General features: G+C 47.9%; 1 long non-coding RNA gene across 1 annotated transcript; it reads right to left on the reverse strand.

The window, feature by feature from the left end:
* Positions 1-6421: 6421 nt before the first annotated feature.
* LOC142890671 (uncharacterized) lies at positions 6422-54469 on the reverse strand. The gene is made up of 3 exons (XR_012927106.1): positions 54195-54469; positions 19858-19913; positions 6422-6499 (listed from the first exon to the last, which is right to left on the reverse strand). It is a non-coding gene; the product is annotated as an uncharacterized LOC142890671 (long non-coding RNA).
* Positions 54470-54724: the final 255 nt, after the last annotated feature.

Here is a 54724-nt window from a genome sequence, read left to right on the forward strand (position 1 = left end):
TCTATTAGTGACTAATTGCAAAAAAAGAGAGGGAACTGATTGGGCTCAGCAGTCAGGTTTAATAAATTTTCTGATCACTTCTTCAGCAATCAACCTCCTTCAAGAATGAACCCTCTGCCATGGAACAAAAAACAGGGGGAGCCAAAAGTAAAATGGATGTTGGAGAAGAGAGAATTTCTTTCAAGCCGAGACCTTGTCAGTGGCCGACATGGCAGGAACAAGAGAGAGTAAAAGTGGGGAGACGGATCAATGGGGCGAAAGTTGAATAAAACGGAAGGAGTGACATTTAAAAGGAAAAAGGGCCGGTGAAAAAAAATAAAACACAGCGATGGGGGAACAAAGAGAACAATTTCCTCAAATGTCAGAAGCGTTTGAATGGTCACTGAAATCACAGGGCTTCCTCTTCCAGCAGCAGCAGCAGCAGCAGCAGCGGGAGCAGAGTGGACCAGAACCAACCGTTCCAGCCCGGGTCACACCTCAACTCCCACATTTCTGCTTCTGCCCGCATCAAACCAGTGTCTGCTGCACTCGGCTTTAACGTTTCACTCACCGCACGACTGATCCGCTGCCATCGTCCACTGCTGTCAGGTGACCACTGACACAGCAGGTAAGACTGGGAGCCGCTGTTTCTGGGCAAACTAGTAGAATGGAAGCCCAGTTCAATGACTCATCTAATGGCAGGCAGGTTCAATGACATGCCGGTCCAATAACAAGCTCATCCAATGACGGGCTCGTCCAATGACAGGCTTGTCCAATGACAAGCTCATCTAATGACGGGCTCATCCAATCACAAGCTAGTCCAATGACAAGCTCACCCGATCACAAGTTAGTCCAAAGACAAGCTCATCCAATGACAAGCTAGTCCAATGACAAGGCCGTCCAATGGCAAGCTCAAACAATGGCAGGCTAGTCCAAAGACAAGGTAGTCCAATGACAAGCTCAACCAATGGCAGGCAGGTCCAAAGACAAGTTCAGCCAATGGCAGGCAAGACAGACGCAGGTGGGAATACCTTGCATGTCTTGGTGGTTCTGGGGCAAAGCTACTGTAAAAGAAAGCAAAAGCTTTTTAACAGCCTCTACTGATACTAAGTGCAAAACAGTGCTGAACAGTTGGGAACACGGTCAATTCTCAATGTGCCGTTTTTTTATATTTAACTTTTGTGGTTTGGCAGAGACTCCTGACTCTCTCTCTCAGGGGAAATGGGCCACGCCCACTGAATCCTGAGAGAAAGCGGCGCTAATTACGGTACTTACTTTGCCGGTTGCCCTTGTCCACCCCTACCCCCTCCGTCTCTGCCACTTGCAGGAAGTTTCCGTCAGCGGCTAAGTGGCGGTTGAGACGACGGAGCTATTCAGAGAGACTCTCTGTTGAAGACGGGCAGATGCTCCTTTCACCTCCGACCGCTCGGGCGCACACGTGCGAGCATTTGCAGACTCTGCTGCGATGGCGTGTAACCCCCCTCCGCCCACCTGCAGAGGTCGGCGGCCCCGTTCAATGCCGGTGATGTCACGCTGATGTCTGGCCGACACCCGAGGTCGCCGGGGAGGTCGGGGGGGAGGGAGAGGGGAAGCGGAGGAGGGAGACAAGCAGGGAGCCGCTCGGCTTCTACAAAATGCACCGTTTCTCAAAATCAGGTTGGTGATCAGACGAGAGGCCTCTATCCCGACTCCGCCCCCCACCCGTTGGCTCCGCCCCCCCCATCCGAGATGCCCTTTGCATATCCAGCAGGTGCAGCAGCCCTGAAACACCTCCACACGCAGCTCCGTCAGATGGCCCAGTGTCTCCCTGCTGCTGCCACCGATTTCAGAGGACACAACTTCTTCCAGCCGCCGGTGATAATTACGACATTCTCACGGAGGGATAAGAGGCTGACCTCTGACCTCAGAGTCCACTCAACAATCACACATACACTCACAAAAAAAAAAAACACACAATAGAGCAGCAACGTGAGAGGAATTGCGAGCGCCGCCCAATGAGCCACTAATGACATGCGGGGTGAACAGGCAGTAGACGACCGAGGCAGCGGGCAGAGTGGGCGTGGCCTGTCTAGGACCGTTGGAGCGCACCGGACCAAGTGTGTGTGTGTGTGTGTGTGTGTGTGTGTGTGTGTGTGTGTGTGTGTGTGTCTGTGTGTGTGTGTGACTCGGAGGGCGGATTAGCAAGGATTTGGAAAGCGGTAATTACCCCTAGCCCGTGAAGGGGGCCCGGTAATTAAATTACCTTAGCAACGCTGTCAGTGGCCAAGCACACACAGCGCCCCCCGAGGTCAGGTGGCAGGAACTCCAGGGATGAGTCTGACTATCGGGTTCAGAATGACGCCGCATCATTTGACCGCCGTTCGGATCGCGGCGTTGAGGAAGTTCGAAGACAAAGACGACGTCTGTTTACCAGTAGGGTGAGATTTCATTTTGCTGCCCCGTGTGAGGCGATATTCTGTCGCTGGACGGGTGCTCGGTGGCGGAGTAGATTAACGGCTGAGCAGAGGAAGGAGTCGAGGTTAAAGACCGGCGGACAGAGAGGGAGATAAAAAGGCAGAGATGGTGGAGATGCAGCAGAGTCACGAAACACAGCCCGACAACTCCACTCAAACTCACACACACACACACACACACACACACACACACACACACACACACACACACACACACACAGCCACGCCAGCGACGGAAACATGTAACCTGACGGTGAGTAAACATGTTCTGCTCTCAAAACCAAACTAAAGAGGCGAGGAGGGAAAGCGGTGCCAAGCACGGAAGTTAAACACCATTTATCCCCCCAAAGCTCCTTGATGCCGCTAAAGCTTCGGGATTTGTCGGCAACTGTTACCTTAAATTCAGACGTTAGGCTCCAAAACTTTAAACTGCTGATTGTTGCAGCGTTTCAACAACGAGTTCTGCAGCCATTAGACAAATAACCATGGCCACCGAGGCGTTTAGATGTAGAAGATGAAATGGATTTAGCAATTGCAAATAACAGTAATCTGTTGCAGGGCCGGGCGGAAATTACCTCCTGGTAATAAGTTTGAGTGCTGCATGGACTTCAATTATCTGTCGTAATAATTACAGGTGCACAGAGTTGGACAAGCAAAAGATACAAAATAAAGAGTCAGAGGGGGCAGTAGAGAGCAGAACTCACAGCACTATGCACAGCACTATGTTTGCACCTTGAAAAGCTAGCAATCGCTAACGTTAGCTTGCACACTAAGACAGTAATCTGTCGTCACTACATTTCACGTGCACTTGGCACAACAGCGCCCTCTAGGTGAACTGCAGCCAGCACAGAAATCCAGCTACTTTTCCAAGAATAATTTTCTTTTCGTCCCACTTTCACAAATGCCCCCCGGTGTTTGTCGCTGGCGCGGCAGCCATAAGGGGGTCGAGAGACAAGATAAACAATTCAACCGCTTTTTCAAAAGTTCTGAACAATGGGAACCACAGGGGGGCACTGAGCACGACGGCATCAACATGCATGAAAGACACCGAGCTGTGGACACACACACACACACACAGAACACGCGGCTCCCTCCAGGCCTGCGCTCCACCACGATAATAATTTCATATATTCAAGCTCATTATATTCATATTTGTGGAAGGTCAACACGAGAGGGGGGGGCAGACAGCTGCAGTAGCGGGGGTCACCGCCATGAAGCCGTGAGACTGCAGATTTTCAATATCATCTGCCTCCGTCTCTGCATTCCAGACGGGTGTTTAGTCTCACGGCGACTCTGCTCAACAAGTCATTTGGCTGCCTCGTGTGTGTGTGTGTGTGTGTGTGTGTGTGTGTGTGTCCGATGTGGGCCTGCTGATGGAGCCCGTCTGCTGGGACGCACGCCTGCAGACACAACTGCTCATTAAGTGGACGTGAAACACGTGTTTCAGGACGTGTGTCTCAGGTGCTGGCAGAACCAATGGCCGACTTTTCTCCCGTTTTTCCTCTCTAGTGTCACGTCTCGCAGGAATAAACTAGGTGGGCACTGGATCAGCATCAACAACAACAACAACAACAACAACAACAACAACAACAACAGCAACCTTTTGCATCGGCGGAACATCTGGCGGCCGAGATGATATCAGCCTGGCAGAACTGGGACGCTGCACGCAGCAGTAATTACATGAGAGATGTGAATGATGACCCGGAGTGAAAGATGAAGGAAGGAGGTGGTGGGAGGGAGAGGGGGTGGGGGGAGGGGGCGTCTCTCTCAGGAAATCCCGCCCACCAATCCCGACCTGCTGAAGGATCCAAAGATCCACCCAATATCCTAGAAGTCACCTTGCCAGTGTTCTTCATAAAACTCTGCACGCACGCACGCACGCACACACCAACACACACACACACACACCCTTTCTGTCTACATTAAACCTGAGGGGGCATAAATAGATAGATAGATAGATAGATAGATAGATAGAACAAGCTGAACAAGCTCCTTTGCCCTACCTCGCCGCCCTTGTGGCCGCCAGTGAATTGCATTGTTTTAGAACAGAAAATGGGAGATGGGGGGCTGGAGGGTGCGACCCGCTTAAAGCAGGAAGTGGCGGCCCACCGTCCCCATCTCACTACTCCGTCGGAGCCGCACACCTCTCACTCTCGCTCTCGCTCTCACTCCGCCACTTTGGATGTGTCGCTGCCAATAAGGATGAAAAATTGGACTGTTAGCCGGGTTCCCGGTCGGCGCTGCGGCGGTGGTGGCGGCTCCGTCCTCCACCCCGACGAGCCCGGAGTAGGACGGGAGAGAAAATAGGATCTAACAAGGCTGGAATCAGTCCCACTCCTCGATAAACAGCCGCCGCGCCGCCACCACCAGGGGGCCGAACACTGAGGGTTTGTGTACTGACGCTATTAAAGTTAGAAAAATAGCGGGAGCTCGAAGAAGTACTTTATACAGGCTAGCGTTTTAACGAGAGTTGTTTGTCAGACTCACAATCAGAAGGTAGAGCTAAAGGTTATTTATTCAGTGGGTGTGGGATTTAAAAGAGCAACTTTCAACTGGGGCACTTTGGTCAAATCTGGCAGCTGTTGCAGCTGATTTCTTCCAGCACCGCTTGATTTTCCTCATTTTCCCCTTGACATCTGGTTTGGTGTGAATCAAGGAGACGCAAAACAGTTTTCTTTCAATGTGGCGTCGTTTCAAGCTGAGTGTGTGGCGTTGGGTTGATAAGAAGAAAAAAAAAACCCAGAAAAACAGTGCATTGCTCGCCATCGAAATCTGCTTTTTCCATCACGTGCCGTCTTTGTTCTTTTATCCGCCGTTTTTTTTTTTCGTTTTCAGAGTGTTTTTAATGTGCAGCCTCTGGGAACTTTGAAGCACTTTGTGAAATAAATTAATTATTATTAATAGGGATGCTCCAGTAACACTTTTTTACAGAACCAGTAGAGTACGAGTGCACAAATTTAACTAAATTGTCATATACATACAGTACATGTACAACTGGTATCTGGCATGTATTTCGCGAGTATGAGTAAAGTACTCCACCTTGGTATCGGTACTGATACTTACTGGCATTAGTATCAGTGCATCCCTAATGACGACGACGAAGACGACGACGACAACAATTATTATTATTATTATTATTATTATTATTATTATTATTATTATTAACAATAATAATAATACAATTATTAATATTACTCTTCTCTCACAGCTGTGTAGAGAGGCGCTACAGTCCATAAGCAGGAGCCCTGATCCCCTTCCACAGCACCAAGGCCACACTTTCTGGGGAACCATTTGCATCCCGGCAAACGACTCGCGCAATCCTTCATCCTCCAAACGGCAGCAGTCGTCCTCAAGGGGTCACAGCCCGCACGGCTGATTCCACATTCATATATTCACGGCCCCGCGTGTGACCTTACATTTCTCCACGAGCGGAGAAAACGAACGCCGTGGCCAGAGACGCTCCAATCACAGGATAGAAAAAACACATTCGGCACACGGCCGCACGGAGACGAGACACGTTTGTACATGACTCCGAAGGGAGGAGCTGCAAGTTTTTGTTGCGTTGGCACATCAGAGAAGAAGGATGACGAGCAGGGAGGGAGATTTTATGGCCTGCTCAACATCGAAAGGCAATAACGCGAGAGAGAGCGAACGGATCTGAAATGATCTCTGGCGGGTTGCATGAGGGCCATAGTGCAGTGCGGGGAACACAACACACAATGGCAGGAGTGAGTCAATGCAAACACAACATAATAGGAGCGGACGGCTGTAACATTAAGGTGAGGATGTATGGCTGGATGGGAGGAGGCAGGAGGGGAGGTGTGTGTGTGTGTAGGTGTATGTGTGTGCACAGATGGAATTGAGCGAGCACATGTAATTTGACAAAAATGTGGGAGTGTGATTGTGTTGAGATTGGTTGGGGGGGAAAAAACAAAAAAATAGAAAAAGCAAACAGCAAAAAGGCAGCCAGAACTCACCTGTTAGTCAGCGCTGCTGCTGCTGCGGCTGCTGCTGCTGCTGCGTCTCCTCGCGGAGCGACGTCCTCTCTGGGCGGCTCTCACTTGCACCTGCAGAGGATCAGAAACGAAAACAGAGAGCGTGTTTGAACAAACGAAGAAGGAGAAGAAAAAGAAACGACTTCAACAGGGGATTTTTTTCTCTAACAGGAAAAAGGGAGACTTATTGCGGTTCAGAGCCTCAAACAGAGCTCGCTGCTGGGTGATGTGTGCAGTGAGAAGCGTTTTGGCCTCATTGGTCCGGAGCTCCGAGACCTCGTGGTCCACTAGGAGGCTGATGGGGAAAATAGTTTTTGGGGCAGATTGGGTTTTGCCTGCAGTACCTCGAGTGGCCACTGGAAAATAGTGGACCTGATGCAGCGGCCGACTGCACGTCGTCCACGACGTGCACGCTCACATGAACACACAGCCTTTTTCCTTTGTGCCGTTGAGCGGCCGGCCATCTGCACCGGGCCGCTCTCAGCTCGGGCTTCACACAACTCGGCTCCCGACTTCCTGCTGCGTTTTCACATTCTCCCTCCCGCTCCTTCTGCTCATCACTTCTTCTTTTTTTAAAACCACTTTTGTGCCACAAAATATCTGGACGCCTAACGACGGCCGTCGCTCGCGTTGGCGCAAACAAATACAAAAGTTTCCTCGGAAATATTCAAGGAACTCTAATGATGCGAGCTGCGGTTTTCCCCTCCCCCGCCCCTCCTTCTCACCTTCCCCCGCCCCTCCCCTCTCTTCCCCTCGCCGCTGCTATCACCTGCAGAAATTACATCCTCCTCCCTCGCTCGCCGCCCAGATACGAACCCTACACGCTCAACAAGCTGCTTAACGCAACGGCGAGCGAGCGGGCGGGCGAGGGCGCTATCTGCAGACTGGAGGGGCCGAACCCCCCGGACCTCGACAGGAGAGATATCGCGGCCGCGATCTGCAGCAGGAGAGAGATGGAGCCAGAGAACCAGAGAGCCGGAGAGCCCGGCTGACCTTGAAGAGTTTGAGCCGTCAGTCACTCGGCTGTTTTCTCCCGGCTGACGGGCGGCCAGGCGGGAAGCGGCAGCCCCAGATATGTCAGCTGGGCCCAGATGTTTAAATGACGGACGGGGAGACACATGAATTAAGGGCTGCACGCAGGCAAACACACACGTATGTGTGGAGGTTTCCAGCAGCAGCAGGCAGACAGTGAGTCTCTTCTCTTCTCATCAACACCAACGCCAGAGTGCGTTGGAGCTTTTCTAGACCATAGAAGCAAACTTCAGAGGCTCAGGATATAAAAGTCCCTTTTTGTTTTCCCCCCCTCCAAGCGAGGCTGAGCCGCTGATGAATGACGAGCTTCTTACGTCGGCGTGGAAGCCCCGCCACTGTTTTCCCAGCATGCCTTGCGACGGCAGGGGGCTTCGAGGGGCTCGCCATCTGCTCGGAGGACGGCGTCCAATGGTGACTCAGTCGTTCCCGGGTTTGTTTTCCATCAACACTATTTCTTCCTGTGTCATATTGTTCTGCTCCAAAGGGAAGTGACTGGATTCAGCAGGTACGTCACCTGACCTGGTTTTGTTTGTTGTTTTGCAGTTCTTTATGCTGTCAATCACAAAAAAGTACCAAACACTATTTTTATTCTGTGCAGCACTTTAGTAGAGTTTAACTGACAACACTGAGTGACAGCAATTTGTAGGTCAAGTGTGTAATATTTTAAGATTTTAATGAGGAAACAGCGACATCAAGTGGTTACATTTTAAATTGCGGCTTTCTTTCACTCACCCTTCCCTCCCCGGAGCTTGCCAGTGAACTACGGTGGCCTGCAAGAACAAATCTAAATACCTAGTGCACCTTCTTCATCAGTGGTGTATTTGAGGACGTAGGCATTCACCCTCAATACAAAATGAGCTGTCAGGCAGCTGAATTGTCCACACCAGGCTTCCTTAGAAATATGGCAGTGCAAGATGGCAGTTAACTGGGAGCAAGACCCTTATTGCTCTATGTATACTCTTTCATATATGTATATATGTAACTGTTCTAAGGGCAGGGAAACCACATTAATGTTCAGCTTTTACCAATATAAAAGTCATGCATTTCGCCTAATTTCATACACCGGACCTTTAAAGAAGAGAAGACAGACTCCCTGACGTGCGTCTGATCCTCGCACTTCTTTCTCTTTCTCTTTCACAGTGGCCCTAACACCTGACTTTGCGCTGGGAGAGTAATTGAAAACCACTCCTGTGGAAGCAGTAGAAAAAACCTAAGTGATCTAAATAAACTGTATCTGTGCGTCACACAGTGTTGCCAATGCCGCGTCTCCACAGTTGGCCGGAGTTCATTAGCAGCCAAGTTTTCATGAAACACGTGAAAACACGGCGCGGTCCTTTATTCCGGCACAGCTGCTGCTGCCTTCTGAGCAAACAAGATTGCAGAGATGGACGAAGGCGGGTGGAGCTGTTTACTTCCTGAGTCAAGGCACCGGGGAGTCGCTGGTGATTGAACAAGAGACAGACTTGCAGCTTCTGGAAACTTTTTAAGTGGCTGCAGGAGGAGTTTTGGGAGAGTGGGACATGTCAGAAAAAGTGATTACACACTCAGAATGTTTTCACTCTGGCAATATTTTTTCTCTCCACACAAAGAGGAGTGCTTACAATCACGTAATGTGGCTCAAGCAGCCTTTTCTAATTAAAACACATCGATCCCAGTTGTACCTCTCCGGTTGCAAATTTGTTTTTATAGTTAGTTGGGTTTTTTTCCATCGCTAAGGGGATTTTAATTGGCTTTGGTTAAATAATATCATAAGTGTCCTTGATTGGTTCTCCTAAACGCAGTTAATTAGAAGCCACTACAGTAAAGAGCTTTGAGCCTTTTCATTTTTCATTTTTCGCACGAAGACACGTCGCACGTCATTTCCCACGAACCACTGAACTTATTTGCGAGTTGAAATCGAGGCCGACGGGCTGGTCGAGCAGCGTTTAACTGCATCCGCGGCACCATCCAAAGCGCAAAGGAAAAAAACTCCTCGGCCCCGGGATGCGACCAGTCGAGGTCACATATGGCGGTGATGGATGTCGACATATATCCGAGCCGGCGGTGCGGTCGGCGGAGCGTGACGGCGGATAGCACCGCGCTCGGCTGCCGCCGCCGCCATTTGAGAGGCGGGAGGTTCCATCTTGACTGAGGGCGGCTGATTCCCATCTCATCCTCCATCCTTTATCTCTTTCCTCCTGAGGTGATACCGACTGCCGCGGCTCCCTGGGGTTGTTATTCATGCGCACACCCCGAGGCATCCCACCACCATGACCAAGGGGGCTCGCAGAGCCCGACCGATATCACATCATCAGATGGGGGCGAAGTCTGGGAGGTCACAGGCAGCAGGCGACATCGCTAACATCGCTAACACTTCACCTCTGGACAATCGCTGTGTTTACAAGGAAACAGGCAAGAAACACTATCAACACCTGGGGGATAAATGTACATCTTCTAGATATGGGGCTCAATGCACCAGCTAGAGGTGAAAACATGTAGGCAACAAACAAATGTGCGGTTAACACATTGATGTATTATAAGAACTGGAAACCGGACAGCAATGTGGCGGTGATTCCCAGTGGCCACTCAAGGTACTGCAACAAAAAAATCCCATGAGCCCAAAAAGCATTTTTCCAATTTACCGCAATACAAAAATAAACGCCTTTAAAACAGCTGACAGGACGACTGTGACCTGAAACGCAATTCTTAGTAAATCTTTCTACTGTAGATTTTTCACTTATGGCCTTGTAGTCGTTTTTTAAAAAACTGATAAAGGGCCGAAAATCACCAGAAAAGAGTTTATTCCCAGCGTGACATCACAACGTCGTACGTGCTGCTGTCTCAGCTCGTTCTGATTGGCTGTGTCCTGACGTGTCCGTAAGTGACGTTCTCCAGAATCATTCTGATTGGCCAAATAGATCATGTGAGTTACAGAGGCATGACGGGAAGTGACACTGGGAACTGCACATGCTCTACAGGCCCATTAATGCGGAAGTCAAAAACTTTTTGGGTGTATGCGCTGGGTGAGCAACTTCATTGAAATGAGTGGGCCACTATGTTGGAGTCTGGGGGTCTTGGAGTCTGGGGTTAGTATCATATTCAAAACTATATGGGACCCAATGCGACACCTAGAGGTGGAAACATGTAGACAACAAACAAATGTATGGTTAGCATCGTATTCAAAACATCTGAGCCAATTGCTGTGCAAGGTCATTTCATACGTCTGAGAGTTGAAGCAACCATTTCCTGTTTCAGACAAGTTAAGCGTTTCCTTGCTTACTTTTCCAAGCGCTGGCGTAAAAACGACACATCCGACTGCAGCCATCAACATTTATTACCATTTGTAGCTTTGCAACTGCACTAGCGAATGAGTGAGTAAAGCAGTTTTTTTTTCCTCTCGCCTCTATTTGAAGAATAAAAAGGTTCATTTGCCCACCAGGCTTTCAAACAGTAAACACGCGGCAGATAATATTATCATCCTTATGGCGGCAAGATGAGCGAACAAATAAAAATAATAAGAAAAAAAAACACATATTGGGTCCTGGAGTGAGCGGCAGCAAAATGTGACTCCTACGATGGGAGCAGGTGTGTGCGCTCTCACACATGCTGCTCGTGATTACGCACTGGGGGAGAGGAGTGGGGCAGGGGCGCTAAACTAGGGCGAGCACGGCGGTAGGGGGAGGAAGGTGGTGGTGGGGGGTCCAGGATGACGTCGTGGAGCGAAACATGTGGTTTCTTTCACTCTCTCCTCCTGAGATATAAGTATAAAGTCGGCAGCGTTTAAGAAACTCTGAAACTAAAAGGTCAAATCTGCCTTGTCTCTTAAATCTCAAGTTAAACAGAGCCGCGGCGCTGAAGTTTATCCCCCTGAATGCAAAGTCAAATGGCCCTGTGGCATGTTTTTTGGCGTGTTTTTTTGCCGAGTGCCTCCAGAAAAAAAATAAAATAAAAACCCACCGACGCACCTTGCGTGGAGCCGTGGAGAAGATCAAAGCCGCTGAGAGCTCGATTCTGAGGCCAAAAGGCCTCACTTCGACTCTCAGAGCCTCGATTGGGCTTTCATTCACTGCCACGGCCTCGCCGTAATTACCGCCAAGAGACGGAGAAGACCCCCACGAGGATGAGGAAGAAGAGGAAGGGGGGGAGGAAGAGGAGAACGAGGAGTAGAAGGAGGAGGAAGAGGCCCCCACGCGCTCTCATCTCAAAGAGCCTTGGCAGGGCCTCGCTGTGCCCGCCAAATTTCTTTCTTTCTTTCTTTCTTTCTCTTTCTTTCTTTCTTTTTCTAATGCAGCCATTTCACGTCCCTCCTTCCTTCCAGCGGGAACACGCTGAAGAGGTATGATTAGCACCAAAGTGCAAAGAGGGGAATTTTAAAGGCCGAGCCCGACTGAAAGTCGAGCCGACCTCCCGCTGGGACACTCGGTGCTCGGCTGCTTTCATCCTCTCAGGTAAAAACTTCTCAGGGAGATTTGTTTGGACTGCGGCCGCTGCGATTACGAGTCACTCTGTTCTCTGACTGGTAGGTGTTTGTTTTTTTTTTTGTTTTTTTCCCCCTTCATTCTCCGACAGTTGGCATTTTTCACCGTGTTCCCAGGGCTTCTGGTATTCTGCCCGAGGTGCGTTCACTGTCCTCCAGGTTCGGGTTGAAGCCAAGTTTCGTCCTCATAAATGAGACATTGCAGCGACGCTCTATTGAAGAGATTCCTCCGTTTATCAGCTTGTGAACGCAGCGATTATTCTTAGAGTGAAAACACACGAGCACATCTGACATGGTTTTCAGAAATAACAGCGGGCACGACGACGACAACAGGCGTTGCGTTGCCTAGCAACCAAGCTGCTCTTTAACAGTAAAGAGTCGTGCGGCGTGCAGCGCAACATTAACCGGCAACTGATCCGCCTGATTTCTCCCGTCGGCCGCCGGAGGAATCAGCAGAAGGTCCGCCGGTGTTGGAGACACGGCAAGCAGACTCGAGCAGACTCTCGCTATTACACCCCCACGTTGTTCCACTTACGAGCCGCCGGCCCGCCAGCCAGCGCGGCATTAAACAGGCATCTGGCTGCTTTGGCTCGGAAAGCCGCGTGTCTGTCCCTCCGCGCCTCCTGACTTCCGACGGCGGGCGGTTAGCAACTTGCTAGCCTGGCGGTCGCCGCTAATTAGCGAAGCCACGAAAGGGGAGTGGCTTTGGCGAGAACGGGCACAAAATAAAACCACACTGGGAAGAAAGTTGAATCAAATTGAAGTCGTCCTACTGATCAGTTTGGTTTGATTTATATGCAGAGAACACGAGGTGACCAAGCAGCACCAGACTTCACCACAAGGCTGCGTTCAAATACATCCCAGCAGGATGAGCTTTGCTGAGCACACCGTCTCAGTTTATAGTTTAAAGGTCCAGTGTGTAAAATTTGGCATAGTCGTGTGTGTGTGTGTGTGTGTGTGTGTGTGTGTGTGTGTGTATTGCTCCTTGCTCCTGTTCCCCCCCTCCACGTTAATTTTTTGACAGTGCCCTAAATATAAAAGGCGTTGTCATGCAGGGGGCTTCCTTCAAAATTTTACACACTGGAACTTTAATTACATTAGCGCTGAGGCTGTGATGTCAACAGCACGGTGGGAAATCGAAAAACTGACCAGTCACTGTCAGAACCGTCCATCTATTGATCGGCATGGCCTCCAAAAAAGATGAAAAGAAAGAACATCGCTACCAAATACAATTACCCTTTGAAAAAAAAAAAAAAAAAAAAAAAAGTTCACTAAGAAGAAAGGCTTCCACGTGTCTTTGGACTGATTAGCACGTTTCGGGGAGGAAAAAGAAATAATAAAAAGAAAAGAAAAACACAACCTGAAGAAACTGTCAAACCTAAGCCTCTTATTTAATTAGAGAATGGAAAAAAGGGGGGGGGGGGAATATCTGCAGTGAAAACAGCTCCTGCAGAGGAAAGAGGAGAGTGTGGAGAGCAGATAGGGCTGTCGCGCTCGCCTGTTCCGAATGTGCCAGGACTGTTTGTTCTCCCGGCACTCAGGAGTGGCCTTCCTCTAGTCTGTGAATATTTACCACGGCGTCTTTTAATCCCACATGAGGGGGCGGCTGAGGAGAAGCAGCACCCACGCAGCCCCCCAAGGAGTGGAAAAAGGGGGATTAAACCCTCCCGTTTTTAAACGCTGCTGCAGTGAGCCGCCCACTCGGCCGCTTCTTTTAATATATTTTTTTTTTCAAATTCTGACATTTTTTTTCCCTTGATTTTCAGAGTTTCTCAGCCTCCCCGCGGCGGCTCAACACAAACAAACGTGTATTGACACTGACTCGGTGTGCGCGAGCGGCCTCTGGCTCAGCCGTCGTCGTGAGTCACCGCCGGCTGATCTGAGAGCAGTTTGGGAGTCGGTTGTGTGCCTGGCCCAGATATTTCACACCGCGCAGCAGCAGCGGCAGCGGCAGCAGCAGCAGCAGCCGCAGCAGCCGCAGCAGCAGATTAGAAACGCAGGAGCGGCTTTGATCCCAGACATCTCCTCCTGCCACCTTCCCGTCAGTCGATGCTGCACGGAGGACAGCTCTCCTCGCCAGCCCGGACTTAAAAAAAAAAAAAAAAAAAAATCATCTAATGATAACGACAGGATTCAGAATTCAGGATCCAAGTTTGACGGCGCTCGCGTTCCGTTGGTTTGAAACTGACGCCAGCTTTGCGTCACATTTGCAAAAGGTTGCAGCAGAGAAAAAGATGATATTAGCACCATGGAAGGTTTTGTTTGTGGGGTTATCAGGAGTGAGTGTATTGAACAGGTGGAAGGTAACTAAGTACAAATACTTTGATATTGCACTGAAGTAGATTTTTCAGTTATCTGTACCTTACTTGAGTATTTCTTTTTCTGACGACTTTTTACTTTTGTACACAAATGTTTCGACTTTCTGCTTGATTTGGAATAACAAGCAGTTACTTTTGTGTTTGAAAGTGTTTAAAAGATACAAATTCTGTTCAAAGGAATCCACTTATTATTTATGATTATAGTTGTTATTATAGTTAAGTGGAGTTGCTGTTAAGTGGCGCTGTGTGAACCATGCTGATGTGTAGTTCAATATGAAAGTGGATGATATTTTAGAGGGAGATTATGATCAACCAATGTATTCATTGATGGCAAAAAAATAAATTATTACTTCAGTACATTTTTACTTTCAATTGAGTAAATGAGTTGTACTTAAGTACACAATGTGAATACTTTTATTATACCATATTGTGACAGGGTCTCCTGCAGCGCAGCGTGTTTAAGCCCACTGGTTAGTCGAGTGCAGGCACACGGCAGGAGAGCCGCTGTTGTGCGTGTGCATAAATGGCTGATTTAGAGCTTAAAAATTCCATCTAAAGCTGATTTGCACACTGCCGCGTATATTAAATTCAATTTCTCAAAGCATGTTAACTTGTTTACATTCAACTATAAGTTAAAGTGGTGAAAACGGAGTGAAGATGCACTTATGTAACATGAGAACGTCGAGACACAATTACATCACGGTGCATTTACAATCAGACCCAAATGCTAATGAGGGGTGAAATTGAGTTTGACCCGAGAATGAGTCATTTTTGTCAGCAGCAACCCACACTGAGACACTTACGCGTGGATTCACGCAGTTCTTCCCTGTTTTCCCGAGTTCCTGGCGGCGCTTTATCGCGACCTGCCGACAACATTCAGAAGAGGCTCCTATCGGAAAATGCTGGAATCTGAATAACGGACTTATGTTGAATGCAGAACCCACTGGGCTCCATTAATAACCTCCAATTGCAGAGATTGTAGACTGCAGTCTGTATTAGATAAAAAATTATTTTCAAAATTAATGCAAGGCTATGGACAACCTGCGTTTTTACACATTCAACACATTTTGGAGCCTCTGTTTTTTTTTTCCCCTGCATTTTTTCCATTCCTGCCAGCTGTGAGCAAAAACACACACAAACAAAAAGACAAATTAAAAGTTTAAAGTACGCCTGAAGAGATAAGACACGTGTTCACTGTGATCACATTTCAAAATAAGACATTTCCCCTCTGGGCTCACGTTGGAAAGTATGACAAAAAAGCGAAAATACAATACGCATCTTGGATACTACGACTGCGTACACGACAGACACACAACCCAATCTGTAATATCTGCACATTACACCATCACACAGGAGCTTTTTTTCCCCTCCCATACAAGCAGATTGACCTCAGTAAGTTGACGAGCCAGAAGGAACCTCGTCTGAATCCTTCGGGATTGATAACACGTGGCCATCTGCGGAACGGGACCACGGGAAAAGTGTTGTGTGAGTGGCGGCAAAATTTGGGGCACAAACATTCTGTCGGTGACACTCCAACAAACAAACAAACAATCATTTTTCACCGCCAGTTTGAGCAGGCGCCAACGTTTGCAGGCCTCCCACTGCTGCTTTCCATCCATCCATCCATCCATTTTCAATACGCGGGTATCTTCCTGCATTCAGGTTTGCAGGGTTCTGCTGGAGCCTCTCCCAGCTGTCATGGGGTGAAGGCAGGGTGACACCCTGGACAAGTAGCCAGTTCATCGCAGGGCCACATAGAGACAAACAGCTGTTCACACTCACGGACACACCTACGGACAATTTCAGTTTCCAATTCACCTCACAAGTGTGTCTTTGGACTGTGGGAGGAAGCCAGAGGACCAAGAGACAAGGGGAGAACATTCAAACTCCACACAGAAAGGTCCTAGGCCCGGAAATCTAACTCACAACCTTCTTGCTGCTAACCACTAAGCCACTGTGTAGCTTTCCTGATTTTTATTTATGATTTTGTTTATTATTTCTTGATTTACTTATATATTTACTTTATAATACACTACCAGTCAGAAGTTTGAACACACCTTCTCATGCATTTTTGTAAATCTATTTTACAACTTTCTACACAGCAGATAGATACCGAAGACATCAAGTATATGAGCAAGATAGATGTCATTATGCAGCAAATAAAAACATGTTCAATAACTCTGAATATGTTTTTTATGAAAGGTGGCTATTTTGAAGAATTGACACTTTCATTGTCAATTACATACTGTAATTCCATGTGTGTTCATGCATCGTGTTGATGTCTTCAGTGAGAAACTGCAATGTCAATAGTCATGAGAATGGAAGAACAGACATTGAATTCATGTGATGTGTCCAAGCGATTGACTGCTGGTGTAGATTTGAGTTGAGTCTGCCAACCGTCGGACGTTTCAGGGTCAAAAAAACTCCAAACCATCCGATGGTTTCTTTCGCTCAACGGCGAACAAACATGCAAGAAAATTCACTCGACCAGGAATCTCTCTTCCCAGGGAAAATATACGTTTTCCAGGACATGGAGCGGGTCCAACCACCCTCCTCCCCCACGCTCCCACCCTCCCAGCCCTCCCCTCTGGTGGTGTTGCTCACGCCTCCCGCAGCTTGCCGTGACCGCGATCTGTCTCCAGCACTCTGGCTCACAAAAGGACGTGTCCACGCCGAAGGGGGAGGGGGCGTGGGGGGTCGTGAGGCATTGTGGGAAATGGCTTCCCCGTGGCCATTTTGAGTACGGCCGGGCCATTCTCCTCACTCACCCTCCTCCTCCTCCTCCTCCTCCACCTCCACCTCCCCCACGACGTGTCGCCTCCTCTTAAGCCTACCCGGCGGGAGGCTCTTCGCTCTCCATCCGTCACCGTGTGACGACATGACGGAGACGAAGCGGCGCCGCTGCCCCGGACGGTGCAGAGCGCCGAGGCCGCCCAGGAAACACCGACAGCACGTATCGCTTCTTTCTTTAAACAACCTCCCTGTGGGTTTTTCGCTCTTTGTGCGATTCGACCGAGTTGCGTTTGTGTTTCTGCTCTTCCTCTTTTACCAGCGCAGCTTGATTTGCCTTCTGATCAACAGTTTTTCTTTTTTTTTGCCTTTCACGCCTCAAACGATGGCGCACACCAGCCACTCAATTATTCATTTGAATGTTATCGTACATGACGGACGCATTCTCACTCCATTTCAAGGGTTCATCCTGCGCAGTTTGTCAGAAGTTGTTCTCGACTACTTTTAACACTGAGGATAGTCACTTTTTTTCTTAGATTATCAGAGTCTCAGAACTTTGAGTCCGCTGTCCACGGTGGAGCAGGTTGCCAAGTGCAACAAAATGTTTTCACTGAGTGACTCATCCCCATCCCGCTAGCTGCTTTTTTTTTCCTTTTCTTCTGGAGGCCGGAATTGTGGTTTCTGCACACACTTTGTCTGCTGGTCGGACAAAAGTAAAAAAAAAAAAAAAAAAGACGAGGTAACTGCTCCAATTAGATTTGGCATTTGGATCTAGTTCAGCCTCAGCTGTTATTTCTGACAGATTACTGGCTGCACAGGCAAGAATCATGAGTGGAGCAAGAACGTGCCAAAAAAAATGACATGTGTTGCATCTATATCTATATTATATCTTTAGATTTTTTTTTTTTTTATGTCTACCCCGCTGACTCATGGAGCTGCTTTGACGCAAAGACACACATACTCTGCTCCCGGGGAGAAAAGTGAGAGCTTGTGTGCGTAAGGAGGCAGTTGTCAGTCCGCATGAGCCGACATTCATCACTCGTCATCGTGCGAGAGGATAATGAGTCAACGGGATCCGATTCATCACACTCAGATATCTGTGCCTCTCATACTGTACGGCCGATTCCTCCCTTCTTCCCTCCCTTCACAACCCGCAACACAATTAAAAAAAACGACACAAAACAGAGAGCAGAAATGCCGTAATTAAATAAACCCCTTTAACTCAAAAAAATAAATAAATCTAAGAAACAAACAAGCCGTGGGCGCCGGGGGCGTCGACATTAGATTATTTTGTAGCACTGGTTTGTTTTTGCACCGTTTAGAGCAAACGCAATTACGGGGGAGAACATTTGTGCGTTGAATAATATTTTGCAAGCAATTTTTAGAGTTTAAATGTTGGGGAGGCTGCAGGGAATAATCTGTTGTGGTGACTTTTTGGGTGACGGAAACAAGCGCAAGGGAGAGGTCGGCAACTTTCAGGCGGGTTCCAGGCGAGCCGCGGTTTTAACCCCATGCCGAGGTGTGAAGGGGGGTCGGGGAAGTGGAGTGGAGCAAAGGTGGGCAGGGCTCAGCGCATCCATCAGCGCTGACAGGCCTCATCATCATCATCACCCAGAGAGGAAGGAGTGGGCGCACCGCAACATCCAATCAGACGGCGCTAATGAGTCCGAGTCCTCCGCACAGGAAGTGAGCAGCAGGAGACGCAACAAGAATTTTAGTTGCCATTTTCACAGAGGCGGGAGCTGCGGCTGCGATGGGCTCGGTGACTGATGATGATGGGGGTCTTTCCGTCTCTTTGAGCAGCTTTTTGTTCCCCCCAAGAGGTCCGACGCTCTCTCCCCGCAGTGCTGTTTCCCCTCTATCTTACCTGGCCACAGTGTTTTGCTTTGTTGTGTTTTTTTTTTGGGGGGGGGGGGTTAGGGTTATCCGAGCTGCTGTAAATCACCTCTCGACTGTATCCACTGTCAGCGCCAGGGGCCCCAGAGGCCCCTGATCCGACCCCTGGAGCCCCGGTGGGCTTCTTCTCTGCCACTCCTAAAGAAAGTGTTTAACCTGACGCCAGCAAGACGGTCAAGACAACAAACAAAAACATCAAGTGGGCCTGTCAGAGTGACAGCTGGGACTCGCGGAGGAAGCTTTTTACACTTTAGGGTGTTGAAAATAGAATTTCCGGGCGTTTTGCAGCTCAATCACGCCACCGAAACCAGTTGGAAGAACTGGAAGAATTAGCGCGATGAACAGGATGATCGTCCGCCACCAGCTACAGACACTTGCTTGACTAATTTCTGCACAAGCCTTGCGTGCGTTGTGCTTTGTTGGCTTATGCGATTAATTCAAGCCCAGAGCTCTCCAATTCATTTGGGAAAAAGACGGACTGATCACCAACGTGGACCGTGAGCGTCACCATCCCGTCCTGGTGACCGGGCGGCCCCACTCCGCTCCAGTCGGATCACAGCCGACTCTGCTCCATTGAATTAGCCGTCAGCCTCCTGGGCCGCAGGATCGGGGGCCGTGTCGCAGCCTCGGCGGCCAATATTAGATTGCACGCCTCCAGATCTCATTAAAGGAAGCAACAGGACAACGTCTGCATCTCAAATGAGGCCGGAGGCCATCAGGCATCCTGACTCCCTGATGGACCCACTGATCTGATTGATACCGTGCGGGTGTGTGGGTGGGTGTGTATGTGTGTGTGGGTTTTATGGGGCTACTACAAGACACTATGATGTCCTTTTAGGTAAACATCATTGGGCACCTTTCACAGATGCACAATTAGGGGAAAAAATTTAAATTTTACGACTTGTTTTTAATGACCCTCTCTGAAACCTCCATTAAGGGCGGAGGGTTAACAGAGACAGATCGATGGCGATGAGGCTGTAGGCTGGCAGGACACTCACAGTATCGTCCGTTAAGAGGCGTTTCCTCCCGACTTCCTTCCAAACGGCAACTGGATCTGGAAAAACAAACATATTCCGGGGAGTCAAGAAACAGAGTAAAACAATTTAATAATTTAATCAAAGGCAATAAAATATGTCAATCAGATCATTTCTAGAGCCACCATGTGATTCTAATAGTCTTTTTAACATTCATTCAACCAAAGGTCCCACAAAAGCTAAAAGGCTGATACACTTGATTTAACGGTTTTCATCGAGTCCACCAAAACAACCAATTACACAGGTCTGAACAAATTAGAACATCTGAACAGCAGCAGCCAGAACACACAAAAAGATAATTACCAAGCTGAGGTGACAAATCAAAGTGTGCAAGATTAATCCCGCTCATAAAGGGCAGATGAGACACTTTGTAAAAGTCCAGTGGTCTTCTTTAAGGCTTGTTAAGGTGACAAACATCAATTCATCCGCACAAATGGAAGCAAGAAAAATGGAATAAAAAAAGTGGGATCCCAATTCGTCTTTTGTCACATTGGCCTTGAAACCGAGCTGACATAATTAAGCCCGATGCTTTCAGCAACTTTGACTGTCAGCCAGAGACTAGGGGATGAAAAGACTGGCTGTGCACCAACGCTGGTCGGCTATTTTTAATAAAATGTCACCAGGTCCCAGAATAAAAACCCCGGTGTGGGTTGCAGGCGGTGGATGGAGCGGCGGGGAAACATGAACAGCGTTCACGCGTCGGTGTGACGGATTCAGAGGACAGAGGAGGTTAATGAGGCGGAGGAACGAATGTGTTCAGCAACTATTTCAACATGGCCTCCAGCTGAGAGCTAAATACCCGCCACCACATTCCTGACATGACATTTACATTACTCTTTTTTTATTATTATTATTATTTTTTAACTCAATATTTGCTTGAATGGGGCAGTATAATTGTTGAGGAGGAACCAAATCCTGACGTGTGGTTGGAGGAAACCCTGTGGTTGGAGGCGGGGTATAAAGGAACATGAAACAGCACTGAAAAAATATGTGTATTTCAATTTGTGGTGCGCTATTGTGGAATGAAAGAAAATATGAAACTGGCGATAAATGCTGACCGATTTGAAAAGATATACAAAAAATATATTTTTTCAAGTTACACAAGAGAAGGTGAAAGTGCCAATTGCATTTTTTATTACTAGTATTATTTAATTTATTTTAAGAACTTGTTTGTTAGTATCCGAAATTGTCTGAAATAACGTTTACAAAAACAAAAGTGCACCGACATTGATCAAAAGTTGAAGAAGCAACTGCACCAACTAGTTTATTTATCGGTCGGCATGCAGGTCCAAGGCGCGGACGGGGCAACGCTGTATCTAAGGTTTGATAAAGGCAGTAAGATCAATATCATAAGCAACTGCTAATTAGCGCCGATCTTTAGCTGTGAGACGGCGGCGGCGGCGGCGCTCTGACTGCGTCTCCTTCCGCCGCTGAAGGTGTTTGATGAATGTGCAACACTTTGGAAGGTTCGGCAAACACCTCGCCCACCGTCGGCTCGGCTTCCCATTATGTGCTGCTGCGGCTCCGAAAATAGTCCGCCACGCAGGAGAAAACGCGCACGAGTGTGCATTAAGCTTAGTGGATGGAGGACTAAAAGTTCAGCCGCCACTAAAAGTTGGCTGTAAATAGATCCGTGGATAATGGACCAAGGCCCTACACCTGGAATATATATATATATATATTTTTTTTTTACCTGAAAATGCAGAGGGAGAAGGTGTGACGGCACCTCTGACAAAAATACTGAGATCTCTCTTTGAAGCGGCGTCCGGCTGCATGTTGTCACACATTTCTCAGAGGTCGTCCAAAATAAACATCCAAACTCGGCAAAAGGAAACGCTTCAGCGGCTCCAGATGAAATACATTTGGCTGTTGGACTTTCATCAACACTCACGCGGAGGAGGAAACGTCGACCAAAATGTTCCCAAAATGCTTTTTTCCTTTTTACACTACTTCACACCAAGACCCCAAAACTCGCTCTCTAGTCCTGAAGGTGGCGCCATGCTACGCCAGTCCAGAGCCGGAGCTGTCAGTCTGGGAGAGGGGGGCGGAGCCGGCCGGCACTACAAGCATTGTCATGTTGTTGTTTTTTTTTGACTGACTTTACTGACAGACTGAGGCTTTCAACGCAGAACTGCATGGAAGAAAACCACCGTCAGTTAATCCGCTGACAGTGAAGCTCCTCACTCACTGATGCACAATCTGTTGCCTTTAACCTTTACAGTCATTAAAAAAAAAAACTTTGGTTGCTGTGGAGGAGGAGTTTAAGAACAAGATCTAAAAGAATCCATATTATTTTTTTTTGTGTTCATCATTGTTGTTTTGGCTCTCCTCGTCGTTATTATTGTATGTATTATTATCATCACCTGCGATAGTGACAGCCGAGGCAGTGCTGCGTCACTTTCATAATAATTCCAAACATCTGCAGCTGAGATAAAAACCGAGCCATCGCGTCCATCTCTCTCACAAATATTAAATATTCCCGGCTGCACACAACACAACCCTGCACCACGCCACCGGGATGGGCAGTGTCATAATAACAAAGTGGAAAAAATAAATAAATAAAAAATAATACCGACACAATATCAGCCTTGCGCTCGTACTGCTGTTTAGATCTCGGTATCTGTTTTAATAAGAAGGCGACGTTTAAGGGACAATGGTGCCGCCCGCCCCAGCAGGGCCACACAGTCAATATCCGGCACGCCGATATTAGTCCGCCGCTGCCCTCGCAATCTCCAAGTCGAGTCGGGGGGGGGGTAGGTTGGACGGCGGCGCCTCCATTGTCCTCCATAAACAGAGAGAAGCGAGAGGCGCCAGTTCTGAGGCTCTCTGGCTCAAAGAGTCTCTGGCAGAACCGGAGGAAGACCAGCCAAACCCAGTGAATACACCTCGCCTCCGCCAGGCCTGTGCACATATGATGACAGGCGGCCATATGATGCTGTCTGGTTCGCCCCGCCCACCCACCGCCCGTTTCCCCTCCCCTGAGCAGTTAACAGAACAAACACTGACAAGAAACTTGGAGGCTCGGAACGGAACAAAACTGAGGTCAAATAATACAATAAATTTGATCACTGAGTCACTGCAGGATTTTAAGGAGGAACATTTAAGTCTGACAATCTGCTTCTCGCCCAAGTAAGGGCAACACATTTTCTTTTCTTTTTTTTTTTTTTTTTTTTTTTTTATAATTGTACCACAAAATTTGTATAATTCACGAGAGAGTCTTAAAACAATCAACCAGAGGTGGCGCCAGATTTAATGTGGTTTCAAATCAACTTGAAGGAAGAGAACAAACCAGAAATCCTCCCCCACAGTTGAAAATTCCACTTGTTGAGAATGAAGGTCAGACATGGTCTGGCTGGACGGGCGCTGTCACGTAAATAAAAAAATAAAATAAAAACAGACACTTGAAATCATCGCGGCCGAAGCGGCGAGAGAGAAAAATCCAATCAGCGCCCAGAGGCGAGACGCCGGAGGACCTCTGGGGAAAACACGGAAAGTGATTAGAAATTCCGCAGACCTGGGACGTCTCCAGGTGGTAATGGGCGAAAACACACACACACACACACGGGTAATTACTAACAAGACAAGCAGGCCGCCAGGCGTTTCACATTTTCAGCCGATCCTCTCGCAGCTACTAAGACGGATCATCGCTGGAAGTTTGTTTAATAGATTTTCGGCTCTTTTTTCCTGAGGCCATTTTCCCCTCAACTCTGAGATCCTCAAAAAGAAGGAGAGAAGGAAAAACTCTGCAAAATGAATATTGCAACAACGCACAGTTAAGCAAATTCTTTTTTCCCCCCCCTTTTTTTAAACGCATCAGTTCCGCTCCGCCAGCGTCTGCTGACGGCTGGAAGAGAATATTGAAATGTTGTTGTTTTTTTCAGTCCTTCATTTTTTTTTTCTTTTGCATTCGCTCACTGCCATCGCCGGCTTGATCTGCTGCTCCGGTCGGACCGAGCCTGTCAGTCAACTTCCTTCAGTCTTCACGTCAAAATTGTGTGATGGCCCAGTGCGTCGAGGCCTGCCTGCTAATTAGGCTGCCGGAGACGCTCCCCTCCTCCCCCACTGTCAGCGCACTCCATAGACGGTGCGAGGAGGTGAACAATACAACATAAAGGAAAGGGATGATACGAGCGCAATATGGGAAACAGGCGTATCCAGCAGCTGCTGCTGCTGCCGCATCCAGAGGGCAGAACACGTGATGATGAAACAGCCACAGTGTCACTCTGATTATGCATATGCCAGCACGCTAACCTGGTTGCAGGTGGACAGGATGAGACATAAATAAACATCGGGACTCTGGAACATGTTTGTCATCCAAATCTGGAGTGTGTGAGTGTGCGCGAGCATGTCGCCTTCTATTGACACTGGCTGCGTTTCCGTGACAGTTTTTTCGCAAAATAAAAGCGATATTTCTAAAATTTCTCATCAAATTTCGTCCCGTGAGATTTTACGAGAGTTACGTACATGCTTTTGTTTGTTCTCGTTTGTTTGCTGTCAAGAATGGTTGATAAATTTTTCTTTTTGATTATTTGTAAAAAAAAAATTCTGTCTCCTCCTCCGTCCAAACATAAGGCGCCATTTTCACTTGAACTGAACTGGTCACGTGACCCCGTACGTCGCATCCGCTGACGTGGAAATGCAAAAAAAAGTGTTTCCATGACACTTTGCGATCTACCTCCATATGGATACATCTGAAAAACCACCTCATGAGAGCGCCAAAACCTTTCAGCCATAGTTGAGAGGTTTTTATATTGCGATATTTAGGTTTTTGTGCGATTGTAGGGGTCATGGTAACACAGCTTGTGAGCGTGTGCAAGCGTGTCACCTTGTATTGACACTGATTGGTCACGGGGGGAGCCCACTGGATTTTTCCTGGAAAGGGCTAAAGTAGCCATTAGCGAGATTTTTTCCTCAGATCGGACCGCTCAGCTCCGAGCTAGGGACGTCGTCAGACCTTAATGTCTCTAAAACGCCGCTAACTCGGCCTGCCTGCTCTCAAGATAAGGAGCGAGTGTAACAGCCTGTGGCTTCCCTTTCGGAAACACAAGACAGGACAGTGAGGCACAATGACAAACAGCAGGAAATGCAAGAGAGCAAGTTAAATTTTTTTAATTAAAATCACTAATCTACTGCGCGATACTTTGTCACTTAGCTACTCCAATACGGGAAACATAACATGCTTTCAAAGTGTCGGTGAGACTCGGCAGCCAAGGACACAGCCAAGGATGAAGCCTCTGCTGCTGCTGCTGCTGCTGCTGCAAGTTGCCATCGGAGGACGACTCTTCTTCACCAGACAAGACATGCATCATCAGACGGGCTTCTGGCATCGGCCGCCAACCTCAAAAGAGGAATGAGTAGCAGCCAATCAGGAGGGAGGCTCCTCACCGGGTGAATAGAACAAACCTATCAAGGGGCCGAACGGACAAAAATTTAATTGATAATGAAACGTTGTCTGCGGCTCGCCCAACCACTGCCGGCGTCTGGGTGGAGCAGAATGCCCTTGTGAGTTGGCACTCACATCAGACAGTGTAATAACATTCAGACGGTCTCCCTGCGTGATAATGACGCAGCATCAACATCGGGCCCTGCTTCCCCTCCTCCTCCTCCACTCTGCCCTTGAATTAGAAAAGCCTTTCACCCTTCGTATTTATCGTTCAGCTGGACTCCGATCGCAGAACCTTCCAGCTTCCCGCTCAGGAATCTTCTCAGGCAGCTCAGTCCTGATAAGGGAGGCTGAGAGGTAAGCAGACTTGTGAAGCCCACCGAGGTTGATTGGAGGAGACAAGCATGACCGCGAGCCGGGGCTGACTGGTCGTCTCTGGCCGGGTTTGACCCACTTGGAGCCAAACATCCCTCCAACGCTGCTCACTTCGGCACGCAGCCACATCTCCACTCTGGGCCAGGCTGGAAGAGCCTGGTGGAGGTTTTAAACCTGAGAGCCACCCCACCAGGCTCGTCTTTGCAGAGACAATCGCATCTTTGTTTGCCCCGACCGGGCTAAAGCAGGTCGCTGGGCGGGTGGACCGATTGTAGTTTGACAGCGTGTGAAGCGATCCGGGGGAAAGACGATCAGAGGCTCTCCATCAGGACTCGCAGCACAATCACGCAGTGAACGACTGCGTCTCAGAGACGGCACTCGGGAGTAATCACGCAATCAGACGGCATTATTTGGCTTCTGCAGGTGCGAGGCAAATGTGGAGCATTTCCCATCAGTGCTAATTTGAGCCATATTTGGCTGGCGCTCAACGACATATCTCTGCGGAATTCATTATTCTGTGTGGAGAAGGGTTTTGTTTTTTTCCTCCTCCTTCGGTCTTGAATGTTAATGGAATGTTACAGAGCATCGTGTCACTCAAACAGAATGCCTTGAGTGGACACGAATACCAGAATTCCACACAAGTTGTTTAGAAAGCTGTCAAATATGAGTTGGACAGGAAAGAATGCGATCATTTTTTTTTGTTGGTATCGCGGCTAATTAGTGCTGGACCGCTACGAGCGCTACGTCCTGGCAAACCCTGCTGATGTCAAAGTGGAAACGGGCATTGTTGCTGCATGCAGATGGCACATGAATATCAAGTTGAGAAGAAACGGGAAGAGGGCGGTGGAGGGCTGGTGGGGGGCATCTCGCCGAGCGCCAGAGTCTCTTGGCCGGCGCTCACTCCGGCAGCCTTGCTTCAACCGTTGCCTGGCAACACTCATTAGCGCGCTGGGCTAATAGAGACACGGGAAAGCAAAGTTAGACTTGTGCCGAGAGGCAATTAGAGACTCTTTAGAGACAGTTTGGGGAGGAGCACCGTTGCCTGACACGCGGCACCGCTCAACCTCAACACGCACTGGAAACTCGGCACTAGCATGTACATACAACAACATCATCATCATCATCATCATCATCATCATCATCATCATCATTATCATCATCATCGTCTTCATCGTCATCCTCTTTTCTATAGTTATGAACTTCTGAAGCTGACAAGAGTGTAACATTTTTCATAATGCCTGTGTAATGTATAATGCAGTATTAAGAATTAATGACAGACTCAGTCATCTCATCCCAATTCCTTTTCCCACTTATGAACACAACACAAAGGGAAAACAACTTTCAAAGGGAATGAAAAGGAAACTGAAATGGACGAGTGTTAGTGTAACCTGTGAAGGTCCAAAAATCTGGACTGAGATTGACAGCACTATAAAAGAGTCTGCATCTCTTTAAAAAGAGAGTTAAGCAATACTTGCTACTGAATTATGGGTCATCAAAACACTCCAACCATCTGCTGCTGCTCCAGCACCTCTGGCAAATTTTAGAACCCATTGTGGCCCACTGGTCAAAAAGTTTGCCCCACCCCTTGTTTAGACTGAAATGTCAGCAGACTTGAAGAAAAGATTGTCAGACAGCCGACGTTCCCGCCTATCAAATGTAATTACAGCGGCTGAAAATATGTGCGTACGTCGCGCGAGGGACCGCCGGCTTTTGTGGAAAGAAAAAAAATAAAGAAAAGAAGGAAAATTGCGACAATTTACTCCAACATCAACCCCCGGGGGGAAGGTCAATGGAAAACAACAAAAGCAAGAATTCTTCAAAAACTCTGTAATTACACTGCTTGCAGATTGCTTTGTCCACAATAACCCTGTGGTCTCGCACGTATAAACAACGACAATGAAAGCGTTTGACTCCATCACGTCAACTTCAATACTGATGAGAATAATGCCTGGTTTCCATTTTCATTGTTTTTAACTTGCCGAGATGTAAATCTATTCACAGAAGAGAAGCGAAAATGTGAGAAAATAAAAAGTTGCGCAATTTGTACGGTTAGTGTGAACAGTGCCAACACTGAAAATGAATGTACACAAGGCTGGGGGTGGGTGGGTGGAAGGGCTGTCAATCACCAGAGACTCTTTGAAGGTAAACGTGTCTATGGCGAAACCGGTAAATATATTTGATGCAACTGGAGATCACGAGCAAAAATAGCTCATTGGTTTTACTCAAAGTGTTGCTTATATTTAAGAGAAGGAAGAATCAAAATTTCTCTCTGGTGCTTTCCCATCGAGTCCTTTAGGTGTCAGCTTTAATGAGCTCCTATGAAATTTGCTTTCCACACCAGACAATACAGCTCATTGTGTCCAGGCCAGCACTTACTGCCCTGCTGCCGCTCCATCCCAGGTGTGCGTGTCTGTGTGTGTGTGTGTGTGTGTGTGTGTGTGTGTGTGTGTGTGTGTGTGTGTGTGTGTGTGTGCGTGTGTGTCAGTGCACACTGCAGCAGGCCCAATCAATTAGCCTGAAGACGTGTCCCTCGTCTGCCACGTGTTATTGCACGTCAGCATCGCTGGCAGGATTAGATTCAGTTGGTGAACTGAAGCTGGGATTCATTTCTTATTTTTGCAATAGCTTTGAAAACGCCAATGAAACTAGATTGTGTGCGAGACGCCTCTCTGGCCATTCAGTCCTGCTTGGGTGGATGGCGGCTTCATCTTGAATACTTTTCTATTATTCTTTTAAGGAAGGTCAAAGAAGTTAGCGCAAGGCAACACAAGTGTTTTTGCCTCCCGAATTTGCAGCAATATGCTGCAAACGACAGGAGGTAAAGGCCCTCACTGCACTACGCGCTTATTCCTCCTCTGCTGTCAGTATTTAACGAGATAAACAGAGATCACGTTGTGCGTCAGGACGGCGAGGATGCGCACGCGCACACACACACACCCAGTGCCCACCTACGCTTGCGCTTGCGCACAAAGCTGCGTCTCCGAGCAGACGCACAGATTAGAGGCTTTTAATTGAGTTTGTGTGATGAGAGCGCGGTTTGACTGAGACATGCAGCTGGCAGCAAAGGATGGTCCGATTGAATTAGGCCCGCCAAAGACAAGACAGCAGATCTCGGATGAAAAATGACCCGTTTCCATTTGTACAAAGAGGACCACTTTTTCAAAAAAAAAAAAGAAAAGAAGAAAGAGAAAAGCATTTGAAGAACCCTGTGAAATATTAAAGACGAGATCACTGGAGGCCCCAAATTGCTCTTCCCCCCGCCCCCGCTCTGATCTGACTGCGTCCAATCTCGATACCACGGCCTGGTGTTCCACCTTCCACGACCTTCTACTTGTGTGCGTGCGCGTGTGTGTGATGATCCCTGGAAGCTGCAGGTCTGACTCGTCACACGGCTGCTTCCTTTGAATCCGCCTCTTCAGAAAGAATGCAGCTTTGAAATAAAGTGAAGAAAGACGTGATAGCGGTGGTGGTGGGAGGGGGCGGCGGGAGCTCGGGGGGGTGATCGCTGCAGTTATAGGTTAATGAGATACAACCAAAGTCAGCGTTGCTCTCGGTGATAAGCTGATATTTAAAAGGCCACATCGACGACTCAGCAGACCTCTGGACCTGCAAGTCTGGAGTCAGTGACGCCTGAAGCAACAGACAGAGGGAAAACCTTAAAGGTCCAGTGTGTCATATTCGGCTTGATTAATGATTTTTATATTAGTAAAAGCTTCACATTCTGCCCATAAATACATTCATAAAAGTGTGTAATCGCAGTACAATAAAAGTAATTTGGCTTTCCTGCCCATAGAACGGTTCTTATTTATATATAGGAATATACATTGAGCAATAAGGGTCTTGTTCCCAGTTAGCTGCCATCTTGAACCACCATGTTTCTAAGGAATCCCAATGTGAACAATCCAGCTGCATGACAGCGTGCTTCGTAATTAGGGTGAACACTTGTTTCCTTAAATAAACCAATAAAGAAGAAGGGGGACGGGTTATCCAGGTTTGGGCGCAATGGCCACCGTAGTTCACTGGCAAGCTCAGGAGGAAGAGGGAGTGAGTGAAAGATACTGCAATCTAAAACATAACCACTTGATGTCGCTGTTTCTTCTTCAAAATCTCCAAATATTGCACGCCTTACCTTTAAAGTAAAAGCGCATTGAATGGATTCTATGTTCTACTAAGATACATTTGAAGTTACATTAATCCCATCACATTAAATTCAATAAAAATCTCTCCCACTGCATTTAAACTACAAGAAAAGCGAGTAAAAGTCCAGCCACCCAGGAACAAATGGTTGTCTGTCGTCTCCCCTGTGACGCAACTTGTTCCGCCTAATCACTTGTTTTTGTTCTGGCAGACGGGACTCTACCCACCAGCGCGCGTCCATTAGACGTAATTAATGGAGCGGGGGGGCAGCGGATGAAGAGAGGCTCCGTGACGAAGCACAAGTGTGCGGCGGCGGCCTTAATGACCTCAGCCCGCTCAAAACATGAACACAAGGAGCTGCGGTCTGAGTCTTAAAGTGCACCACTGATAAAGGCTTTTAAAAAAAATGGTTCTTCAGTGGTTCTGTGGAGCTTTTGGTGGTGGGAAGTTGCAACACAAAACAAACACAAAAATCACAGTGTGTGCGTTTCCATGACCCCTAGAATTGCGCAAAAACCTAAATATCGCAAGGATGGAAACACGTCAACTTGGAAAAACCTCTCAAATATGGCTATGAGGTGGTTTTTCAGACGTATCCATATAGAAGTATATCGCAAAAGTGTCATGGAAACACTTCAGATTTACACATCAGCGGATTTGACGTTTGGGGTCATGCGACCAGTTCACTTCAAGTGAAAATGGCACGTTACGTTTGGATGAGATTTGACGAAAATTACGGCTTATGCAATACGCACCACTCAATGAAAAAACCTGCAAATCGCAATTGTACTTTGTCGGAATTTCTAGGAATATTGCTTTTATTTTGCGAAAAATTGAAACGGAAACACAGCTAGTGATGCTACGTGCTGCATTGCAATGCTAATTGGGAAGCACTCGGCTCAGCTGTCATGTAATCAACGCCCGTCAATCCTTTCATTCTCAGGATGCTCAATTTCCCTCTTTTTTAATTGGAGCTTAACGTTGCCGCGGGAAGACGGGCAACGTGAGGGGGGTGTCATTTTTTTTACACCACCTTCATTAGCGCCACCACGCGCGGTAAACAAAAGGCTCCGGTTATTGGCGAGGCCTCGGTCTCGGCTCGCCGGGTTCCGGAGCTGAGCCGGTTCCTGCGGCATCGGCGGATTATTATGAGAAGTAATTACCAGAGTTATGACGGAGCCCTCTCCAGCAGAATCATATATTATATACCCTAATTGGTGTGTAACCATCCATTGATTGGGAAGTTAAATTACTCTTCTGATTACACATTGTGGATATGCATATAGACAACCTCCCCCACCCCCACCCACTGCCTCTTTTTATTTTTTTTTAAGGTGATGAGTCCTCTGATTGGTTTGCAGTGTGTGTGTGTGTGTGTGTGTGTGTGTGTGTGTGTGTGTGTGTGTGTGAGTGTTTTTCTCTTCTGCTCCAGTTACAGCATGAGATGGGTGTTATATAAGCCGGCCTGTTGCGTCACGTGGACTGGTCTCCGCTGGACGGAGCCGCCGTTGTTTCCCTCGCAGCGACATGTTCTCTCTCTCTCTCTCTCCCTCCCTCTGTCCTTTTCTAAGGTTAAAAACAGTCGACCCCCATTGGAGCACGTCACTGGTAAATTCGACTCTTAGTTGGGTGTAAACAACGGGACGACACGGATCCATCCCGCCCTGGTACCAACAGGTCACAGGCTCATCAACAGGCTTCGGCGGTCCACGTCTGGAGCCCCCGGAGTCGTTTAGACGGCCGATATCGTGAAGCTCGTGGCTCCAGTGGCACTGAAGACCCCCCCCCCCCCCCCCCCCACGCGCCCGTTGGAACCCCAGTAGAAACACCCCACCAAACCACGACAAACAGCAGCTACACTACCAGTCAGAAGTTTGGACACTCCCTATAAATTGAATGTCATTTCTTTCACTCTCATGACTATTGTCATTGCAGTTTCTCACTGAAGGCATCAAAACTACATATATGGACACACAATTATGTAGGAAACAATAAAAGTGTCAAATAACTCAAACACATTTTATATTGAAATTCCTCAAAACAGCCACTTTTCATAAAAAGCATATTCTGAGTTATTTACGTGTTTTTCTTTGCCGCATAATTACATATCTCTTGCTCATATTTTTTATGTCTTCAGAATCTATCTGCAGTGTAGAAAGTACTAAAGATAAAGAAGAAGCATAGCATTAGATAGCGTGTCCAAACTTTGACTGGTAGTCTACTTCGACGGCAAAGAAAAAGAAAGCTGCAGCAAAATAAAAATCAAGCTTTTTTTTCTTACACCGACACCTGGTGTCCCCCCCGCCCAGCCCCACACCCCCACTTCAAATCACATGCAGATGTAATTGATGTTTTTCTCCACTGCCCGCCCACCTCTCAGGATGATTTGCATGCAGAGATTGGCCGGCTCTGGCAGTGCGAGGGTGGGGAGGACGGGGGGCCTGATGAGACAGTGAGGAGGAGGAGGAGGAGGAACGAAGGTACCCTGAAAGACGATTCATATTCATCTGTTTGTTCTGAGAAGCAGGCGGCCGATCAGCTGGACGCTCCGTCTGGGCCTTTTTTTGGTTCCTTCAAAGTTAAATGGGTATCTCCTACACTCAACACGTCACAAACGAGGAAGTTCGGCAAAAGATCAGCCAAGCCATCGGCCCACATGATGACCTGCTCTCCACTGTCATGAAGCGCAAACTGAGGTGGTACGGACACATCACCAGATCCTCAGGCCTTGCGATGACCATCCTTCAAGGCACCGTACAAGGTGGCAGGAGACGAGGGAGGCAAAAGAAAAGATGGGAAGATAACATCGGAGAATGGACCCACTTGAAACTAAGTGAGGCAATGAGAGCTGCAGAGGACAGAGAGGGATGGAGAGAGCTGGTCAGAACATCGTCTGTGGTGCCCCAACGACCCTCCGGGGTTATGGGATAGGTACAGGTACAGTCAAAGTTAAATGTCGATTTTTTTTTTTTTTTCGTGTATTTTTTTTTTTCTCAATGGCGGCGGACGCGAGTGACTCAACTCACGACAGCCTGTTTGCATTTCTTAAATTTTTCTTTTTTAGACTCTAGCTGCGTTTCTATTACCCCGAGAATTGAGCAAAACTGAAATATCACAATAAAAAAGTGGTCATGGAAACACCTCAAATTTGAAAAGCCTCTCAAATATGGCTGAAAGGTTTTGACGCTCTCATGAGGTGGTTTTTCAGACCATCCATATAGAGGTATATCGCAAAAGTGTCATAGAAACACTTTTCGCATTTACACATCAGCGGACGTGATGTACGAAGTCACGTGACCGGTTCACTTCAAGTGAAAATGGCGCATTACGTTTGGATGGAGGAGGAGACAGAACATTTTTTACAAGCAATCAAAGAGAAAAATATAACAACCATTCTTGACAGCAAACAACATCAAAATGCAGATTTATACAAGGAATTAGAAAGGGAAATTGTACCACCATCCTCCTCAAAGTGGGGTCCTGTGGGATGAGATTTGACGATGATGTGATGCTTCACACCATTCAATGGAAACACCTGCACATCACAATTGTACTTTGTTGAAATTTTACAAATATCACTTTTTATTTTGCGAAAAAACTGTCATGGAAACGCAGCTTCTTTTGCGTTCGTTCCTGCAGCCGCTGATCACAAGACAAGTTCCTGCTTGGACACTCTGAACCCAGCCGTGGGCCTCGGGGGCTCTCTTTTTTTTTTGTGAGTCGCGGCTAATGTTCTCTCCGTCTGCTGCTCCGCCGCCTGCACTGTTAATATCAGGCCGCAAATGTAATGTGACAGAGAGCACTTTAAAGGTTCGGCCGCTCCAGGCGGGCCGTGGCCAGAGCTCGGCCGCTGGGACCCAGAGCCGCCCAGAGAGCCTCTCCAAGAATGAGAGTCTCCTCTCCTGACTGGAGTTCGCAGAGAGAGAAATGGAAATCTGACTCCAGCCAATCCGAAGGGACGGAATAAAATAAAACCAGTCAAAGGAGGTTTTTTTTTCCCCTCCCTCCTTTGTTTCTTTCATTCTTTTTCATTTCCTGTCTTTCAACTTTGCGAGCAGGGGCAAGAAGGGACGTGTCGCTGTGAAATGTGATAGATGGTGTCGATAAAGAAACTGAAAATAAAACTAGGTCCAAGGCCGCGTGTTGGTGGTGGTGGAGGGATGACGTTGAGGGTGGAAGGGGAAAAAATGACCGATGATGCATCACTGGTGGCCATGATCGATTCAGTGGAACGGATGGTCAGTGTGACAGGTCAGACTGCGAGGTAACGGCACCGCTTCCCTCCACACCGGACTGATAGGAGGCAGCAAATCCCAGTTATTAATAATTAATCATAAGCATCACGTTAACTGAGCTGCAGCTCATTCCACCTCCGCTGAGAAAAGACTTACTCGCCTCAGGTTTTTTTAATTAGCCCTGGCAGCAGCTACAGGTGATTCTGTTAAAAATGTTGCTAATGCTAATCCGCCCCAATGACCGGACAAGACAGCCCACTGTCTAACTGGTCTACCTTCATTCCTACACAGCTGGTAACAGTTAATGTGTTAAGATGTTGGTTTATTATTCACACGTTAAAAAAGTATCACCTCTGTGCAACAGCTTTCAAAACATTTCAAATTACAGACAGATACAACTTCGGAAAAGTACCTTGTGATACTGAACACCGCAGCGCAGTGACGGTAGAGGTTGTTTTTTTCTTTTTACCTCCTCACTTCTTCACCTCCTCCACCCACTTTCACAGCGACTCCCCTCCGACCAAAGGGCACAGACACCCAGCGGGCCGACAAAGGAAGAGAGAAAGAAGGAGACAATAGCTGCGTTTCCATCACCCTGAAAAATGCGCAAAACTTAAATATCGCAATAAAAAAAACTGGTCATGGAGACACCGAAACTTGGAAAAACCTCTCAAATACGGCTAAAAGGTTTTGACACTCTCATGAGGTGGTTTTTCAGACGTATCCATATAGAGGTATATCGCAAAAGTGTACACACAAACACTTTTTTTTCCCGCATTTACACGTCGCCGGATGGGTACGGTGGTCACGTGACCAGTTCACTTCAAATGAAAATGGCACCTTATGTTTGGACGGAGGAGGAGACGGAATATTTTTTTTTTTTTACAAGTAATCAAAGAGAAAAATATAACTTCTTGACAGCAGACCACATCGAAGTGCAGATTTATACAAGAACTTTTGTACCTCCATCCTCCTCAAAGTGGGGCCTCAAGGGACGAGATTTTACCAGAATTACGGCTTATGCGCTTCACACCATTCAATGGTAACACCTGCAAATCGCACTTTTAGAAACACAGCTAATGAGAGGGAGGTGATGGCGCAGAGAGAAGAGTCTCCTCCTGCCCACCTGATCTCCACCTCTGGGCCTCGCTGAGCAGCAGCAACAGCTGCCAGCGACTGCCAACGACTTTTACTGCCTGTACGTTACTGTACGCGCTCCGTCACAAGGACAGACACGTTCACGACAGCGGACAGGAAGTGGACGGCAGGAGGAGGGACAACCTGCCAGAGTCGGTGAGGACACGTCGCCATCTTGAGTCTGTGCCAGCAAAGACACCGCCGTGAGTCACGTTTATATTTAGATTGGGGAGGAAGAGGAGCAACCACGCGACTAATGCACATCACCTTCCTCGCTTGGAGCTGTGTGTGTGTGTGTGACTGAGAATATTTGTGAGAGAGAGAGAGTGTGTGTGTGTGCCCGCCATCCACTGTCTGACCTAGAAAAAGCAGCCCAGACCAATCAGAAAATTTGTGGCAGTTGGACACCACTCGGCACAGTATAAATAACTTTTTTTTTTTTCTCCCTGCATCACCGCCACCGCCGCTCGTATGCATAATTACAGCGCAGGGGAGCAGAAACGGGGGAGCGGCCTCAAAAATAATCCGCCGTGACGCCTCCTCCTCCTCCTCCTTCTACTCCTCCCCCTCCTCGTCGCTTGCGCGCACGCAGCGTGGACACTGCGTGGCACCGTACAGCAGGTGGGGCTGCAGCGTCTCCGTCGTCAAGACTATCCGCTCAGTGTCTGGTGAGACACAGGAGGACAATATGTATATTTGTATATAAATATAAGTATTTCCAACCTTCATCTCTGACTGACAGGGGAGCAGAAGCACCAAATACACACAGGATGGCTGTAATCTTTTCTATGATTTATCTTTATATAGACCATTATCTTCACTCATGATAAGACATTAGATGATCAGGCATCCGATTACTCCCAAAACTGGCAGTGTCTCCAAAAACGACAAGAAAAAAAATAATCAAGAAATAGTGCTTGTTTTTCTCTGCGAAACAAACTAATGCCCCCCCCCAAAAAAGTAGAAAAACTATTTTCTGCCAGTAAAAGGTCAGCGGTTTCAGGTGTCTGCTCCTCCCTCCTCCTCCCCCAGAGAGCAAGTCTTTCACACGGAGGCATCGGCACGGATATCACAGGCTGGGAAATGCGGCGCGGGGAGAAAATGGAATAGAGATAAAGAAGATAAAGAGAGCAGGGTGACACGGCTAATGAAAACAGGACACAATAAGAGCGCCGCATCAGAGGTAATTCATCTATTTTCCACGGTCCAGTAATAGAAAATGTAATCTCAACAACAGCCAGAGGGACTTAATAGATGGTGGTGGTGGTGGGGGGGGGAAGAAGGGGGTCATGGTAGTTTTCCAAAGTGCACGATGGAAGGCCGGCGCTTAAGTGGCGTTTTTGCGTGAGAGCCGGTGAGTTTGGCAAAGAGGAAGCAGGTCGGCTGGGGGTCTCGGCCAACAGAAAGGGCAAATACGGCAGCGGGCTGCGACCTTTTGCTGCAGGATCTGGAGCCAAATAAAGGGCAGAGGGAGGGCGGGGGGCGCAGGGGGAGTGGGGGGGGGGTGAACTGGACACATCCCCAGACCTCCAGCCTCGCAGAGGAAGTGGAGCAACTGTGACCCACAGAGGTGAACAACAAGAACTGAAAATCGGTGAAGATGTCTGAAAAAGTCTGAAAGTCTGAAAAGTCTGGATAAGTTCTGATCCTCCTGCCCCTTGGTTTTCTTAGGGGCCATTTACACGGAGACAGGTTACACGGAGACAAGCGCTTACACTGATACGTTGGAAACAACTGAAAACAATGCAGTACCTATGCCAGGCCTGGTGTGGCGCTGCAAGTTTACTCCCTCAAGGCGGAAGAGGAAGAAGAACACTTGAAACACACCGTGCTTAAAGAAGCAGCGGCTCACTAACCACTGACAACAGAAAGATCGCTGGCGAAAAGACGGTGCGGATGAACGACAGAGTTGAACTTCTGCTTCGAGTTATTTTAGAGCTCAAAGCCTTAAAAGGTCCATGTTAAGGTTGACTGGGAGTCGTGCCAGTAAAAGTTTGCTAACAAATCAATAAAAAGTAAAACCAAATGTTTGCAAATTGCTTTTGTTGTGTTTATTTTCACTTTGCACACAATCCACGATGGATCCACGAGCACCATGTGTTATTGTTCACTATTGTTTGCGGTTTGTTGTAATGGAGGTTAATGGCAAGACTGCAGGCTGCTCATTAGTAGCAGCAACAGTTCTGTTGCCTGACGTGGTTCTTGATGTTATGAGTGGTCACCTGCACCTCACGACCGCTCAGGTTGCAGGGCAGGGGGAGGGGTTTAGAGCTGTGACATCACTGTTTCCACAAAATGATCAGTTTCGGCGTTTACACGCTGGCTTCCTCGCTTTCACGCCCTCGTGTTTGCATCGACGTCTGTGGCCTTTTCAATTATTGATGGCGCGGTTATCCAAGAGTTTGTCACCAGCATGCCGTCTGATGAATATTAGATCGCCTTGTGACATTATATATCGAGGCTTCCATCCTGCAGTAGACCACAAACAAGCTACCGGGACTCCTCAAGGATGACAACTCTGACTCCCCCATTACTCGACGGGCTCATGGTCTCCTCGCACTTTACTCTTGCAACATCATCCCAAGGTGAGAGTCCTTTCTCAGGAGTCTGAGAGTGGGCTGCAAACAGCGAGGAAAAAACATGCCTCCTCATTAGCCCCGGCAGGGGCCGCTCATCATCAAACACACTGGGGAAGTGAAAGAAGCGTCTCTTCATCTGCGCCGTGAAAAGCGAAGACTTCCTCAATGGAACAGATTGAAATAAATGAGCTGAAAAAAAAACAGCTCTGCCGCATTTCACTCCAATTTCAAGTGAAAACGCTATCAAAATGGAAAGAAAAAAAAACACGGCGAGGCCTCCGTCAGCCAATTTTATAAACTAAGACACAACTAAACTAAGCCAATTTCTCCTCCATTGGGCCAATGATTAAGAGCCCGAGCGTCTTTAGCGTCTGCGGGAGACGGAAACCGAGAGGAGCAATAACGACGACATTTATTAAGAGGGAAGATGGGAAGGATGCAGAATTACCTCCGACTATTTTAGGAGTGAAACGTCGCCGCCGCTGCATTTACATATAAATGGAGAGCTGCGCTGATTGATGCTGTAAAAGACCGTCAAGGAGACTCGCAGAGTCGCCCGGCTGCCTGCCTGCCTGCCTGGCTGCCTGCCTGCCTGCCTGCCTGCCTGCCTGCCTGCCTGCCTGGTCCAGCAACTCAAAAGGGAGGCGGGGCCACACAGCTGCAGCTGCTGCTGCTGCTGCTCAGACAGGAGCCTGATATCCCGCCAGGTGCATCTCCTCTTTTTTTCCCCCGCCAAGAACACGAGTCCCGTCTATTTGTTTTCAATAACCACCGCTGAGCAGATGGAACCGAGACAGGCGACAGCAGTTTCCGTTTAAAAAACGAAGCAGCCTGCCGCCGACCACCTTGGACTGAACTGCAAAACTGATCCGAACCGTCTCACGGAGGCTCAAAGTGCCGTAGGGATCACAGGTCGCCCTTTAACCTTCGGACGACGGCGCTCCAGCTGCACTATTCAAATTTAAGCCCATGGCCAAAATGTGAAGTTAGTGATGCGGCATCGAAAGGGACTGGAAACACTTTGGCCCCTAATTTGGGCAGCATGCAGTCCGTCCATATGTCGTGATGTCTAAATTCATTACTTGAGCTCCACAGCAGTCCATCCAACACACAAGCTCCAGCTGTAATCAGGCTAAACTGATTTTAAGACCTCAAATCTAATCCGGTGTCCCAACTGAAAGAGCTAGATTTTCTCTCCCCCCTTCAGTTGGCATGGTTACCACTGTGAACCATCAGTCCAGCAGGATGTCTGAACTGGGCTGCTCAGATCGGAAACCAACTGACTTTGGACAAATTCCCAACTAACAACTACATTTTGAGATGAACTGTGTGAGCTGGAGACCTGATTTCATGGAAAATATTTTTAAAACAGCTCTCCCAATCAATTAAGGTTGTTGATGCTGCATCTTGAGACGTGCTTGCATTTTTCCACTACCATCAATCCGTGTTCACTTGTCCAGTAATACGAGTTCCCGGGTTCAACGCCGTGTCATAAATCTACTTGGAGAGACGAGGTCGGCGCATTGACTCTCATCAAGGTCCATTAGATGCTGATTCCCCTTTTGGAAATACTCAGCTTTATTAGGCATGGCTGTTTAGCTCTGGCTTCTGTTTGGAGCATGCCGGCTTGTTGCTCAATAAAGGGTATTAGCTCAAAGTGAAGGAAATGGATGTTGACAGCCTCCACACACGCATGCAAACAGGCGCCGGGGGGGCGGAGGGAAGGGCGCTCCCGCCACGGTTCTGAATTTGAAGAACAACAGTTTCATCGCTTATGTTCTCCGCTGATTTGAATGATCTACGTCTGTAAACATCTACATCTACAGCTGTTAAAGGTCTAAGAAAAAAAAAGACTGTCATTCCAAATGCTCTTACTCTATGTCACATCTGTAAAGGGTCTGCTAATTTTAAATAAATTATATACTGCATATATCACAATGTGATCTGTGATCAGGCATCACCTGCAAGCTGCATCAGATTTATCTATTATTAATCTGCCGCTGTCTTTAAAAAGCATGTTAGTCGTATATGATTGTCTTTCGTTTATTTCTGGCACGCGGCAAACAGACTCTGGCTTCTTCCAAAGACGCCCCCCTACCTCCCCACCCTCTCATCCCAACGAATTAAAATGTTAAGAAAATTGTTCACGTTTTTGCGTGGGCAGCTGCAAACCCTGGGCTAATTATGCGCGTTTCCTTGAGATTTACAGAATTGTATGTCTAATTAATGGTGTGAGGCGGATGTTCTGGGGCCCAGGGATGGAAAGTGGAGATCTGGTGCTTTTAAAAACAGCCGAAGGGCAGTCAGTCTCCAAGTCCAGCATGGAGAGCGAGGGACTGCTCAGTGTATTTGACTCACAGTGCACTCAGTCCCAAGAACACGCTGTGCCGTCCAAACAAAGTGGCGCCGGGTCAGCTCTCCGCAGCCCATCAATCTCTGTGCATCCCCGAGAGTCTCGTGAGCAGATAAAAAACTAATCAAACCCTCGGCCGTGTCATTCATCACCGGCTGCTCGTCTCGCAGCCGTTATCTGCCGCTCCTTCGGCTTTTGACTCCAACCCGTTTCTCCGACGTCTGAGGAAAAAAAGAATCGGTGCCAGCAAACAAACTCAACCCATCCATCTTGCCAGGCTCAGGTATTGATACACGGTCATAAATTAAGTACACTTCAGTGTTTTGATGGTGAAGGATGACAACCGCATCCAATTTAATATTTAGGACTTAGCGTCCAATCTCATTTGCATGTACATGAAAGGTAATTCATCGGGTGGGGTTGTTTTTCCTCTTTTTTTTTCTTTACCCGTATTGCCGTATTATCACTATTGTGTGGAGCACCGTCTGTTGCCACAATGGTGCACAGTTCCTCCTCCAGTCAGTGAAAAGGAAAGGCACAGAGACCTGACAAATTCTCCCTCTCCCTCATGAGCTGCTGTCCCACTTCACTGAGTCTGTCAACAATCTGACAAATTAGCTTTTTTTTTTCTTTTTTCTCCTGTCACATTCTGGACACCTCTCTGGAAAAATCCAACTGCTCTTTAAAAGAGAAAGGTGCTGGCGCCTGGAAATAAAAATCAGCGGGTTTTTTTAGCATATGCGCCAATTTTTAGTTAAATAAATTTAATTATATGTGTGAAATCTTGTTTTTGATTAATAAACAATGGTTAAAGGTTCCACATTCTTCACTTTTTCAGATCCTTTTTCTTCTGGAACTCTGGGGGCACTTCCTTGCAAAACTGATGAACAACAAAAAATCATATACCTAAATAAACAATAAATCTACACATATCTAGAAAACAGCACAAAAAATAAAAAAAAATCCCAAACAAATAAAACGTGAAAACCTGAGTTATTTCCAGTTATAAAGCTAAAGCTACTCAACAAAAGGCGAATTTAAAATACAAACTGCATCCTCCTCGGCTCCATTAGGATGCATCTCATACCGCCCATCTATTCTCATAACCAGAGACATGTGAGGCAGGAATACAAAGATGCCTCCGGCTGGCTGAGGGCAGACTTAATGAGTGTGAAGTGAAGAAAATGCACAGGCTTGAGAAGCATTTCTCCACTTTGATGAGGGAGAAATCATTACCATTGAGGTGGATGCGGGGCAGGAGCGGCATGAAAGGGGTTCAGTCCATTATTGGAGCTGCAGTTATTGAAGGTTGCCACTACAACATTGGTGCAATCCCATTACAGCCGCTGAAACGAATTACAGCTGTGTCCTGAATTCAAATTGAAAAGGGCAAAAGGTGGCCGTTGTGAGTAAATGGCTCTGGTTTTGAATTTACGCCTAATGAATATTTGAATGTGGCGGCTCCGCTAAAAGGGTGGAGCAAAATCATTTTATGGCGGATTAAAGGAGGACGGGACATTTTCTGTTTTGGCCACTGAGCCCGAGCTCGGCCGACGCTGCGCCATTTCACGCCACATTGTCTTTGCTCAATTTCTCAAGTCCTTTGATGCTGTGCGGAGAATTGAAAATGGCTCTTGATGCTGCTTGTTTCACGACTTTCCCCGCTGGATGCAATCACTTGTAATAAGCCAGTGATCTAGCTATGGGAATTTTCTCCTGTCGTGATTCTAATTAGAGGCAGAGCGCCTCCTATGGAGCGGATCTCTCTTTGCTCTCTTAATTGTGTTCAGACCAGGATAAATATTCCAACATCAGGGTATCGATTTATTAAAAGCAGCATTCACAGGCAACATGGATTTCAAAATCTTTTTTTTTTTTGTTTTTCTTTTTTTTTTTTAACAAAGGAACCCGCCGCCTGCAAACTTTTTCTTTTATTTTTATTATTTTTAACAAAACTGGAGGTCAGAGGGAGCAACACTGCTTCACAGCAAGAAGGTTGTGGGTTCAATTCTCAGCAGGGGGTTTGCCAGGTCTCTCTGTATTCCCCACCTCTGGCTTCTATTTACCTGTCTGATGTCTTCTCAAACCAAGAAAAAGAAAGATGGTAGACGGCGCCGAGCCCGATAGGAGGAACACTTTTAGCTCCTGCACCTCAAATGCAGCTGGAGTCTGTCTCTCCCTGTGTGTGACAACATGGAAATTTTGACATTTTCCCGGCTTCAGAATTCAGCGCCTAGGGGCTTAGCGAGTGACGCTCTGCTGGAGAAATTTCGAAAACAAAAATAAAAATATGCCATTAGTGCACGAAACACAACTCTCTGAATCCAGAGAAACACGAGGCTGCAATATTTCAGCGATCTGAGGTTACTCACGTCCACATGTGAGGATACACTGCAGTTAACATGGGTCTCAGTGCGATCACCCTTCACGCAGTTATGCACTCAGCATATCAAGTATTTACCACAGGCGGGTGAACTTAGGGACACACTTCCTGTCTTTGTCTTGGCTGCCATCATAGCTCCTGTCAAGGTGAGGGCAGCAAAGTCGGACCGGCTTCACGTCATCAGACAAACGCGCAGTCCTTTGTGTCAGTTTCTGTGATGTCATCAGTCGTGCAGTCGCTCTCACTTTTTTCAACGCTGTTCTATGATGTAGTTTTAGTTACAAGACACCAGTAACTGTGCTTAAAATATGGCTCAGATGCCTCGAGGAGGTCCTCAAAAACCAAGCTGTTACTAAAGAACAAAAAAAGAAATAAATAATAAACTCAAAATGAAAGCCATTCTGTTGCGGCACTTACACAACGTTACGTCTTTGATCTCATCGTGATTTTCCCTCGCAGCTAAAAAAACTTTCTGGTCCTTTCATCTGAGCGGTGGGTGAATGAGGAACGTCACTGGAAAACATCTGCTCCGCCTGTTTGATGTTGGCCAGCGGCGGTCCGGCGGGTGTGGCAATAGAAAAAGCGCCAACCGTGACCCTCAGGAACACGCCCACCCTTAACGGCAGGCAGCCAGGTGGCCCCAAACACATGCAGCTGCGAGACGACTGACTTCCTGTCTGCTGGTGCGAGAGAGGGGGAGCTGTCCAGTTAGCTGTGGTACTGAATCAGAAGAATCAGTGTCTTGTTAGCCACAGACAAAAAAAAATAAATCATCGAGTTCAATATATCGGACGTTTAACCACCTCAAGCAGCAAGCACAAACTAAAACAGAATCAATGCAAATAAGAAAGCTGCGCTTTAACTTGTTCGTCAGCATCCATGACCAAAAAAACCTTCTAGTCTTCAGGTACACTTGCATCATGATCAATCTTCGTGAAAAAACGAGGGATACACACTTGCAGGAGGGTTGGGTGTTTTAAAGTCGATGCTGCAACACAAGCCACCTACGGCGGACAGCCACTCCACGCCACTGGGGGTCAGACCAGCAGCGAGCGGCGCCTCTCCCGCGAGGTTGAAATGAGACAAAAAACACATGGACGCGGCTGGGGCTGGAGTTATTTTTATCCGTGCTGGCAGAGCACCAGGACCCGCAGAGCCAGAGTGTTTTTTTGGTTTTTTTACCTACATATTGATTCAACATCTAAGGACTGCCTGGCTGGCTGGATCACATTACGGGAGTCACTGTCCCTTTTAGGACCGTGCACAATCACAAGTCCTGCTTATACTGGTACAGCAAGATAAACTAAACTAATGCTCTATGTTTGTTCCATGCAGGGGATATGAAGCAGAATAAATCTTCAAGGGACCCCCGTCCAGATAATTATAACGCTTGGTTCTGGATTTACAATATCCAGAACACTTATTTAAATGTATAAGTGTTTTCTATTGGCAGTTTCAAACTGCACATTTTCAAGGTTGTTGGAAATGGAATTAATGAGGTCTTGGAGGCATAACATCAAGCTCTCAGCAGAGAAAAGCTTGATAGTGATGCACAAAACGGCGATTCAGCCTCAGTTGGCAAACTACGAGTACCATTAGATGACTTACAATACACTTCAGAGATAAAATGTGTACTTCCTTGATTCCTCACTGCTTACCGAATATCCAGTAAATTCGAGCAACCAGATGCTGCCCTCCAGGCTGTGTGCTTCCAACCCAATAAAGGGCTATAAACCCACAGAGAGAGCGACGGGGCAGACGGAGATAAGGGCGAGGAAGCGGCGAGGAGACAGAGGCCGAGGGTAAACAGAGAGGTGGTTAGCAGGGAGTGACCCCCAAAGAGTGGGACGGACTCGTTGAGTCACCGAGTGTTTACTGTACACTGACACAGACAAGAGAGAGGAACAACACCATTGACTGCCACACCTCTGACGTCCGGGCCTCAATCAGCAACTGATGATTTGCTGCCAGGGGTCACGAGATGAGCGCCTTCTCCACCCAGAGGGGGATGTTTTTCCTCCCCGGGTAGCAGAGCAAACAGCTCCCTGCAATCACACAATTGCCCAACGCTCGGAAAGACAAACAGTAAGTTAAGAGCCGGGGTTTTCTGCAAAGCTTCCCTCAAACAAGATCCCCGACATATCTAATTAATTTTTTCGCCGCTTCAGTGGCCAGGAGTGAGTCGCTGATGAGAGTCGCAGTATCTCGATTTTCCTTTTCAAATTACCACATAATTTGTTTTTGTTAAATTGGAATCCGAGCGCGCCAGCGTGGAACTGAGGCCAATTAAGAGATGTTAACTCATCTCCAGGAGATTAATACGTCAAACACGACGCAGTTTTCGGGCGCCCCGGGGCTTGTCCACCACTTATTCAAAAATCCAAAAGTGAGATATTACATTAGCGGCGCACGTCAACGCGTCAGCTTCTTTTTTCTGTTTCTGAAAGCCGCACTTCAGCTCTAGAATCTCTCAGATTCTAGGTTGTGTACAGCACCGGGTACTCCCAGGGGAGATCATTGCGTAATGCTAGACTTCATATCCAAGTCTCTGCAGGGGAGGAGCCAGATTACAGGTTGCAGCAGTATCTAGTGGCTGCGATGCCTCACTGCAACCACTGAGTCCAGATCCGCATAGACAACAGCCGCCCGCCCAGTCTGGCTCTGATGACGGCAGCAGCGCTGCGACACTCTGGAGGACGTTGTGTTTATGGTTTCATAAAACCAAGTTCACCATCGATTTAAGTGGAAGCAAGCAGTCCACAGCCAGCCCGGGCATATCAGTCTGTGTTTGTCTGGCGCTGGGGGCCCATGGGGGCTTTTAGTGAGGTTGGCCCAGCAGAGTGGAAGGGTAGGATCTGCAGTTATCGATTTGGAGCTTCTCATAACGTGTGAGCAGGTCTACAGGTGCTGTAGGGATGTGCGTGACACTGGTTGGGGTTGGGGGGGGGGGGTCTGCTTGGACTTTGCTGTGGCTAGAAAACTTTCTGCTATTTATGTTGAAATTTTGCCTCCGAAGGATGAAAAGGACTTTTTTTTTTCTTAGTGGGGAAAACAAATCAATTTCTGTGTGCAAAGTGCCTCTCTGATTTTGGACTGTGGTGTGAAACGACTCTCGGGCTCTGGATAATTGGTATAAAGGCTTGAAATGCTTGGTTTGTGCTTTCATGCCTCTTCGATCCCACAAACACGTGGTAGTAATGTTGAGCGTGTGAGAGGACCTACACATTTTAGAAATCCAAATATGTTTTTCTGAGCGAAACAGCTGTACTCTGCACATGACATTAGAATGACTTTATGCATAGCCTGAGTCATATCTAGTCTACGTGCAACCGCAAATTCTTATTATCGTAGGCAGGAAAAACAGAGGTTTTCTTCTAATGCGCCATGCATGCGTAATCCCCAGTCTGAAGTGGCTGCCTCTTCATTACCCACGTTTTAAACAATGAACGTGAGGAAATTTGTCATTATCGCAACTGGCAATCACCAAACCCTACCGCAGGAAGCGGGCGGACTGGTAATCTGAGGCAATTTGCATATGCAATTAGCGTTAGCTCCGAGGAACGCGTGTGACTGACAGGACTGGTGTGTTGTTGCCGGATTGTTTCCTATCAACACCCAATATAGAGAGCGACTTCAGCCGCCTGGCTAGGCATTTTCCAACAAGTCAAGGCATTTTTGAACAAATCCAGCAAGCAGGGATTGAGGATGCTGTTTGACCTCAGATTCTCCACTTCGGCAGATGTTTCCCAGAGACATATTTTGCTCAGGATTCCTCTGGGCTGAGAGCACTGGATTACTTGGACACCGGTGTACACAACAGCAACTACCGGGAAATTTTTTCCAATTGCACAGTACCAAAATTGTTTTCAGAATAGCTTTGAAGATGCTGCATGCCAACAAACAGGAGGGGGGAAAAACATTTTCAGCAGCCAGATGGAATTTCATATCAGAGGAGACTCGGACAAGGACAGGGTAGGCGTCGCATTTATGACCTTCTACTGTCTTCTTCTTCTCCTCCTCCTCTTCCTCATCCTCCTCATTCTTTTCCCTGCCACCACAAGGTTATTCACCTGGCCATAGAGTACCAAAAAGAAAATCGATGGCGCGACCATGTCTTGCTTTAGCTTAATGTCCCGTCCAACGTGTAAGATATGAGGGGACAGCCATGTTCCATTATAGATTCGAGGCCAATGAATTACAGGGCAGTGGGGAAGCAGGATGTCAAGGTAATGAGTTAATTTAGGAGATAAGGGACTGCAAACGCAATCTGTGAAATTCCTCAAGAAGGAGCTCCCAGCTCATCCTGATCCCACCCGCTCGCTCATTACCACAATAGACTCAGCCGTGGGTTCTCTGCAGAGCAGTAAATAAGGGTAATTGTCCTCTCAACACACGGTGAAGGGTGAACCCCGAGGCCTTGTTGCAAGGATTCTATTAAAACCCTCCGCTGTGAGTAAACGTAGCATGTTGGCTCCAAACTGCTTCAGCTTAAGCAGCGGAGCGCAGGAGTCAAACGGCTTAAGAGCACAATCATCTCCGCCGCCATCGGAGACTCAGTGCAGCAGCGTTAGATCAAATTTAGCAGATGCCTACTTATTATCCCCGAGTGTTGCCCCCCCTGGGGGGCCGCTGCAGTAATGAGTGTTTTTTCCGTCCAACTGGGTGGACATGTTTTGGGTGGAAAAGCCACCCCGCCCTAAAGACGCGGGGCTCCGAGACGGAGCTCTCTGCGCAGCACGGCTCTCCTCTCGCTGTGTGTGGCCCCATTTTCATCACCCTCCGTGGGCGCCCAAAAACATGTCAAACCTGCTAGCGTTTGTCAAAGGATGAAGCCGGGGCCGGGGGATGACAGAGTAAATAAGAGAAGTGGATGCTGGGGCCACTTGCTCCAGTACCTCCCTAGTCTTTTGAACCGTGGGCGCTCTCTGGCTGCTGCTATTTATTCCAGCAATTGACTCCGGCTGTGCAGCGCCGGCTGATCGCTCAAGTGAATACGTTCCTATGGAAAAAAAAAAAAAGAGAGAGAGAGAGAGAGAGAGAGAGAGAGAGAGAGAGAGAGAGATGGAGAGGGTGTACAGCTATGTCTTTTCTCTCTATCGCTCTCCTCCTCTATCTCTTGGGGGAACCACCACCTCCCGCGTCGCGTAACAGGAGGCAGATTTAAAGACGACTGAGCGGGCGGCGGAAGGGAAATGTACAACGCCTGCACGTGTCATTTACAGTACGGCGCTAATGGGTGAGGACGAGCAGGGAGAGTGAGGTGGAGGGTGGTTGGGGCGGGGGGGGGCGGCTGGCATGACAACCTACAGCAGGCAGGAGACTTGGTTGCCATGGCGACAAAACAAGGATGTTTGCATCAGAGGCAAATCTCAGCGGTCGGTGGTGGAGGGCACACACGCTGCTCGGCCAGCGGTGGAGGGGGGGCCAGAGATCAGGGGGGAAAGCCTTCTGTACTGCAACCTGTGTGTGTGTGTGTGTGTGTGTGTGTGTGTGTGTGTGTGTGTGTGTGTGTGTGTGTGTGTGTAGGGGCAGCAAGACAAGGACTCAAGGGTTCAGCGGCTAATGACGAGTTGCAGGCCCGTTGTCGTCGTTGGAGAAGAAGAAGCAGCACTTGAGAACGTTAAGATGATGATGTGCAGCATCTCGAGTGTCTTTATTATTATTTTCCCGTCTAATAATCCACCCACGGCGGCGGCACGCGGTGACTTTGAATTTGTAGATAAACAACGCGGGTCAATGTGACAGCCGCCTCTGCTCACCTGCACATAATGAAATCGGAGGACAAGGGGTGATCTTCCACTGAGCCTCTGTGAGTTGTTGGGGTTTTTTTTTTTTTTAAACGAAACTCCTTCCAGAGTTTTTTTTTTTTTGTAAATCTCTGCTTTACTGTGTGCACGCGTAAGTGTTTTATTTCTATTTTCTGGCTTGTCTGTTTTGTTTGACATCATCTTTTGCATGCAGTGAATGTTTTTTGTGTGCATCTCTAGTTCCTTAGTCTGCCTGGACCTTTTTACACGTACTAATAACTATTTATGAACACTAAGAGGCATTGTTGGAAGCAAGACAAACAAGATGATTTTTAACATACCCCCGGTGTGCAAGGAGGTTTTTGCAGTATATAGCGGCCTAAAATAAATGTGATCTATTCTAAATTCACCAAGGTCATTTGTGGCTGACACTGATTTTAATTGCTTTTTTTTTTTTTCTTACTAACCATCCCATAATGCCACTAAATCTCACGCTCAATCTCACAACTGTACGTTGCTCTATGACTCATGCATCCTCCAAGGGCACCCAATAAGCATGCCAGGACTTGGTTAAGTGTACCTTGCTATGTTCCCCCCCCCCCCCCCCAACACATTTAAGACTCGGGAGGATCGCAAATAAGCTGCTTCAAGAAAAGCCAATTAAGAGTCTTCAGCCAATAACAAAACGGCTGTTGGTTCCACTTGCGTTGCAAAATTTGTCGTTTGGGACGTTCTGATGCACTGCAATGCTGGGTCTGGATTCTTAATCCCAACCCCATTCCTCCCGCCATAAAACAAGACTGCAGCTGCTTTACAAATTGGTGAATGGCTGGTGAATAATAGACACCAGTAATTTGGATTCCGGGCTCTTGTACGCACTGACACTTACACCGACGATACAGCCCCGGCGACGGGGGAGCGTCACAAAGCACCTCTAATCTAATCATTTCAGACACAGAAAATGAACGGCACGAGCCAAAAAAGCCGCAATTACACAAAGAACAGCAGCTGCTTGGGTTATTGCTGACATTACCCAGGAGGCAAAGCACCACGCTACCTTCCTTAGTCTCTTAGTTTTCAGTGTGTAACCGAGTTACAACCCAGCCATCGGGATGTCAGTCGTCACGGGGATGCCTGTATTTTGTTTACAGAGGTGTGGGGGGGCAGCTCACCGGGAAGCGTGGGAGGAGAGGATAGCACCCCCCACCCTTCCACCCCACTTTTCTTAAAAAAAAAAAAAACACCTTTATTACATTCATGAAACAATGTAATAAAGGCCTGCTTTAATTCTGGCCGCCCCCTCAGTAATAATTCATCTTGTCTTTTATCAGACAAGGGGGAATGTTTGGCCCTTGATGTACGGGGGGGACCAATGGGGGGATTCAGGGTCGTGTCCCTGGGCGGACCCTCACACCCAAGAGGTATTAATCTCTAATAAGTTCCCCGCAAAGCACCTATTGGCAGCAGCAGGTTAAAGAAAAAATACAGCTAACGGCTAGACGGTGCTTTTCATTTCTTTTCTTTTTTTTTCCCCTTTACTGTGCCTAAGTATGAATCAGGATATTAAAAAATTGTGCGAGGGCAAAAGCAATTTCCCCCCCCGGGGGAGGTTTCAAAATTACAGTGCTGGCGCAGTTGTGCCATAGAATCTTTGTCTGGTTGTTACTTATCGCTAAGGAAGCACCCACGCCACCACCACCACCACCACCACTCTCCCCCGAACCCCCCACAAACTTCCGTGTCTTGCGGCGGTGACAATGCCATTAAGCAAAGCCTGCTTAAATACAGTTTGTATGGGCTATTGTGCATTTTGGCAGGCCGCGGCGGATGGATTTACACTGCGAATAACACCCTGTAATATCACTCTGAGTGCGGATTTCTCTTTTGGGGAGGACAAACCTGAATGTGCTCATTGTGACAATAATTCACTCTGGCTGCTCTCAAGCCATTCACTCGCCATATTCAATTAGCCGGGACGCTGTCGAGTGTGCAAGTCCAGGCGTTTTGACACTGCATGTGTGGTTGTGTTTGTGGGTGTGGGTGTGTTCCCCCCCATCCCCGATTATTCAACCAGCTTCATTAGCCATTGCTCAGACTGCGGCGCATCAAACTAGCGGACCCGCAGCAACTGAAGGGACGACAGCTTGGAAGAAATGCAACATTTAAAATGCAGTTGTTGAACATGCTGGAAGAATAGGCTTCTGTCCCAGTTCTTGGAACAATGCTCTGAAAATGAAAATGCCTTGTGGCTTTGTTATATTATATTATATTATAAAGAGGAGGATTTTTTTTTGTTTGGGGGGTGGGGGTAAACTGTTGCATTCAGCAGCCTCAACATCACGTGATGTCATGCTGTCAAAAATGTTGCAAAAAAAAAAAAAAACAGACTGTGAAATGATTGATGTGGCACATGGCGAACGTCTCACAATACCTGATTGGTCGTGCTGAAGTGTGACAGGACTCATCACTTCAGAAGTTATGGACCGTTTACACAGAGATGGATTTTTTTTTTTTAAACCGCACATTTTCGAAAACGCTCTTGGGAAAGAAAAAAAAAAACACGTTTACACGAAGCCATATTCAAAAAAAATTCAGTTTACGCGAATACCCTGGAAACGACTGAAAACGATGTAGTACCTCTGCCAGGCCTGGTGTGGCGCTGCAAGTTTTGGTGTGTGGAGTGCGGTTTCGGCCTCTGCGGGTTCAGTGAAAACGCCGGCTTCGTGTAAACGCAAGGCTGAAAACACATAAATATTTGTGCATTTTCAGAGAAACACGTCTTTGTGTAAACGGGGCCTTAGATACACTGCCTCCCTATCACCAGATTTCTCTTCTTTTTTTTTTTTTTTTAATTAGAAAACTTCTCGTGAGAAATTTCTTACACGCTCAAAAGTTTCAATGCTGCCTTCAAACGGCGTTATCTTTCCCCCCCCCCCTCTCCCACTCTCTGTTTAGCGCCGCTGCCAGAATGTGTTTGTGCGTGTTTCTGCAAGTGTGTGAGAGTGGATTGATCGTGTGTAATCTCAGTCTTATCTCGGCGGGTCCGCGGAGATCAAGCAGTCCCGAGTTCTACACACCCCGTCAAACGCCGACTTTTAAATCGGTCCCCTCAAACAAGCTGATGAGTGCCGTGAGTGTCGAGCTTTCGAAGCCGAGGGCGGTCTTTGCAGAACGTCGTGTTGATTCACAGCTGCACCACAACGTATGTGTGAAGACAGCAGAAGTGCGAGAAACATATTCTTAACAACATTAAGAACTTAGTCAGAAATGACTAATGTATAATTTGGTTGAAATAACACCGTCACGGTTAGTTGTTATGAAGAAACCAATTGTGTTGCTTATTGCTGCTTTAGTTAATGACTTGCATTTCATTGGGTTCAACTGACGGAAGCAAAACAGTACAGACTCACTTGTTGGAAACAGTCAATTTTCACATCTGCCAGATGGGGGAGCGGGGGGGGGTCGATCACATTTGTACGCAAGTTTGAAGAAGGAATGGACAATGAGACAGCGGCCGCCGCAGATGCACTGACAATAATGTGGATTGCATCAAATGTTGTCACTTAGTGAATGCCACGCCAGCCTCGCTAACGACGCTGTTCAATATTTAATATCCTTGAGGAAAACAAACACAGTTAATGGAAAACTGCGTGGAGCCATGTTTGTTTGGAGGAATCGAAACAGTGTGCAAGTTTATCAGTTAGATGTGAAAAGGGACGGCAATTTATTCCATTCAATTACCACTTTCACTTATGCTTATTATCTGCTGCCACTTTTTTGGGATCAAGATTGATTTCACAAAGCAAGGACACAGAAAATGGGCAGCAAGTAACGCAGGTCAAATAATAATCAGATTTGCCAGACTGATCATAAATAAAATGCTCATTGTATTCGTTAAAAGGCCAACCGCCGCCAAGACAATGCAAAACAAGGTCAAGGCTGGGACGTACAATGCTAAATTTGGAGAAAAAGATAAAAAAAAAAAAATTCCAATAACTGTAAACTTAATTAAACTCACACTCGCTCACGTTTCACTAATCACCTGTTTTGCTTGTCGTGGAAATTTTGTTTGCAATGCCAACGAGACGTCGGCAGCAACATACAGGCGAGTGGCCACTTGATTAGAATCTGAGTCGACGGCTGAACCCCGGCTGCCCTCATACCTCCAAGAAATGCTGCAAATTAGCCTATAGAGTGAGGTCAAGAGCTTTCACGGGTAAAAATTGGAACTCATACTATCCCCCTCTGATCAGCCCAAACGCAGGTACCGGCGCGATGATTGCACTCAAAGCCGTGAATGGAGAGAGAGAAAAAATATATATACATATGCATATATAAATATATATATATGTCTGCGAGGTGTTTCAAAAAGCTATTTCCAGCCGGGCGCTCCACGCCCCATCCATCAGGGCGGGCGCAGCCTCGGCCTGTCTGATTCAGTTAGTGCTTATGAAATGGAGCATCTGCAGGAGCTCCCAGAGAGTATGTAAACATAAGCTCTGCCATGGGAAATGAGCTGAGGGGTCATTTGGAAGTGGGGTGGGTGGGTGGGGTGATGGGTGGGTGCGGGGCAGCCTCGCCTCTCGCACCGTCACCAGGTAACGGTGGGAGACGCGGGAGCCTCGGCGGCAGCTAATGGGATCCCAGCCACAATAGCAACACCTGAGCAACCCCCACACCACCACCACCACCACCACCCTCGCTCCCGCTGATCGTGCCTCCGGAGATATTGGGTAATCTGAGGAGGGGGCGAGAGGTGACGCCGTTTAACAATCGCCCGCGCCAGAAATTGCCACAGGTACGGCTTGACGCGCTCGTCGAGGAAGAGGAGGAGGAGGAGGAGGAGGAGGAGGAGGAGGAGGAGGAGGAGGAGAAGGAGTGTGCATGTGTGCAAGCGTGAAGCAGCCATTTGGTGCTCCGGCGGGTTTTCACCCGTCAGCGGCGATAAGCCTCCTGGTGAGGACAGGAGTGTAAGGGGGGAGGGCAGCAAGAAACAGCAAGAAAAAGAAGAAGAAAAGAAAGAAAGAAAGAAAGAAGAGATACCGTATGGAAGGAAGTCAAGAAGCTTTCTGATTGTGCTCCCCTCACCCACTGTACAGACTCTTGATTTGAAAAAGATTGTGACCAATAAGAGGAAGGGGGGGGGGGGGTTGAGTAGTATCAGCACATTGTGCAGGAACAAAAGAAAGCGGGAGGAAAGTCACAGACAGATGGAGGGGGGCGGGGGGGGGGGGGCGTCTCAGTCCCTTTTACAAATGTCATTAAGGCTCATTTAAATCAACAGCCCGCCTCACTCTCCCACTCTCTCTCTCTCTCTCTCTCTCTCTCCCTCTCTCCCTCTCTCCCTCTCTCTCGCTCCTCGGCCGCTGAGATAAAGCCATCACAATTGAAGGATGGACAAGAGTGGAGGTGGAAGAAAGAAAAGGCGGCGGAGCCACAGCCTGTTTTATCTGATGGAGCGAGGTGAGCAAACAGAGGGATTAGCTTCCCCGAGATGAAAGCAGCTGCTGGTCTCCCATCCTCCTCTCCTCCTCTCCTCCTCTCCCCATCTCTCCATCCCTCCATCTGCCCACGCATCCACGCCGTGGTCTCCCCTCGCAACCGCGGACGTGCGCTATACGTTGTGCGGCTGATCCGCCCGTGGGCAGCGGCGCGCTCCACCCTGCGCGGCTCCAACAACAAAAAAACCTAACAAATCAGTGGACAAACTGTGAAATTGCCAAGTGCACTTCTGGCTGAGACACCCAGAAAGAACCCACCCGCCCCGCCCCACCACCACCCCCACCCCCACCGGCCCCGCTCTGGATTATGTCACCTAGATACGGATGAATCAACTCGAGATCAGGGGGAGGAAAAAAAACAAAAACAAAGAGCCAGAAATAACACCACATCAACACAAAGCAGAGCGACGCAACATGTTCTCTTCTACAAGTTGCTGGGGGCACGCTGGTGAGGAAAACGAGCGCTCCTACCTGGCAGCAGAGCACACCTTCAGCTCCGAACCCGGCTCGCCCTGACGAGGAGACACGCGTCTGTAGTAGAGGAAGGGAGTCTCACTCAGAGAGCGAGCGACACAGAGAGAGAGAGAGAGTGGGTGTGTATGTATATGTGTGAGTGGCTGGGACAGAGACAGAGGAAGAGAGAGAGAGGGAGAGGGAGAGGGAGTGAGAGAGGGAGGGAAAGTGAGAGGTGGAGCCTGGATCAGGAGGAGAGAGAGAAGGAGAGGCGGATGATGACTCCGTCTGTCCGCCGGTGTCTTGCGGGAGCCGAGCAGATCACTGTTGGAACCCTCGGGGGAGGAGGGAGGAGGGAGGAGGGGGGACACACACACCTCGTGGACGACCCCAGAGGGGAGGGGAGGTGGGGTGGGAGGCGGGGGGGATGGATGGAGGAGACGAGCAGAGACTGTTTAAGGCGTCGGCGTCACGCAGCAGTTCCCAGGAATCCCTCCATTCAGAGGGGCGTTGCATCACCGAGTCCTTGGCCGTGATTGGCCGGGCTG

The sequence above is a fragment of the Nelusetta ayraudi genome, unplaced genomic scaffold (genome assembly GCF_046127955.1).
Source record: "Nelusetta ayraudi isolate G7.1 ecotype Tasmania unplaced genomic scaffold, CSIRO-AGI_Nayr_v1 ptg000027l, whole genome shotgun sequence".
NCBI classification, from domain to species: domain Eukaryota; kingdom Metazoa; phylum Chordata; class Actinopteri; order Tetraodontiformes; family Monacanthidae; genus Nelusetta; species Nelusetta ayraudi.